We start from the raw sequence: 72,089 nt of genomic DNA, 5'->3' as shown, positions 1-72,089 counted from the left end.
AAAGTGCTGAGAATCCCAAATTTTACTGATAATGTTTGATAATTACTGATACGATGCTGTTCTTGCTGATAAATACTGATATTTACTGTTATCATTACTGTCGTTGCTGATAATTTTAGTTGTTTCTGATAAATACTGATAAATACTGTGGTCTTTACTGTGGAGTCTGATAAATACTGATAAATACTGTTTATGTGCTGTCGATGTTGAGATTTACTGATAATTACTGTGGTCATTGTTTTTAATCTGGGAAGGGACTAAAATTGCCTAAGAAATGATTATTTATTTAAAAAGAAAGTATTTTATCAACAAATTCATTACAGTATTCTAACAAAAAAAAATATTCTAGAAAAAAAAGTCACATTTTGTTTGTTTTTAAACATGTATTAATTTTATTATAATCATTTTTACATCATAATGTTAAAATTAGATCATAAATGTTTGTGTTTTCCTTTACCTTTATATTTCTCCTTTCACAAAGTTTTCAATATCTGCGGAAAATAATAATTGTGTTGTTATTGCAATGGTTTTTCTCCCCAAGTACTTTTTAAAACAAGTTTTTATTTTTAAAGGTTAAAAAAAATCCCATCTCATATTTTTTCCACGTGTATCTGTATTGTCATCATAAGCTTTTAGAGGGCATCTTTAATATAGGCAATAGTTGTTATTGTCATTTTATGTTTTCGTGTGGAGAACTGAACATGTATGAGCTCTATAAGTTGAGACTCCCCCCCCTTTATTTACATACAACTCTCATTTTAAGAAGACACTTTAGCCAGTATTAAATATATCTCACAAAAAAATCTATTCCGATTTTATGTTGTGTATGTACACTATGTCCTTATATTGAAGAATGTGACAGGTTTAAATAATAAAAATAAAACATCTTTAATTTGCAGAATAATCTCTTTCATTTATATACATATAGCCAGTGCGCTCTAGTTCTCTGATTATGTCCTCGATGCGAATTTGATATCATTGTGTGGTATCGACGCTTTCAATCTTTCGTGTTTTTTTTAATTTTAATTGTTAAGCCATCAGTACACTATAAATCTTATGCAGTGTGATTTTCAATCAATGAAATACACGTCTTTCTTTAATTCCTTGTTAATAGTACATAAATCTGCGTTAGGTCTATGGACATACGCCAGTATCAGGGAGATCAATAAATAACTGCTTATACATGTTATACGCGTTCAGTCAGTTAAACAAAACAAAACAAAATAAAAGAAAACAAAACTTGAAGTTACTTTCGTCCATTAATGCCGTCTAGCTAAATTGCTGTTCTGGAACACACATGTCAACCACGTGTAAAAGTTCTACTTTCGTTTTGAGAATCGGGTCAATTATTAGTACATTCTGTGTATCGTGCGACATGAATTTTGTAAAATTAGAAATAGTTTGTACAGAGATTATAATGTTTTTTAATTCCATTTTCTCCTTGTCGGAGACATTTGTATAAACGAACAGTACAGGCTGGGCGCTTACCGACTTGATTATGCTTTATTGTAGCACAAAAAAGGGGCTGGGTGAAATACTGTTAATTTAAAACTGATACGCGCAAGGTTGATTCTTTAGTTTTATGTTTAATAAGTCATACATGTTATAATTACTTATTACATGTTTTTTTTTTATATACATGAATAAAATTATTTTAGAATATGAACGATACCAAATTCAGAACTATAACATTTATTCATGAGTGCGATAAACAATGTCATGTTACTGTCATTCAAAATTAATAAAAGATTTTTTTTTCACGGATTCTGAGCGATGTGGAGTTTAATTCCCTGTTTCTGAATTGTGAACAGTTAATGCTAATATAATTTCAATAATTGCTTTCACTAAACCATCTATTTTTTTTTTTTTAATTTATATGTACATTTTGCATAATGTTTTAATTATAAGATGAAGTCAAATGTTCCGTATCAATTTCTCGTCTCCGTTTCACGGGCCCCAAACCATCGTTAACCGAGATTCAGAATTGAAAATACATGTAGCCCCCTCCCCGGGATTTTCTTTTAAATTTATCTCAAGCATGTCAAGGAATGTGCATAAAACTAACAAATAAAATTAAATACTGAGCAAAGATAGATTGATGTGAATTAAAATAATTATTGAATATTAAGACTGTACAATGTATATGTATATAACTTCATTTCTTTTTTTTTTCTTAGTACTGCAATGTCCTACTTTGCTAAATAGTTTTTTTTTTTTCTCAATTTTCAATTTTATTCGTCAACAAATTGAATATTACAGGATAATTTTTTTTCCGTGCGCGACCGTAAAGATTTTCCTGCTCAAAGAAGAAAGAACATGTACAGTGTAGGTAGTTTGTTTATTATGTACACCGGTGGCCGCAGACGAGGAACAATAGGTAATTAGTGCCCATTGTTACGCTGACCACTACAAATTACATGGAATATACATGATGTACCCCGTTCTACCCAGGGGCGAAAGACTTGTACACAATACAGCCAAATCAGAGACTGATCTTCGATTTTTGATCAATGAAGATCAATTTATTCCATGCAATTTTTGACCACACAAGATTAAAATCGATCAATTTGATCATATACATGTACTTTACTAAGTAAACATAATTATTAAATGTTAGGTCTCATTTCTTATTTCACATTCAATAAAATTAAATTAATAAGATTTTAAAACTTATTGAATAAAAATGTTTCGTGTCATGAATCTTTAAGAGACCAACATCAAACATAACATAAACACATGTGTACCTTCGCTCTGACACTGGGGATTCTGACCATGTACTAATTTTTAATCAGCCCCCAATCTGCCGGTTGCACATGTATGTATCGTGTACATATAGATTTAGAAGAGATATTCTGGAAGAATCTAAAATGCCTATATTACGTTCAAATAAATGAATTAATGAGTAAATAAATAAATAAATAATCTGTGCCTCCAGATTGAACATATTCACCTCTGTTTTCATCTCTTTATTAAATTTAAAAATGCATAAAATTTTTAATTTTCGAGCAAATTTTCAAATATCTTGACAGAGACCAGAAAACTAAACATTTAAAAATGATTAAAAAAAAAAAATGAATTTGAGAAAGAAAAAAACAAAAATAGCTATATGAAAGGTCATCTTTAAAAAGAAAATGTCATCTCTTGACCAGTTGACGGAGTGAAACCGTGTGAATCAAACTTTTCTAACTTGCAGGAAATATTTTTTATCCCGAATTTTTTTCCACCCATTAAGAACTATTTCTTATTATTGAAAAAAAAAAAAAAAAACATCACCGACCTCCCTACCCAAATATCTTGGAGTCGGGAGAGGGCGGCGATGAATCTTTTTGAAAGATAGTCTTATTTTCTTTTTATATATTTACAGTACATTAATAAAATTCCATTTATCTTGCTTACAGATAAATTATACTATTTTCATAGATCGGTAGAATACATTTGCTACTATTTTCATAGATCGGTAGAATACATTTGCTAAATATACGCGGAAGGTATCATTTATTTATTGTCAACATTTTCACAACCGTATTGTAGTATATGAGATCAGCGTAATTTTTGTCACGAGCAGAACATTAAAAGAAATATGAAAATGTAATGATAATTTATAATTAAAAGAAAGAAAGAATTGAAGGTTTTTACAGCCCTCACTTCTTCTTTAGCCCTTCCCAGCTTAAGAACAAAGACCACAGTAATTATCAGTAAATCTCAGCATCGACAGCACATCAACAGTATTTATCAGTATTTATCAGACTCCACAGTAAAGACCACAGTAATTATCAGTATTTATCAGAAACAACTAAAATTATCAGCAACGACAGTAATAATAACAGTAAATATCAGTATTTATCAGCAAGAACAGCACCGTATCAGTAATTATCAAACATTATCAGTAAAATTTGGGATTCTCAGCACATTTTTCGTCCAGTAGTGAAATAAATTGAAAAAGATGTGATGTTTAAACTGGAAATTTTTTTTCTAACGCCTACCAGTAGAACAGTTAGGCGATCTCATTTTCCCTTGTGAGCAAACGCAGGTTCCCTCAACGATATTACATATACCAATACATTTTGATGAACATCTTTTTGTGCAGTTTTTACCAAAATAACCGGCATCGCACGCTGTTGAGGAAAAACAAGAACATTTAATTACATCTTTAAAAAGCACAAACAAGCCACTTACTTCTTAATACATGTAATCCAACATGATGTGCAGATAAAAAAAAATTGATCCCCATTGTTAAATTATATGTCAATTGCTTTATGAGTATACTTTACGTTCGACGCAGAGTGGCCCAAAATACCCAGAAGTACATCCTTCAATGCAAGTACCATCAATGTGATTACAATAATTATTTCCGGCACAGTATTTACTGCAACGATTAACACATCCAGCCCCAAACCATCCTGGGAGGCATTCTGATTGAAAAAAATAATCGCTAAAAAAGGCAAGAAAATTAAACATGCGTTCTTCTTCGATGGTAATCATATCTGTATTGTTACCTTCATTACACATTATGCCTGTGTATCCAGAGTTACAGCCCATTTGGCAGTGTCCATTTTCAGAGTTACAAGAATCGTTCAGACATTGGGCACTGTAGTTATATGCACAGTAAGGGCCATATGTCTGGTTACTGCAGCCTCAAATCGAAACAAAGTTTATTCTAACTTCCATTCTTTAAATTTGTTATCTTATAAATAAAAGAATCACAGAAAAATTTACCTCGTTGCTGATGACAAAGAACGATATGGCTTGAAAACGTTTCACAAATATTGCAACCATGCCGATTTAAATTACATATATAATGAAACATTAATCCCGAATCATTATAAATACATAGTATAATTTCATTAATTCCTATCTTTTAAATCTGAAAAAAAAATGTTTCTACCAAGAAATGTAATAGTTCCTACCATTATCACACAATTTTCCGTAATATCCGCTTGAACAACCACCATGACAAGTACCATCTACATGACTACAGCTTTCATTCTGAAAACAGTGTCCACTACAACGCTCACTGCAAAGCGCTCCAAATTTTCCTGGATTACATTCTATGGTGAATAGAACATAAAAACGTATCAGAATACAAAGTACCTGCAGAACTTTAGCTCTCTGCTTGAGAATATTCGCACAGACACGCTCTGGTTTGCATGTATCTGTCCGAATTTTCTCAACCAAAGAGCAACAGTTCTGCAGCTAAAACATAGCATCTGGCTTTCACATGTTTCACGTATTTTTTTTAATTTGCCCAAAAAGTATTACGTCATACCTTTGCCGCATGAATCTCCGGTGTACCCAGGATTGCATCCTGCTACACAACGACCGAATACAAAGTCACAAAAAGTGTCATTATAACAGTGTTTGCTACAGCTTTGGTTACAATTAGGACCAAAGGTCCTGTTGGAACAAGCTGAAATATTTGTATAGAAACTTCCAATAGTTTTAAGAAAGGATTGTTGTTCATATTTGCATGTAAGTTAAAAAGAACATATCTGCATGTAGGTTAAAAAGAAATATAAACTAAATATAGAGCTTTGGTTTCATTCATTTTCATGGTACGAAAGTGCTTCGCTAATTTTGATTTGATTCTCTGACACACACTCTTTTTAAAACAGTATTTAAGCAAAATAAGTTTTATTTCATTTTATTAGCCATAATAGCACTTTTTTTTAGAATTTGAATATAAATATATACATCTATCATACTGAAGCCCCGTCCATCCAGCAGCACACCCTCTGTCACAAGTTCCTGTCTCGTGATTACAGGCATCTTTACCATTGCAATGTTGCGTACACAGAAACCTACACTCTAGGCCGAATTTGCCACTGGAGCATGCTATAGTATAGGATTGACTTTATAAACTATTTCGTTCATCGCGAAATGAATCTAAAAAAACGAATCCTACTCTTTATGAAAGCCGAAGTCTTTCATAAAAAAAGTGTGCGATTCGTTTTAAGCTCACCTGAGCTGAAAGCTCAAGTGAGCTTTTCTGATCACATTTCGTCTGTAGTCCGTCTGTCTGTAAACTTTTCACATTTTCGACTTCTTCTCCAGAACCACTGGGCCAATTTCAACCAAACTTGCCACAAAGCATCCTTAGGTGAAGGGGATTCAGGTTTGTTCAAATGAAGGGCCACGCCCTCTTTCAAGGGGGAGATAATTAAGAATTAGTGAAATATGAATAGCATCTTTAAAAAATCTTCTTCTCAAGAACCACAGGGCCAGGAAAGATGAAACTCATATGGAAGCATCCCCAGGTAGTGTAGATTCAAGTTTGTTCAAATGATGACCCCCGGGGGTAGGGCGGGGCCACAATGGAGGATCAAAGTTTTACATATAAATATATAGGAAAAATCTTTAAAAATCTTCTTCTCAAGAACAGTAAAGCCATGAAGAGTCATATTTATATGGAAGCATCCTCAGGTAGTGTAGATTCAAGTTTGTTCAAATGATGACCCCCAGGGGTAGGGCGGGGTTACAATGGAGGATCAAAGTTTTACATAGAAATATATAGGAAAAATCTTTAAAAATCTTCTTCTCAAGAACAGTAAAGCCATGAAGAGTCATATTTATATGGAAGCATCCTCAGGAAGTGTAGATTGAATTTTGTTCAAATGATGACCCCCAGGGGTAGGGCGGGGTTACAATGGAGGATCAAAGTTTTACATAGAAATATATAGGAAAAATCTTTAAAAATCTTCTTCTCAAGAACAGTAAAGCCATGAATAGTCATATTTATATGGAAGCATCCTCAGGAAGTGTAGATTCAATTTTGTTCAAATGATGACCCCCGGGGGTAGGGCGGGGCCACAATGGAGGATCAAAGTTTTACATGGAAATATATAGGAAAAATCTTTAAAAATCTTCTTCTCAAGAACAGTAAAGCCATGAAGAGTCATATTTATATGGAAGCATCCTCAGGTAGTGTAGATTCAAGTTTGTTCAAATGATGACCCCCAGGGGTAGGGCGGGGTCACAATGGAGGATCAAAGTTTTATATAGAAATATATAGGAAAAATCTTTAAAAATCTTCTTTTCAAGAACAGTAAAGCCATGAAGAGTCATATTTATATGGAAGCATCCTCAGGAAGTGTAGATTCAAGTTTGTTCAAATGATGACCCCCAGGGGTAGGGCGGGACCACAATGGAGGATCAAAATTTTTCATAGAAATATATGGGAAAAATCTTTAAAAATCTTCTTCTCAAGAACAGTAAAGCCATGAAGAGTCATATTTATATGGAGCATCCTCAGGAAGTGTAGATTCAGTTTTGTTCAAATGATGACCCCCGGGGGTAGGGCGGGGCCACAATGGAGGATCAAGGTTTTATATAGAAATATATAGGAAAAATCTTCTTCTCAAGAACAGTAAAGCCATGATGAGTCAAATTTATATTTAAGCATCCACAGGTAGTGTAGATTCAATTTTATTCAAATGATGACCCCCGGGGGTAGTGTGGGGCCCAATGGGGGATCAAAAGTTTTACATAAGAACATATAGATAAAAAATTTCTTCTCAAGAACAGAAAAGCTATGTTAGTCTTATTGATATGGAAGCATCCTCAGGTAATGTAGTTTCAAGTTTGTTCAAATGATGACCCCTGAGATAGGGAGGAGCTACAATGGGGGATCAAATTTTTACAAAGAAATAAATGGGAAAATTCTTTTAAAAATTTCTTAAGTACAACAAATTCATTTGTTATATTGACATGGAAGCATCATCAGGTAGTTTAAAATTCAACCCCCTCCCCCCTCCCGTTAATTACTGAACTGATTTGTGCCTTAGTCTAGCCAATGTGCTCAGGTGAGCGATGTGGCCCATGGGCCTCTAGTTTAGATTCATTTCTCGGTGAACAAAATAATTTACATAGTCAATCTTTATAATTCAATTTCAGTGAAAAACATGTTACTTTTCATGTACATATTCATTATTAAGCTAACTCAAAAAATTGTGCACGAAATTTACATGTCGTCAGAAGCGTAGAAATATATCTATTGGAAAATTACACGATTCTCGGGAGCGGATTTAAAAGCCTGTAGTATACAATGCGGATTTATTTTTCTTTAAAAGTTAGAAATAAATAATTCCCCGTTATGTTATATTGTCTTTACAATAATTTACGAAGTTATCGATGACGTAAGTTATGAAAATCTGCACGTGCAATTTTAAAACGATTACAACATAAAGCAGGCAGAAATTTGCTTTGTTGTCAGTAAGCAAATGGTCAACGGAAACACGTCGAGAGGAGTGCAATGGAATATTAAAAAGAGATATCTTCAGGTTTAAAAAAATCTAGAAATAAACTTGCTTACCGATACACCTTTATAGAGATTGTTCTTTCTGACGTATCCGTATACGTATCCGTATACGTATCGAGGTATGAGAGGCATCTCGATCCCGATGATTTAACCGTTGGGTAACATTTCCATCGTTTCTTGTTTGATTTCTTGTTTGATTTTAACCTCATTCATTTCAAAATAAGATATATAGAAATATTTCTTATAAAACGTATCAAGTTGCTGTTCACACCTATCATTTCATGGAAGGATTAAAAAAAAAAATAAAATTAGTAAAAAAAAAAAAAGTATGTATATTTTTATTAATCTTTTTAAAAATTAAAAAAAAAGTTAAAAGGGACCCCCCCCTTCTCTCTCTCTCACACACACACAATATCAGGATATATTATTGTTTCATTCTCGAAGTAACCTTTACCAACACAAGACATATTCCCCATAATGCATAAAGTCAGTGCTCGTTATCTCAGACTTGATTGGACCAATTAAAACTTCGATATATTCAAGAATTTGAGTTAACAAAATTTAACTGTACGAGGTGTCAGAGATCAATTATTCTAGATGAGTATAAGTTTGTGTACATCAAGCAAACACTTAAAATTGATTAACGAAGTGGAGAAGGGGGAAGCTTGGCCGAGGCAGGGAGAAACCAAAAAATGACAAGTCACCTTAGCAAAACTTTGACAATAAAAAGGTGTAGAAATTAATCAAAATCTTAAAAAAAAAAATATTACGGGGTATGTGTGTGTGTGTGGGGGGGGGGGGGGGGATGGATATTAAGTTTTGAGTTCCTCTTTTCCACAAAAATAATTACGGATACATTAACTGTGAAAGATTAATTTGACCATACTGCATACTGTGTGTGTGTGTGTGTGTGTGAGGGTGTGTGTGTGTGTGTGTGTGTGTGTGTGTGTGTGTGTGTTGGGGGGGGGTCACTGAAAATTTCCATCCTCATTTTCTTTTTTATCATTGTCAACATTCTGTATATCATTTGATTATATTTGATGGACATAGTTCTCCAGAAAAGCTTTGGAAAGCTGGCAATTCTGGGGTGGTTTGAAGACTCTTAACTCTCTAAATTGTTAGGTGATAGCCGTATCCGAAATTCTAGAGAGCTTGAGAAAGGACTACCATTTCCAAAAGTGATACAATTACACGCAGTTTTTGTCGGGGATGAATAACAATAGTCGACAAAAGGAGATAAACGGAGAACAATGTTTATGTCTTATACATTACTTTATATACATGTTGACTAAAGTTTACTTAATGATTTATTTATTGAAATTAAGATGACTGTAATTCTTTGTGTGCAAGCGGGATCAAAACTCTGAAAAAAAATGCTGATATTTTATCAATTAAATGTTTTGTATAAATTTTATCCTTTATTCTGTTTTTTATTTCTCTGCTACGTTGAAGCAGCCTCTTCTCTTCAGTTCCATAAACTGCGTGTTGAATTGACTCACACTTGTCCCGATCTGGGCCAAAATGCATAACTAAATGAATAAAAATAAAATAAATAAATAAAAATCAGCTGGATGGACAAGGTAGCATAGAAGAAATAGATGTCTATTGTTTTGGCATTTTTTAGCCTAATGTTCTTTTCTTTCTTATAAAAAGATAATGAATACCCTATTCTGAAACAGTTCTATATCAAACCATGAATTATAATACACATGTACGACGACAAGAGAACTAAAAAGAAAAATCAAATTTAACAATAGCATTTTCATTTCATTACCTATTTTTTGTCGCCACGAAGTCTTTAAGTTAATGCTGCTGAAAGGACAAAATATAAAGCAAAATCAAGCTGTATGAGAATAGGCCCGAAAGTAGCAATTTCAACTGGGGAGGGGATTGGGAGACGACATACAGGTATTTGTCAAATAGTTCATTGAAAAAAAAAAGAACGAAGAAAGTCAACAGACGCTATGAAAGTTTGTGTGTGTTCCCGGGCGGGGGGGGGGGGGGGGGGGGCTTGGCATTTTTTTTTTAGCATATACTGGTAAGGGTCTAGAAGCGGCTTCACGGTTTTATTGATTGTGTGGATATCAACGTCTTTTGCATTTTAGTGTGTGTGTGTGTGAGTGGAGGGGGGGGGGGTAACTTTTATGTCATCTAATGTAAATTACAGAATCAATCAATAAAATATCCTGATGTTAGGATGGAGAGAGGGGGATCCCGATAAATGTTTTTAAACAAAGTTGCAATTAACAATATAATGAAAACAAATACAAATTTATTTAATTTCATTATCTATTTTTTAAAAATTTTCCAGTGATAGGCGTTTACAGCAGCTTAATACATTTATATTAGAAAAAATACCATATGCTATTCTTAAATGAATGGGGCTGCTTTAAATCCAAACAAATAACGATGGAAATTATAGTAAAAAGTTTAGACATCGGGATCGAGATGCCTCTTTCACCTCGATACGTATACGGATACGGATACTTACACGGATACGTCAGAAAGAACATTCTCTAATACACGTACAACTTAATTGACAGTTTACATAGTTTATTACCTGTATAACGTTGATGTGCAGACGAAATACTTGAGAATGTGAGAATAACACTCACATCAGGAAAACTTAGGTCCCTCTTATTATTTAATTTTTATAACCTACATAATATTTTTTTCTAGTTTGGTTTTCAATTTCTACTAAATTCAATGTAAATTGCTAAATGCTACAAATAAAAACGCAAATCACGTGCTTCTTTACATAATTATATCCTTGCCATCTCCAGCATTACCCACTGAAAACAATAAACTCGATTGATAATTGATTTGAACATTTTTCTTTTCTAGACGCAAAAAGGATTTTTATTGCTTTATTTAAAAGATAGAAACACAAGATTAAACTATTTCTTTTAAAGTACACGGAGAGAAACAAAAAAATTACAGAAGCTGAATTCCAATCATGAAAAGAAAATCATTCATTTGAGAGAGTATTAGTTTATAATACAATCATCTTGTTATAGTTATTGGAAAAAAAACTAAACACTGACAATCGTCATATCAAAACGTACAGTGGGAAATAATTCGGTTACTGAGGTTGACATTATATTCATTAGAAAATGAACAGAAAAAAATCTCCGTAGAAATGCATTAGTTCAAAGTGATGATAGTAAAGAAAATTGAATTATATGATGAATGAATAAATCTTGTTGTCAAAGTCTTGTTTATTTTAATTCTGGTTTTATTCTGACTATTATCATGAAAAAAAATAAAGAGTTCATTTATCTGAAATACGTTTTTGACAGAACTCCCCAGTCCATCCTGGCGTACATCCTAAACACGTCCCTCTGATGATGTCACTGTCATCTGATGATGAAAACCCCTGCTTTACTGCACCCTGATGAAATGTTAAAGTTCAATAAATAGTTCTATTTTTATCGTATACATATATAAATTATATTTTTGAGTATACCTGTATCAATACTTATTCATCATTAAAATTAAATTATTTTTAAACACAAAGTGTCCTGTGGTTTGTAAAAAGACTTGATTGAGGGAGTGGGTGATTTTTGATACAATGCAATTTCGTTTAAATTAATTTCTGGAACTGTAAATATCGGAGCATAATAAACATCCCAATCGACTCGCGCAATTTGCTTGGGGATGGAGTGGGGAGACAAAATGCATTTTAAAAATTAGTCGTTAAGCACAAATATACAGTTTGTTTAGATGAATTATGAGGATAACGAAAATGATAATCACGCTCACAAGTCCATTGAAATATTACAGATCAGGAGGAAAGCAAACACGGACATCTAAAAACACAAGAGGTGAGATCAGTGGACCTTTCCACAAAAAAACTTACATTTTTTTTTATCTTAAGTGAAAACATGATAAAAATCGTTTTCACAAAAATTCTTAAGAAAGTAGTAAGTGCAAAATCTTTAACGTTATATTTTGGTTTTTGCGGCTATATTTTTACAATAAAATCGGTTTTAAAATACTTAAGAGAGGGTTGGGGCTCTCGTAAAGTTAAGACAAGTTTTGCACTTACGACCTCTCTTAAGAATTTTTGTGAAAACGATTTTTACCATAAGTTTTCACTTAAGATAAAAACATGTCGTAAGATTTTTTGTGAAAAGATCCAAAGGTCATTATATCGACCATACCCTTTGGGAAATGTTGACTTTAAAAGAACCTGTTGATAACCATATTGTATCAAATTATTTGTCAGTAACTTGTATCGTTTCAGAAATAGTTCATACGTAAAGCATACACTTGCGTATCGAATCAGTAATAGGACATAAAACTCCATATGCAGTTGATAAAGGTATATATAGGATCTCCCATGATTTGTAGTTGGATATGATTTTTATCCAACGAGTTGTGTGTTTTTTTATCCCCGAGCCTTGGCGAGGGGATAAAAACACACAACGAGTTGGATAAAAGTCATATCCAACTACAAATCATGGGAGATTCTTTTTATCCCATGTTTAATACTTCACAACCAATGTTTTACACTGTTTTATTTAGGACTCCACTTTATTTTACTTCATCGCGCTAACGCAAAAACCATTGTGACGTCACAACTGTGGATTATGAAAAATTTATCCAATGAGTCATATCCACGGGATAAAGGGGTAAACAGGGATAAATTATAGTTACATAAATAAGGAAAGTTGACGATGGAAAAGGCATCTAGTTTATCATAAAGTTTTGCTGTTAAGCTAGCAGGTAGTGCAGTCATTTATCATAAAACATCAAACTTATTGTATTTTGTTGTCATAAATAAACTCTAGAATGCACAAAAGGAAATAAAAACATCTAACAAAACTGGATGAGGCGTAATATTTTTTTGGGGTTCATAGATTTTCTATGAAAATTACTATATGAAAGGGGCATAACTCTGTTAAATTTAGTAAATTTTGAATAAAATTTTGGTGCATTTTTAAATCTTGAAGAAAGAAGAGGCAAACTAAACTGTGACATCTATAGATGCCGTAAAACCTTTTATACCTGAAGAAAAAAAACAGATGTTTAAACTCACTTTAGAGTGACGTTGCATTTTCTTGCTTCATAATAATAAAAATTTAGGGTAGAGGTTATCAAACCTAGGTCAAATTTAGTCTCTAAATCTTTATGGATATGTTTTTTTTTTAATTATATTTAGTATTTATGTACTAGATGAAATGATCCATGCATACTAAATCTTAATCTAAGGGACATTTATTTATTTTTATTCTTTTTTAAGCAATGCGTTCACTATCGATTAAAGAATGTTAATATTTCAAAATTAACAAAAAGTATGAAATTAAATTCAAAATATTCATTTCAAATTTACATTATCTCTATGAAATATTGATCTATTAAACTGTATTACGGTTTCATGAAAAACAGGAATTTTTTTGCAAAACAGGGGATAGATTAACAGATTTATGCCCCATTTCTGTAGTAATTCCCGTAGCTAATTACATCATACCAAACTTATGCTTTCTGCTCGTTAGATTTTGTTAGATGTTTTACTGCAAACATTTCGTACATGTTAGATTTCACTCAAGTCAATATATTTTGTTTTGCAATCAGTTTGACGTTGGGTCCATATTTTCACTAAATTGACTGGACTATTAACGTCTTTTCTTAGCAAAATATCCAAATATGCAAGATACGTGTCAGACTTTGTGGCGTCTTTTATCTTAAGTTAAAATGTACATATCAAATCAAAGTAGGAATGAAAATAAATATGGATGTTAATGAATAGTCCGAACACTTCATAGATATAGTCTTGACATGATTGCATAGGTCATACATGTACCTGGTATTGTTTGAATATTTTATGTATGATTTTGTTTTGTTTATTTTAAGTCCTTTAAGGAAATATTTCACACCTACTGAGTTGCCACCGCTTGCTTGTAAAGGGTTGCAAATTTAGACCTATACTCGGCACATATATAGGGTCATTGAGCAGTGGGGGATCTTTTTGTGCCAACATCTACTATGACACGGAACCTTGGTTTATGCGGTCTCACTCCAAAGACCGGTCTCCACGTTACGCAGTGGGATTTAAACCCGCGAAGTAAGGATCAACTCCTTATTCTGCGCCTCTAGAAAAACCGCTCTAAGCACAGCCCCAGGCGGGCGACTTCCAGGATGGTAAAAGACTGGATTCAAAATGGAGTCATTGGGGAAAAAGAAAACCCATATTTTACCTACATTATTGCCTATACATACCTTTAACAATAACTTCACATAATTCAGTTAAAACTGATTGTCCATATCCATTCGGATAGCGAACCCCATTCAATCTTTCATTATAAAATATTACATGAGAGGCATGTCCAGTACAGTTTGTAATGAAGTCTAGGGAAGGTAACTCTAGTCCGTCTTTGTAACACAGATGACCGTCTTCTTTGTTCGTGGTGTTTGAAAGATAAAGAGAAAACCCGGCAAGGCGGCCTCTTTGTCTATTTTCTGAAGGAAAAATGAATGCTTTACAAACAGGCATTTTGTTATTAAGTTTTAAATTGAGTTTTTTCCTTAACATTTTTTGTGTGTGTTGTATTCATGAAAAAAAGGAATATACAATCTGTGTAGCAGTATTTCAGAAAATATGTAAAGTCTTTAAACAACTACGAGGGTTGTCCCAGAAAAACGCGAACTTTTAAAATATTTGATAAACTACAGGACCAAAATTATTCACTTTTAACATAATGTTGGGAAATGATATTTTTGTCATTTTGGCTAAATAATTTAAGGTTTCGATGCCATTAAGGTTTCGATGCCAATTTCCAGACTTTCAGAAATAGCTTTCTTTTCTTTATTACCAAGCTATACGGAAATATAATGTGACAAAAATGATATCTCTAGAAACGTTATGATCTAGAGTAATGGTGTGTACAAAAATCAATACTCTGACATCTTAGATATAAAAAATATGACGCTATATGCACAAACGCTATTAATTAGATAAAAACGGCGACGTCGAGCGATAATGCGGCGCACCAAATTTTCACTCAGTGTTGTGTGGTGCGGGGTTTGACTCCTGTTCATAAGGAAAAAGAGCTGGGAACAACACAGTACATATATCGATCACAGGTTAATACAAATTTAAAGAGGTTCAAAGATGAATGTACTGGTTACCCGATGGAAGAAGCATTTAGTAGACCAACAAAAATGATGACAAACTGAAAAGACTAGAGCTGGACGTCATACGTGGACGTGGAGACCATCCTTTAGTATTCGAGCAGTTAGGTTTATGATCGGGGTTGGGAAATTGTCTATTAAAAGAATTTATTCCTTGATTTATTTTTAACTGTAGTACGTGTGAAATGGATAACTGTAACTAAAAGAAAGTAAAATGCAGTATCGAATTTATGCTTCGAACGAATTTTTAAAGACGCACGATTCCTGAACAAATTCAAAAATTCCACGGGGTACGTTTAGACGTTACGCCGGCAGCTATTTTGAATGATTCGTTTACCAAAGAGAAAAATGTTATTTGCAGAGATATTTTGCTGAAATTTCTGTTTATTATTTCAAAAATGTTGATTGTAATACATGCCAATCTTTAACTTTATAATATTAGTGAAACAAAAAATATTGAAGATGTTCGCGTTTTTTCTGGGACAACCCTCGTACATGAAAGTGTACGGCTCTGGGATTTAAAATAATTGCTTTTGGCATTTACATTAAGTAAGCTCAAATCTATTTTTATTTTTATTTTTTTGTTGTTGTTGAAAATTTCAAATTTTTTTTAAAGAAGTCTGTGGAATGTAATCTTCAAAATATATTTCACGGATATCAAATAAAATCAAAATTAAAGGATCATATACGATGGTCGTTGAATAAATATAAAGACAAGTTTCACTATTTTACCATTTCAAAATTCAGATATTTATGTTTTAGTGACAATGCATTTTGTAAGATAAAATGCACAAAATATGCAAAAGTCAAAGAAATACATCAACAAAAATAGAAACACAAAACAAGTTTATGAACATAGCATCAGTACGAGGCGCAGTTAAATCACTTTCAACAAGCATTCTGAGAGTTTTGCATTAGCAATACTAGTCCCCTACCGGTATGTGTAATCTGGTTCCCGTTAAAATTGAAAATTCCATAATACCGTCAAAAATCATTGAAGCGGAAAGAAATGCAAACCTAATCCATAACTAATGAAGGTAAAATTACATACTAAAAATCAGCTCAATATCAGCAAGCGTTTAGAAAAAAAAATTGCGGAAAACCCTTAGAAACTTAAGAAGTCGTACAGTGCAGGGAACTAATTTTGTTACATAAACCAGTATCCGCATAAGCATTAGTAGCATCAGGATCGAGCTAGCATCAGCATCAGCATTTAAAAAACAGCATTACCAGGGTCAGCATCAGCAAGCAAAGGATAAAACCAGCATTGACCTACATAAAATCAGCATTATCCTACTAGCATCAGAAAATCAATGAGTTTTAGTTCAGTAAAAAATTAAAAAAGAAAGAAAGAATATTGGTTAAAGTATTCACATTATTTATACATAGTGAGATATTATGATCAAATAATTGTAAAAGGCACTTTTATTGCTTTAAACGGAAATGCTGAAATTCATTATCTACTTCCGGTAGCATGATGCTACTTCCGGTAGCATTGACCTAATTATAAAACAGCATCAGGATAAGGATTACTAGCATTAAATCAGTAAGCAAAGGAAGCATTCAAATCAGCAAGCAAAGGAAGCATTCAAATCAGCATCGATGCTGTAACAGAATTAGTTTCCTGCACTGTAATTCCCTCAAAAATCATTGATGCGGAACGAAATGCAAATTTGATCTGTAACTCATCAAGATACACTCACGTACCAAAATCAGCTCAATATCTTTAAGCATTTAGGAGAAAAGTGACGAAAACAAAATGGAACAAACTGACAGACAGACAGAGGGACACACAGACAGACAGACGGACAGACAGCCAGACGGACGGACGGACGGACTCAGAGGAAACCTATAGTACCCTCCGGTTTCACCGGTAGGGGACAAATAACGTGAAAATTGACGTCACATATTTTTCACTCTTAAAGTACTTGTAATAATCGATTAAACAAAATCAAAGATTCGAAATTTTCACTACAGTAAATCAAATTGTAATTTTTTCAATATAGAAAATCAAACTTTCGGGGGTTTCAAAAGAAATAGTTGGTCTTATGTAGGTTTTATCAAATTTATTAAAAAAAAAAATCATGGTTGCCATGGTAATCTACAGCATAGCCTCAGACAGTGTTTGGCTAACATTTGATTAATACTTCTAGTTCATGGAAATCATGGAGTTACAAAGCTGCCATGATGTATTTTTCCTCACGACCTTAGAAAATAGAGAGCATAAAGGAATTTGGAAGTTATTGTTATATGATCATGGCTACTTTTATTTGATTCTCTTTTCAAGTTATGAAAGCTTTTATTTTGGTTCAATCTTTTTTTAATCTAAATAAATGATTAGAATTAATGTTTATTCAAAACTTATTACCATCACAACATATTCAAATATTTGTAAAATATCATTTTTGAACATGTAAAATAGTACTAAAATTTAAACTATGAATAAATACAGACATGGACTATTTTCAATGCTTAATCATATTTGTAGGATAAAGATAATTGAGAAGACAGTATTTACATAGAAATCAATTTTCGACTTATATTAGTTATCAGTATCTAATACTTTTCTCATTTAAAATGTGAAGAAAACCTTTGACCACGCCTACGATGACTCCTGAATTAGAGTAAAGGTAATTACAGAAAATGGCACTTTTACTAGTACATGTACATTTCTCTTGTGTAAATTCTTTCCAAATATAATCAACATTGAATAAAATCAATTTTGTTATCGATTATTTACTATGTATCCAGAACAATTATAGATCTTTATGAGTCTACCAAGTAAAGAAAAAAGTACATGTAATATAAGAGAGAAAAAGATCGACTATGGACCTTTGATATAAAACAACGTATACATTTGCTTCATTTTGATTGCCTGTTCTTAGAGTTTGATTTTAGAATTGTTCTTAGGTACACTTTTGAAAGTTCATGTTGTAATTTTTTTTATTTACCGGGTGGCAGTTAATACAAAATTTACAACATGACAAAATTCTACAATTAGCAAGCTTAAATAGGTAAAACATATGTACCGTATTCCCTGCCATATGACTTAAACAAAATCCTGATGCTATACACACTGTAAACGTCTCCAAGATCCACATACCACCATGTTATTTTTTTCTGTTGATGAAGGACCGATTATGTCAGTCTTCGTACACGTAGTGTTGTCCCTGTCTACTGCATTTGTAGCTGCACATTTCGAGTCAGGAAAACATTTTACTAAAGGACTTTGTTTCGATCCCATACCATACGACAGGTCGTCTTCAATATATTTATAATTTTGAAATACACAGCTTATAGTTGTGTCAATTTCTTTGAATCGTTATATATTACCTATTACATAACCACCCCCCCCCCAGATTTTGTTACAATAGGTATTTATCCATTCCTTTCTTTTTATCATATTAATCGGGGGGGGGGGGTATTTTTACACAAAATTGAAAAACACTACTCGAAATATTAAAGACAAAACAAAAGAAACAACTCGATTTTTTCATGGTGTTTTATGCTAGTGCGTGGGCTATGCAGAGCCAAATCTTCTACCTCTTGGAATAAAAAAAGTATTTGAATATTTTTTTTTTTGTACGGCGCACAATTACCGTTATAATAGTTTATCTGTAAACTGGCAATAGGCAATATTCCATTTGTGTATGAGTTGCGTGACATTGTATAGTTTTGAGCACTTCATGTGTATTAAATTCTTGTCTAAGACGTGTTCATTATGCATAAACTGGATATTGAGTGCATTGTGTATGTGAGTGTTAAGCTAAGTTCTGGCATAAACGTGAGTCCACCAACTGCTTTCAGTTTGCCGTCCAGATTTGTAGAAAGGTCACCAAGTGCTCAGGATGCAGAGGTGACCGAAACGTTAAGAAAACGACAACGGATATTCATGTTTATATTTGATCATGTCAATATCAATAAATATAAAATTATATGGACAAAGAATTTGAATTATAATAATTCCAGTAGAGAAGTAAGTCTATCGACTATCTGTGACAAATATCTTGAATTTAAAAAAAAAAAAAAAACTTCTTAAGATCAGAGGGGCTAAGGTTACGCAACTGAGCGTTATGACAGATTGGCTTATTTTTGTAATAAGCTTAATAAATATAAGAATATCAGTTTTTTCTTTTAGTTTATGACTTCATTTTTTTTTTTTTTGCTTTTCTAAAAACATTTTTTTCATTTCCTTTTTGAGTATTTTTATTTCACTTGGGTTTTCGTGTTTGTTTTGTTTGCTAGGTTATATTTTTTGAAAAGTGATAATATCACTAGAAGTCAATGTAACTTGCTCATTAAAATGAAATACATGAACTTGGTCTGTAAATTATATACAATATACATGGAAGTGTAGAACATACAAAAAACGTCCCTGAAAATGAAGTTTTTTTTCAAACATTTTACATTGTAACTCTACTCCTTTAATAATGTCTTTATAATGATTGAAAATGAAATATCCAACATAAAAATGAATAAAAGAGTAAAAAAGAACAGTTACTTTACATACCATATCCAAACAATTGGACAAAATATTCTGTAAAAATAAATATCAGCACAGGATTAATAAAAACGCCACAACAGTCCATGTTCTACTCGACACGTAAGAGGAAGTATATATATGGTTAAACAATCGGAATAAGGCTTATTTGGTCTGTTTCAAAGTTTATATAGGTCTATATAGATTTCATAACTGTAAATTTGTGTTAATCTTATAAAATGTATATGTACTGACAAAATTAAAAGCAATATCTAGTAATAATTAAAAATAATCATAAGCTACAAAATTGTAAAAGGATATAAAGGAAAAAAAAAAACAAACCAAAAAAAAAAAAATAATAATAAATGGAATGATTTCTTTTTCTGCTTGTGCTTGTGGAAAAGATTTTCAAATGATTCATTTTCAACGCTCAAAATATTACTTAACAAATCCGTTTTCTTATCTTCAAAGAATTAGCATATCATTTTTTAAATTTAACTTATATTATCGAGGTCGACGAATGTAAAAGTCAAAACGAAACTATTTATATCTCTCTATTGCACAAAATGTTATACATGACTGATTAAAAAAAAATTAAAGGAGAACCGGAAGATAACTTAATTAAACTATAGTCTGATTTTATGACAAGGTTTTTTTTCCTTCTTTTTTAAATCAACACTAAGTACACCTTTTAATAAACAAGTTGTTTTTTTTAAATATTCTTTCAAAATATTTCCTCTTGTAAATTTACCTCTTCTACTCGTCTGTACAAGCACTTTTTACAATAACTTCCTTGTCATTTTTAATTTTTTCCCTTATTTTGCTTGAATGTTTTGTGAAATGTCACATAGCACCAGGAAGCCTCCAACTATTACCTAAAGTAACAAAAATACTTTGCATAGCTAAGCTTTTATTCCTATTCTAAGTTTTAATGATAATTTACCTTTCCCACATTACATTTAAGTGTCCTCCAAACACCCACAGCTTAGTATCTCATCAAATTACTGAGCATTATTTTTAACAACCTTTAAAAACTGGCCAGGGTTTTAAATATAATTTACACGAATATATTTTTTTAATTTAATTTTAGTATATTGTCCTCATCGAACTTTGATAAGAAGCATAATGGGGAGGGGGGGGGGGGGCATATATAATATAGCTCTCAAAACAACTACAAAAACTTAATTTTTTGTCAACATATTTTTTCAAGAAATTAATAAGAGTAATCAAAAATATAATTCATTTTTTTCTAAAATACAAGGATAAAATTTTTTAAATAGATAGAAGAAACATTATGGAATTAAATTACAACAAGAAATTGAATTCAAATTAAACATATTGATGTAGAAAAAATGTTTTCAAAATCCTTGGTATATGTATCAATTTTCTTATGGGGTTATCTTTCCTGTTATCCAGGACTCTAAAACTTTGGCAAGTCTCCACATACGTCATCACACTCAGTTGCTCATTATTTGCAACTGAACTGGACAGACATAACTGAGCAAAATAGAAGTGCACACTATTTGTCAGTATTCGTAAAACAGAGTGAGGTACATGTATGTATTATTGAAAAGCACATATCATTGTTCAAATCAGCAAGTTTCATAATAGTCTTTAGTTGTTGACGATATTTAAATAGATTAGCCTGAACGTATAGATAAACTCAAACGTTTTATCATAGATATACCTGTTATTTACGAATTATTATTCTGCACAAACTCAATGATCTGCTGTTCTTTAATTTAAAAAAAAAACAAAACAAATTACACATTTTTCGATCTGTCACACCAGAATCAAGGTCATGCCATGTGTTCATTGTTTATAATTCGGATCTCTTGGTTTACTGCAAACTTTTCCCTTGAAAAAAAAAAAAATCCATCTCTAAAGTATTTGTAAAACTCACTTAAAGGCGGTACCAGGCAAATTGTTAGCGAACAAACTATACAAAACATAAAGTAAAAGTATTTTTTCTCGATAAACGTAACAAGTCACGGGGTGTGGATAATTTCTAAAAAAAAATGGAAAAAATATTTTCATTCATTCCTTATGTAAGCTTATTAGTAACATCTAGTTAAGGCATACAAAAGGTCAAACTTTTACAACTTTTAGGACTAACACGCCAACTAAGAAGCACCCCTTACTCAACAGAAAATAAATCATTTTACGTGTACAAGGCATTTTACACTTTTTTTCCTGATCTAAAACGTATCTCATATTACTAGTCTCAACTTAGCTAGGAATCTGGAAAATTTGTAGATTAAGATAAGTTACATTTTGAAAAACAAAGGATACAAGTGCATATATGTCCTCATTTTCATTGGATACCTTTTTTCCGTGTTATTTCGCTCGAAACCTCATTTTGCTATTTATTTTAAAAAATCATTCAAAAAATTTTTGTTTTGATGTCCTTTCGGACGCTTTGTTGGTTTATACTACTGTATTTAACTCTATACTGTTAAGTTAACTAATTCATTTTAACAACTTAAATTCAAATCTGTTTTAATAAAAATAAACAACGTTATTAAGCGAACATGGCGTTTCTAATATTTATTTCTCTTAATGCATATTCCAGGATTCAGGCAAGCTATTTATAATTTCCATGCTGAGTAAATAAAATTATTTTTCACTTATATTTGTATTCCGTGATGTCAAGAATGACAGAGTAAAGCTTAACCGGGCATTTTGCACGGCTTCTCGTCTTTATCGAAAGAAAAAAAAATGAAGGAAGATATCAACAGAATAAAATTCAATTCTAAATATAAAATTTTACATTCACAATAATTCCAAATATTTCCAATTTTTGTAAATTTTACACGATAAGCTGTCTATTTTACACATTAATCTGTAAAATTAGAGGCAAACATTTTTTTACACAGGCCTACCCATATCGACCGAATGCACCCTTCGTGTGCTCTTTGTCATGATCGGGCAAACGGAAATATACTAAGACAATTCAATGTAAGCAATGTCCTAATCATGGTATTCTCCAGAGAATTTGCGAAATGTTGCCTTCAAACAACCTCTTGAAAAACTTGTTTCATCAGTTTCTTTGTCAATAGCTTGCTTAGTTTAAGAATTGTTCGCACGTAGAACATGCTATTTTGTATAAAATCAACTGGGAGACATAAACTACTTACTTATGCAGGTATTTAGGGTACATGTATATTGTTACATTAAAAAGGGAAGTTGACACTAGAAGAATTGAATTTACAATGTTTGTGATCAAGTTTTGTTGTTTCGCTACCATTGACATCTTCCTCTAGGAAAATATTGTGTTCGAAAATGAAACTGATGTGCCAGCCTCTGTGATAACTTTTATTTCGAGTTCAATGGGATATATCGAATCAACGTAGAAATGAAAATAAATATTGAATTTTTTTTAAATCGTCGATGTACATGTAACTTATTGTTTTACCTTTAAAAATGTGTTCCTATATAATTCAATACTAAAAAAGTCTAACACTTCCAATGTCTTACTGAGCAGGCATAAAAAAAAATCGATGTTTGTCCGCGGAGTGAGATATTTGACCTGCCGATGAGATGTTGGACCGCTTACGTCACACAATGGGCGGGGTCAGCTAAATCTCATTTGTATTCGTTGGTGTTCGACATACACGTGTGTCAAAAAAAAATAAATAAAAGGTATAACAAAACATTTATTGACTGTGTTCTCGGGCAAAATGCGTTTTGTCGACCCTTCGAACCAAACTGTTTGCCTTCGGCCTAACAGCCTCAGGCAAACATTTTTTTCTTGGGACCTTTGGATCGCTTAAATCTGACTTCGAGAAATTTCGGGAACTCCTTACATAGGGTACCCAATTTTGCGATTAAAGTACTTTCAAATCAAAGTATCTATTTTTTTTTTCCTTTCTATTCATATCTATTCATATATAAACACTCTACGTTACTACCAAAGTTCATTTCGAAATTCCGTATACTTCACGAGATATACTGAAATCAATTCCAAAATTGACCTATATTTTTTTTACTCGACATTAGCTTGGGTCTCTGGTCATTCATATGTATACAGACGATGTTTGAACTGCACCGAACAACTGCATAATATTTGCAAAATCTTTGAACATTTTAAAGTTGATTTTTACTCCAGACCGTAGGGTTATATCCGTAATAATTTCTTTCGCAATTAAATAATTATAAAACGTCTGCTTCAACAACATGGAGGGTAATCATGTTAAAAATCCAGACTTGTAAGTTTGTAAATCCAAACTTGCAATCGTATCAGTCTCATAGGTTACATATGTAGGTAGGTAATATTCCAAAACCCAAGCAATTAGTTTTAAAAATACAACTATGTTGACTTTAATTTCATACTATGATGTGTGTAGTTTTGATGTTGTAAACTTTGTTATCTGGAATCTGTATTTCCGCACTCAGAATGAAACACAAAGACAATTCACTAGTCTACAAATGTAAGGTTTGCACGTTTGTCGACATTTGATATGAGAAACTATGGAGGGGTATCATTGCCACAATTCTTTTTAAATGTTATTATTTTCTATTTTTATTCTATATAACTTCTTTTTCCAAACGAAATAAATTATTTAGTTTTTTATTTCTTGTTTTTTATTCTTACTTCCAATTTTATATTAATATTTTTATTTAATTTTTTTAATTTTAATTCGAACTTCTTGTATATGTTTTCAAATTTCATTTTATTTTCTTAATTTTATTTGATTTGAAGATGTGATATGAATCACTATCCGGTTGTATACACGGCTTGCGCTGATCTAGAGGGGCTTCGGTTTTTAAGGTCTCCTTACGCAGCTGTTTCGTTTGGCACGGCACTAGAACTTCGGACAATCAAACTTCGACCTCCCCATGGCTTACGAAGCTAGTACCCATCCACTAGGCTACTGTGATCATAAACTGCCTTAGTTTATTAAGAACTAATGTAATTGCAATAATATCATATTGAAAAAAAAAAACCAATCAGTAGATTCAAGGAGAAGGGGGGGGGGGTCCAAAAAAATTTTGACGAGCAAAAAATAAACTGCAAAAACTCCTCCTTCTTCGAAGGAGGGTGAAACGATGGTTATAATTAGGATCTTTCGTGAACTTTTCAGTAGTTTTTATTGTTCAACACAAGAATTTGCCAGTTTGATGATACTACAAAATGTCCTACTTTGAAAAAAATAATTTGATGACAATATCAGTTTAAAGATACCTGATATTTGTGTACCATAAGGGGGTAATAAAAAATGGCGGTCATATTTATTATATTTTAAACATCAGGCTCCGGAGCCATAAAACTTAGATTTTCGAGCTTACTTTTGATCTCAGTCTCACTTTCACCAACAGAATTAATAGTAGAAAAGATGACCCTGAAAACAAAAGTTAGCTACCGGTCTCCGGGGTCATAAAACTTAGACGAGCTCACTTTTGATCTCAGTCTCACTTTAACCAAAAGAATTAATAGTGGAAAAGATGAAACTGAAATCAAAAAGTGAGCTCCTCTAAGTTTCATGGCCTCGGAGCCAGGTCCGTAGGCAGCGAGTAGGGTGAGGGTGCCAGTATATATTATACAGTAGAAAATAAGCCGTTTCCGATTGTGTCCCCTCAATAATTTTGCCGGTAAATACATGAGAAAAGAAATCAAGGCTAATTTATCGTTGTGCCCTCTCAACAGTAATGTCCGACTTTTTTTTTGGGGGGGGGGGGCATGTCAAGAAATTTTTGTTTGGTGCCTCCAAATGAAATTGATTTCTATGGACCTGAAAACGAGAGAAAACACGTAAGAATGATATCATATGGTTTTTAAAATAATATATATATTTTTTTCATGCTCCAGGGAAATATTTCTATGTTTCGTAGACTGTTCGCGCAAGATCTCTATGTACATACATACATACAGGCAGTAGTGACCCTTTTCATTTTATTTTCATTCGGATTCCTTGATTCAACTCTCTTAAGTTTTTTTAAGCATAGTGCAACATACACGTAATTTAAAATTTAACATAGAATCAAAATACGAAATAAAGCAAAATTGCCAAAATAAAAGAAAATATATAAAATAAAATAAAGTTCGAAAGTATAAATAAGAAGTTAAAATTAAAATAAAAAATAAAGAATTTATTTAATTTGGAAAACAACAAGAAGTTAGAACAAAAAAAAAAAAAAAAAAAAAAGAAAAAAGAAAAAAGAAAAAAGGAACTTTAAAAAAGAATTGTGGCAATGATGCCCCTCCATAGTTTCTCATATCAAAATTCGACAAACTCGCAAACTTTACATTTGTAGACTTGTGAATTGTCTTTGTGTTTCATTCAGAGTGCGGAAATACAGATTCCGGAACACAAAGTTTACAACATCAAAAATACACACATTCATAGCATAAACTCAAAGTCAATACAGTTGTATTTTAAAACTACATGCTTGGGTGTCGGAATATTTACCTACTTACACATGTAACCTATGAAACTGATACGATTGCAAGTTTTGATTTACAAACTTACAAGTCTGGATTTTTGAACACGATTACCCTCCATACAACAACTGCACAGCCATTTCTTTTATAAATGTGAAAAGACTTATGATTGAACGGAATTTTCCCGGAATGCATTATCTACATTTTGATTTTCTAAAAGTTAAGCCGCTAAAATGTTGTTGGAAACTTAGTAAGACCTTTTGATCAAATAATATAGAATTTTGTAGATATTGAGTGCTAAAAAGCAAAGTTGCAGTGAGCAGGGTTCTCCACAAGGGGTTTTACCATGACGGCCCACCATGGTTAAATTTATGTGCGCCATGGTTAAACGAGCTGCGCCATGGTTAAAATCGGAAGCCGCCATGATTAAATTTTTTTGCATTTCAGTACTGTTACTTAATTTTTAATGACCTGACTGAGAAGTTATAATTGTGTTTATACTACGGCTGGCATACACCTTGAGAGAAAGCGGGCTATATGTGCTAAACGAACACGGTCGTTGATCAACGAATACCGTGAAGCATGACAATTGAGAGTCAATCAGTTGATGATCAATATCTTGAGAGTTAATTTTTCTGTACACATGTAATTTCAGGGAACTACAACGTGTTTACTATATACATGTAATAACAAATTTACAAACGATAACACAGCACGCAGTAACGTAACGATGTCTAATAATAACAAGCGTTCGAATCAAGTTTCTGTGTCCAAAAAGAATTTTCCTGTCCCTTGTATTTAATTAATTCCTCTTGCTATGTTTTTAAATATTAATTTTATTATTTTTTCTGATAAAATGGACAGGAACACCAATCACCACGTCCAAGTTTTAGAGTTATCTCCCGTTTTTATGAAACGTCGCGTGCCGCTATTTTTAGCAGTGGGGCACATGGAGAAGTATTGATTGATTGTTTAAGGAATCACTGTCTAGTTAGTAGAGTATGCCAGGGCATCAACGATAGGTGGAAACGTGGGATTAATAAATTATCCCACGTTTCCAACTATCGTTGATGATGTCCCTGGCATACTCTACTAACTAGACAGTGATTCCTTATATTCCATTTCATTGTGAAATAAAATTGTAAATTTAGATTATAAAAATGTAGACTAATAGATTTAAATTACACGAAGCCTCACATGTCAATTTCAATAGTCCCCGCCCAGTGACGTCAAACACAAAGACAGCCGCACGAGAATTACATGCATATTAGGCCTCCTTAGAGTCAGACACAAAGACAGCCGCACGAGAATTACATGCATATTAGGCCTTCTTAGCTCCTGACCTTTCGCTTGGCGAAATTTTCATTCCGTTAGAATGATCAAGAAATCAACTCTCCTATCTTTCAAATAGTTATCACAGAGAAAACAAATAGAAATGGAAATATATGTTGTTTAACGTCCCTCTCGAGAATTTTTCACTCACATGGAGACGCAACCACTTGCCGGTGGAAAGCTGCAAATTTTGTCCTATACTCGGCACTTATGGCCATTGAGCAGTGAGGGATCTTTTTCGTGCCGGCTCCAACTGCGACACGGGACCTTGGTTTATACGGTCTCATCCAAAGGACCGTTCTCCAGGTCCCATAGTGGATTCTAACCCGCGACGTAAGGATCAACTCCTTACTTCGCGACGCTAGAGCAGACGCTCTAACCACTGCGCCACGCAGGCGACCACATGGAGAAGTAAAAAGTGGAAGAAGAATCGGGGATAAATGCAATGTTGGAAAACTTTTAGAAAGAACAGAACAGAGAAAGCAATGTTACAGTTATTTCAAATTTATGCCCCTGGTTATATTCAGTTTTGATACTTGTACCATCAGTAAGTTTTCAAAGACCATGCAGTAAAAAGCTCAGGCAATGTTTAGATGTCGGTGTTCGTTCGTGTGTTCGTGTGTGTATCTGTATTTTTTTTTTTAATTCAAAATACTACTCCTCCATCAGTTTTGGTCCTATTTAAACAAAACTTTTCATGAGACAGTCAAGATCAAATCTGTATATTAGTTTTTGAATGAAATTCGACGAACATTGTTGCAGTGTTTACTAATATATACATAGTTATGTCGATACGATATATCCTGGTGAACTTGAGATAAAAGATACCATAGAGTCTGACACATCTGTTTCATATTTGGATATTTTACTTGAAAAAGACGTTAATGGTAATCTAACAACCAAGCTTTATGATAAACGTGATGACTTTAACTTTTCAATCGTCAACTTCCCTTACTTATGCAACAATATACCTCCATCACCTGCATACGGGGTATATATCTCTCAGTTGATTCGATACGCAAGAGCATGCTCTACGTATATACAATTTCTAAAACGAGATAAATTATTGACAAATAAGTTGATGAAACAAGAATATAAGCTGTCATCATTTCGTAAGTTCTTTGGTAGATACAATGACCTTGTCAGCAAACACAATTTATCATTGAGTCAAATGTTGACTGATGTTTTTCATACTAATTATTAGGCCATTCTTTACACACTGAATTTTGGACGGTTTTTTTCCCGATCATGACAAAGAGCACACGGCGGGTGAGCAGGGGATGCTCACTCCTCCATGGCACCTGATCCCACCTCTGATGTTTGGAGGTCCGTGTTTCCTCTGCTCTATTTTGTATTGTTTGATGGACTTTTGAGCTTGAATACTGTTCGTTATCTCCATATATTTCATGTATTAAAATAAAAAATATATATGAAATTCTTGTAAAATGATCCTACAGTTTTGGTCCAATTTTGGTACTTTTGTAAATTAAGATACATAATCCTTTTTATTGTTTTATTTTTATTTCTTTTCTTTTCTTTTCAATTTCTTTAGGGGGGATGGTTGGGTGGGATATTTCATCTTCTTGTTTTGCAGTGGTTAAGTTTGTGAAACCAATCATTGATTATAAAGCTTAGAGAGTCTAACACGCTTTCGTCCTTTCGATCACATTTCCCTTTCGCGCAGCTTCCTCAGTGGTTAAATTTTCAAGAATTGAGAACCCTGAGTTAGTATATAATAAATTCCGGGAAAAATTCGTCCCTTCATTCCATTTTACAATTATTGTAAATATTCAGAGGCCCAAGCTTATGTTGAGTAAAAAAAAAAAAAAAGGTCAATTTTAGAATTAATTTCAGCATATCTCCGAAAGTATACGGAATTTCGGAATGAACTTTAGTAGTAATGTAGGTTGTTTATATGTGAATAGATACGAATAGAAAGTAAAATTTTAAATCATTTGATTTAAAAGAATTTTATTGGCGAAAGTGGGTACCCTATGAAATGAGTTCCATACCTTTATTTTTTTTTTTTACACTACAAATTTTTAAAAGCGATCTAAGGGCCTGTGGTCCGACAAAACGCATGTTGCCCTCGAATCCAGTCAATAAATGTATAATACATTCAACTTCATATGTAGCGACGGAAAAGCAACAGGCGATAACTCTAAAACTTGCTAAATTTATGGTGTCAAAAAATGGCGTGAAAAATAAACGATCGGTCGGTCGTGTGTTACGGACTGATACAGTAAGACGACGACATGTACAGTCGCACAAGTTTTTCGGAAACCTTCTTGAAGTATTACTGCAAGTGTATATGGATGAAAATAAATAATTTGCATCATTTCAGCGGGAAAAAATAATAATGAAATATTCGTTTCAAGAGAAAAAATTGAATTTCAGAATATACACCAAGAAAACCTGATTTTTATAAAACAGAAAAGTACTTTCTATCAGAATTTAATCTAAAAATAATTTTAAATCCTTGTATTCAACACCAAATCACGTTTGATCACATGGACTTTTTTTTGCCTGACAGGGTAATTTGCCCTTTGCTGTCATTAAGGAAAACGAAAGCGTGAGGGGTTTGTAGGATTTTAGTAAATTGCGAAGTGCCAAATGGTCATAACATCATGTGAATACCTTGCTTTCAACAATGTAGTTTATTTTGGCTTTGTAAGGTGACGTACGACGATGAGGGTCATATTCAGCATGTTCAGCATAACATTTCACTGTCTGCTTTTCATAAGCTAAAATAATTGTATTAAATATTGGAGATCGAAAGTTTTCTAAATACACAAGTACACTCACAGAAATTAGGCCTATAACTTACGTGGTAATTCTATTTATCATTAACCCCCCTCCCCCTTCAAGCCAAGCCAACTCAACAATCCTTAAGTTATTCATCTGTAACTAGATCAATTTGTTTTACTTCATAAAAATAATTCATCAATACTTCAAATAAAATTTAGAGAAATGACATTACAATCAAGCAGAAATTTGTACATCACATCTTGTACGTGTATAAGTACGTTAAGAGAGAAATTATTGGATTGAGGTCATTTAACTTCTTTAACATAAATATTCCAATACATAAATTTATGGATGACGATATTAAAACATATCTTCATTTTGTGCCTCATGCAATACTCTTTTGAATAATTATAATGTATAGCCAGTTTAGCTTTTCTTGTTACTTTCTAATACTAAAATAAAATATGTGCGAGTTTGATGTGTATGTAAAAAATTGGGGATTTATCAACTGTTATTTTACTTGCTGAGGCTGTAATTATGATGCAATTACAGAATTTCTGATCATGATATTAAGTTTCATAACTTTAAATCTATCCTTTCTCTTTATCAAAGTAATCATTATTTGTGAAAAACATCTTGTTTCCTTAGTAAGAATTCTATTCAAAAAACATCTTGTTCCCCTAGTAAGAATTCTATTCCTAATTTTTTCTGTGTATATACCCCCTCCCTTTTTAGGGGGAGGGGTTATTTAAAAAAAAAAATTGGCAATTCTGATGCTGAATTTACAAAGAAGTATAGCTGGAGAAATATTAAGTTTTTGATATTGATATTTCTCATACTAGCAAAGAATGAAAAAGATTAATAGAATCATTCATTACTACGAGTGTGGGATAGTGAAATTCCACCAAGGGGACAAGATTCACGGTCTAGGACGAGGCTTTGCCGAGTCCTAGACCGTGAATCTTGGCCCCGAGGTGGAATTTCACTATTCCCACACGAGTATGTAATGAACGATTATTTTTCTCGCATTATTTTATCCAAAATAACGGCCTGTCAATGACGTCGCCATGATAGGGCTAAAAATATATTCTTTTAATTTTCCATCTAATTAAAAATCTAAATACACCATCGGAGAGAGCGAACATGAAAATGGTTTACACATAGTGTAAACTGATAAAATGAATTTCAGTCCATGTAAATTAATTAGATAGATAAAAACTGGGAATAAAAGAACTTATCTATCCAATAGCGTACACATTCATTCAAGAAGAATCCTTCCGCGATCTAAAAATAGTGCCATTTAAAAAGTGAAAATACGACAATATTTTGAATGAAAATAAGTTTATCTTAATAAGTTAAATGACAACATTTTAAGTATATGTAATATTTTTTAACATTGTTACAATTTCTTTATATAAAGACGGAATGTTTACATTATCGTTCGCGGCGTAGTAATACACAGTGTAAGACAGAAAAATCTCACACTGCTGTCTCACATCGGACAAGTCAATCTTACACTGGTGATTATGCGAGAAAAAGTGTTACCACATTTCGAATTCTGGCAACCATATAATATTTCTTTTTCATGTGATTATGTACACTGGAAAACAATTTAAATACATATTTTTTGTTTATATAATTGTCTTAAAGCACTTTGCATTAAATAAAGAATTGCAGCTAAGTAGGTTTTGGCTCTTTGATTTTTTTTAAAAAATGGCAACACTTTTTGTTTCAAGATGTGAAAAAATGAAAACAAAAAATAATCATAACTTTTTTATATTTCAACAAATTTCAAAAAATGAAACTGTTTTGGATATGGTTTTGAAGGCTGTTCAATATAAAGTGTTGCTTTTTAAATTAAGAAGTGCTTTTAAAAATCATGTTCCATAGCTATCATATGAATAAAAATAGGTTTACTTATAATGGGGCGCAATTAGTACCGACATCAATTTCGACAGATTGTTGAAAGATCTGATCAATCAGAAATGTAGCATCTTTTTAAAATAAAATTCGGACTACTTATGTGTACAATCAAAATATTTAAAACAAAAGAATTTGGCTAAAGTCTAATAACAAAGTAAGTAAATTTATGAGTTCCATTTTTACTAAAAAAGCAGTTGATGTCAAAAGGCCTGGATCCGGTTGTATCAATATTTAATGAGTGATTAAAGCTTCATTAAACTGATCATTTTTAATGTGTCATTAAATTCTGTTGTATCAATGTTTTAATGAAAGAATCGATGCATTAAAGCTTCATTAACTTGCACGATAATAACGAAAGGGTGGATACAACCTTTGTTTTTTCGGCACTTACATTGTGCAGTCTTTTCTTGCTTTAGAGTGCAGTTTAGTAATTACTTGTCATATCTTCGTTTTACTCATAATTTTCATTAATCTTTCGCTTTATGATACAGATATCTTAATTGAAACACATGATTTTGACTCATTATGTAACTTTAACAATTGAACACACCCGGTGAATCGTAAACATTAACAATAACAGAGCTCGTGCCCTGTTTACAAAAACAGTTTACGTTTCACATGTGTGTTCAATTTGTTAAACTCTATACACAGCACAGAGCATGGAGTGACAATACTGTTGAGTTGGTTTTGCTTTCCAACATTTCTACTCTGAATTTTCTGGATTATGGATGTAATATTTTTCATTAATACATAACAATATCGCTTCTTTTCTTAAATATTAAGGACAAAGTTAAAATTTGTATAAGTGCAAAGATGTGTTAATCAAACGCGTCCCGGAATTCGTAGTTCCAATAATTTCCAGATAAAATAAGTTTTTAATTATATTCTCGTGTCAAATGCTATTGCAATATATACATCTTGATATTATACAGAAAATTTGAGAAAATATTAAGCTCAAATCTGTGTCTAAGCACCTTTAAGACGTATTGCAAATTAACAATAATTGAAATCCAATACATTTTTTAATCGACATGCCTGCTTTAACTTAAACTTACCAAGTGATTGTGTCTCAAAACCAGACAATCCATTGAATATCGGCGAATCTTTATATAAGTCGACAATCTTCTCACTAAAAGTAGATAGAGGCTTAGCGCAGAAACCTCCTCCTGTCTTTCTTTGGGATATTTTGTTGAGGCTGAACTCTTTCTTCGCCGTTTGGTGCATGTTTGTCCATTTAGTTTTTATTTCTTTGTGGAACGGCTTGCGATCCCCAAAGAGTTTATATGCGTCGTGATGTTTCCCAGATTTTCTTCTTTTTTTCGTTTGTTATACTGTTGGTCAATTTACTGTGGAGGATATTAATATTTTTCTCCACTAATTCCGTCAATAACTGAATCTCTGTTGTGTCAAAATTCTTGCCACGGTTTCTAATCGACTTAGATTGCTGTTCTTCTGTCATCGTTAGATTTATGTTATTTCCTTCATGACGCTCGCAGAATTGATAAAATGACGTAATTTTTTTTGGCGTCATAATTGAAAACAGCGACCATTTTGGCGGATTTTTAATTGGACTCTTTTATTAAATAATATTGGTATATGTATATGTTAAACAAAGGAAACGCCCACGGAAACGCCCCCGGAAGTGGTAACGCATTGCATTGTGGCATATTTCTCTATTGTTTATAGATCTTTAATGAATTCTTAAATATTTAATGAATCATCAATTAATAAGTCTCTAATAAAGGTTTTGTACAATACGTTTTAATGCCTTCATTAACTAATGCATCATTAGGAATTTAATGATTCATTAGGCTTAATAACTCATTAAATTTAATAAATCGTTGATACAACCGAATCCTGGACTTTAATTTAAAATTTTACTTTAATAGATATTATCAAAACGTAAAACTGTTCAACTTTTTATACAAACACTACCCACGATTAAATTTTAAGAATTCAAATATCCTTTAAGTTTTGTGAAGTTTTTAAGAATTTACATCACTTTGAAATATATTGCTTTACAGTACTTCTGAGGTTTCTCCTTCACTGTTGTAAAATGTTCAGTGAAGAGTAAAAAAAGAGTCTGGGTAGAACATTTACTGGAGTGCGCTAAGTATCTTTGTAAGGATTTTTCTTTAGTTTAGGGTTCAGTATACATTTGGTACTTTAAAATGATTGTTGGGAAATAAGTAATATCTTAAACTAATATATGAATTAAAGAATGTTCTCCTTTAATCATTTATGCCATTTATTTACAGATCCCAATGATATTGCAAGTGTCAAGGTCTACAATCATGATGTAAAATACGATAGTTAAAACTAGTGGGTATTTTATTTTCACAAAAAAAAAAAAAACCCAAACCCCCCCCCCCCAAAAAAAAAAAAAAAAAAAACAAAACATATGTCTCCCCTTCTTTACCAGCTTTAACGAGTGCAATGATGCGATCAGGATAAAAAAATAATTATGCAGTGCATATCAGCTCAAATTCCTCGATCTGTGTACTTAATTTCAAGTTTTCATGTCAAAAGGATCTTAAGTTATGGTCTGGTCGTGTGTTTCTTAATTTGACCTTGAATGAAGAAAGTGGGCAAGTTCAAATATTTTGATGCTAGTGCATTTAGGTTTAATGTTTTCTTTCCTTGTTCCACGTTTGAAATCCTAATGTCAAAAAGTTCTCAAGTGTTACGACCTGGACTATATTTTCATTTAAAAATTTGACCTTGAATTTATTATTAGGTCAGGGTGAAAAAATGTTGGCATTCAACCTTCCTTTATACCACCTCTTAATGGTCAAAAGTTTGAAGTCTTAATATCAAAGGGTTCTCAAGTTATGGTTTGGTCGTGTTTTCTCAATTTGATCTTGATGAAGAAAAGGTCAAGGACAAAATTTTGGTGCAATGCATCTTGTATTAATATTTGATATTTTCTTACTATATTCCAAGTTTGAAATCCTAATATTAAAGGGTTCTCAGATTATGGCTTGGACTCTTTTTGATGTAAAAGGTTGACCTTGAACTTATAAGATTTAATTGGATCAAGGTGAAAAATTTTGGTGGCGTTCATACCGCCTCTGCTTGTTTCAATTAACAAAAGGACTCTTAAGTTATGGTCTGATCAATTTTCTTCTCTATTTGACCTTGAAGGATTGATTGATTGATTGATTGATTGTATGTTGTTTGACGTCCCTCTAGAGAATTTTTCACTCATATGGAGACGCCATTACTTGCCGGTGGAGAGCTGCAAATTTTGTCCTATACTCGGCACTTACGGCCATTGAGCAGTGAGGGGTCTTTTTCGTGCCAGCACCTACTGCGACACGGGGCCTCTGTTTGTACGGTCTCATCCGAAGGATCGGTCTCCACGTCCCACACTGGGATTCGAACCCGCGACGTAAGGATCAACTCCTTACTTCGCGCCTCTAGAGCAGACGCTCTAACCACTGCAACACGCGGGCGACAACCTTGAAGGAAGAAAGGGGTTTTTGATATAAAAGATTAACCTTGACCTTATATAATTGGATCAAGGTCAAAAATTTTGATGACATGCGTCTCTCCTGAATGCCACCTCTGCATGTCTCAAGTTTGAAGTCTTAATATCAAAGCGTTCTAAAGTTATGGTCAAATCGTGATTTTTCTCTATTTCACCTTGAAAGTGGAAAGGATCCATGTCAACTTTTTGAAACAGTGCATCTTGTAGCAATGTCTTCTTTCTATGTTACAAGTTTGAAGTCCAAATATCAAAGGGATCTCAAGTTATGACCTGTACTGAATAAGAACTAGATGAGATCTCGTTGCGAGCAACGAGCAAGTCTTCCACCTGATGTTACGATAAGATGAGATGTGATTTTGACTAAAACATTCGTTAAAAGATAATAAAATGAAGACTTCCCTCATTAGATTTCATACCTTTGATTCATATAACATTTCCAAAGAAATATAGATGAAAGACTTTTGGCCCCTGTGAGCCCCTAATTTGAGGGGTCAGCCTCTGTTTCTTGATGCCAAATTAAAGGTCTTGTTATTTTGTGGATTTTTTGTTCAACAAGCATTCAGAAGTTTCTTTAAGTTTTGGAGATATGTGGAATAGAAATATTTAGGGGCCAACCCTTCAAGTCCTTGATGGCACCGTTATGCAAGAATTGGAAGGGTGCATATTTTTAAAACATTAATGTGAACATCTTTTGCTCAGTATTGCTTTTCAAAATGTTTTCTCTTTCAAGACATAAAGCATCAAAGATTAATGATCTGATCCGTAATGGGCCCGTGTTACATAATATATGATTAAAATTTTATAATACATAGTTGTAACTTGTTTAGATAAACATATTTGCTTCAGTAATAAATGACAAAATATTCATCGTTAAAGAGTTATACATTAAAATCTTCTGGCCCCTTTGAGCCCCTATATAATTTGAGGGGTCAGCCCCTTTTTCTGAAGTTTCTTTTCATTTTCGGGATACATAGAATAGAAATATTGAGGGACTAGCCCTTCAAGACCCTATTGAGACCGTTTTGCAACAATTGGAATATTGCATATAATTAAGAACATCTTTTGTTCAGTATTGATTATCAAAATATTTCTCTTCTTCAAGAAATTTAGCATCAAAGATTTAGTATTCTGGTCCCTTGTGGCCCGTTATTTCGTAATATATGATCAAAATTTTATAGTATATAGTTGTAACTTGTTTAAATGAACATATTTGCTTCAGTTATTAATTACATATTATTGTTCGTTATAGATTTATAGACGAAAGACTTTTGGCCTCTTTGAGTCCCTAATTTGAGATATCAATCCCTTTTTCTTGACATCAAATAAAAGGTGGTGTGATTTTGAAGGGTTTTTTTGTTGAACAAGTATTCAGTAGTTTCTTTTTGTTTCTGAGATAGGTAGAATAGAAATATTTAGGGGCCAACCCTTCAAGTCCTTAATGTGACCTTTTTGCAAAAATTGGAAGAGTTCATATTATTAAGAACATTATTATGAACATATTTTGTTCAATATTGCTTATCAAAATATTTCCCCTTTTCAAGATATAAGGAGTCAAATGGCTTATGGCCCCTTATTACATAACGTAATAAGATATAGCTGTAAATCTTAAAGATAATCATATTTGCTTCAGTAATTTATAACAAAAGTTTGATTGTTGAAGAGTTAAAGATAAAAGAATTTGGCCCCTCTGAGTCCCTAATGTGAGGGGTTAGCCCTTTTTTCTTAACATCAAATGAAAGCTCATGACATTTTACACAATTTTGTGCGATATTTATGAGTCATTTTTTTTCGAGCCCTACCGAACTTCGGCTAGAAAGATTTGGAAACTCATTTCCAAATCTACAAACCCCCCTCTACCCTCACTGAAAATCTTCACTCAGTATCTCAAGTCATTTAGGAGGAGTTTGCAGGAGAAGCTGACCCTCTGAAAAAATTCCAATGAGGTTCAGATAAGGTTCAGATCAATACCTATCAGATCTGAAAGATTCCAGAAAATTGACCAAGTCGTTTCCGAGAACTCGCGCGCACAAAATCGGTAAGAATAATAATAAGGAAAAAGAAACAGAACGAAAACAATACGGTCTTCCGCTGGAGACTGAAGAACTTAATAATAACTAGACAAGATTTTCGCAAAGCAACAAATAAGTCTTCCTTTTAATTCTCAAAAAGATGAGATCGAGATCGAGAGACATTTACCATCATATGTGCAAAAATGTGTCATTTACGACTAATTCCGGTGTGACCGCAAGTGACGTCATTTTGACGACTTTAAATGATCTCCCTAGCTGCTATCTCTTATTCTGAAAAACTTTACTTCTTTTATGCTTTACAAATTGTCAATACTTTTTGAAATATCAGGAAAATTTGTTTGGCCCCTCCAGCTCGATAATTTAAGGGACAAACCTCTTTTTGTTGATATCCTTGAAAGAACGTGACATTCTGCACAACTTTTGTTCTATATATATTTTAAAAATATTTACAGGTAAAGAGATATTGTATAAAAAGTGTTAGAAATTCTCAAATTCTCTATATTTCTATTTTCGGAAAATAACCGCATCGACGTTTCGTATTTCCAGTGGAATGAAACACAAACTTCACTTCTGCGTATGTAGCTCTATCCTCGCTGAAAATTTCATGTTTCTACGCTAACTGGTTATTGAGAAAACGGTCGGACAAATTAAAATGACCCTCAAAAAATAACAAAATTGCTGAAATTTCCGAACCGAAAGTGGCGTCATCAAAATTAAAAAAAAAAACATTTCTCCAGATTTTAAGATGTTCTATCAGACTGAAAGTTTTATGAAAATCGATCGGGACGTTTCTAAAAACTCGCGTGCACAAAATCGGTAAGAAAAAAAAATAATGAGAAACCTAAGAATAACAAGAAGGTCTTCCGCTGAAGACAAAAGACTTAATAAGAAAATCGACAAAAACAATATGTCAAAATATGTATAAAAGTCATTTAAAAATGTAACGTCTAAGAAAAATCATGGATTCAACGGAAATTCATTGCAATGAAGCTTCTAAACGAATATACTTTAGTCATTAGTATGAAGTGAGTATTTAGAAATATCATTAGTCGAATATTGAGTGTAATATTTCAATCAATACTTTCAATAGTTGAGTCTCTACATCAAATGAATATGCCTATTAATGAAACATGTGTATCAAAGTTTAAATCAACAAGTACATTGGTAAATATTATGTGCATTTTAAAAATATATATTGCTCTCTTTAATGAAAATTAATAAATAATAATTAATAAATAATTTATAATTAAATATTTTATTTTATTACATTTTCAACAGTGAAATACTGTGATTTATTCATTGAATAAAAGTGATATTCTCTCACAGTGTAAAAGGATATCAAAGTAAGTAAAAAATAATTTCTGGCCTGTCATAAGATATAGTAACTAAGCATCTTGATAGAGCTAAACCTGCAAATGTCTTCCCAAATATGTTGCTAAAATCCATGCTATGTAATGTTTTCAATCACACAACTGCTAAGCTATGACTTCTCAACCGCTCATCTATGGCGTCAAGCCTATGACACTGTTAAGAAAAGACAGAGGCAAAGGGAAAATCAAAGAAAATGTAATTAACAGAAAATTTAATGTTTTGTAGATGAATATGGAATTTATTTCACGAGTGGGACAGGATTTTTTTTTTATATTTTCACGAGTGCGAAGTAGAATTTTTAGCGAGGATTCAATTTTGGCATTATAAGTGAGGGTTCTGAGATAGCTATAATTAAATATTGCTAACAATTTATTCCATTGTTATAGCTATCTCTCTTGACATTATAAAATTGCTAAAATTACTTCTCGATAAAACTATATTCCAATTTTTGGAATAGGTCGCAAAATCTGCATCTCGCTAAAAATTTCTATTTATACGGTATTTTACTGTGAAGGTTTTTCAGATTAAAGTGTGTAAAATGAAAAATAATAAAATAAAAAAAAGTTTCGAAGTGGCACTTATACGCTTTTGCTTTACGGAAGTTAATGCATAGAACAACATGTTCCTTATTAAACATATACAAAATAACACGATCGGGAGGACTGACAAAAAACATCGGACATTTTATACTTTTGGAATGCTGATTTATTGTTGAAGAATTTATATCAAAATATGTATACATATAAAACAAAGATGTAAGTTTGTTCTGGTAGCAAGATTCAGTTTATATGTAAAATAATGTTATTTTTACACCATTTTAAGCACAGAGTACTTTTTAATGACATTCTGGAAATGATGTCCTTCCATCAGCTTCCCTTCCCTAACTTGCACTTTAAAATTGTTAATAACATTTTTACACATTTCTTCACTGATCTTAACTTCCCGTTTGATGTTTGACAAAAGGATATTTGTGTCCATCGGTTTTGCTCTGTAAACAGAAGACTTGAGGTACCCCCAGAGAAAGTAATTGCACGGGTTCAAATCAGGACTGTGCGCAGGCCAAGATTCTCCACAATCCTGCACTTCAGGGTATCATCAGGAAATCACCTTGTCACCAAAGATTTCATTGAGATAATCTAATACAATATAAGATTGTATGTGCTATTGCACCACCTTGCATGAACCAGACATTTGGCATATTTGCTGTTTGCTTTCAAAGTGCAGGAACAAATTTGTTTTTCAAAAGTGACAGGTATCGTGGTGAATTAACAGTATCTGTAAACACATATGGGCCAGTCACTTCAAGTGATGATAATAGCCCATCAGATAGTTAATTGATTTTTCACTGTGCAGTGGCCTCTCCGTGTAACAATGAGGCTGTTCATTTCCCAAGAATCTCATGTTTTGTTTACATGTATGGCCAGACAGGAGGAAATGTGTTTCGTCTAAAAACATTTTGAAATGCATCTGCGTAATTGTCGGCAACGTCAGCTGCCTAACGACAAAAATCAAATTTTTGAACCTGATCCGAGACACTCAAACTCTGCATTATCTCAATTTTGTATGGAAAAAGTTTGAGATCCTTCCTAAATATGTCAGAAACACAAGTTTCAGGGATTCCAGTCTCTGAGGAGGAACGTCTAACTTATTTCTTTGAACTGTTAGACAGCATTTCTCGAAGCGTACTCACATTTTCATAGCTCCGCCTTGACCTCGGCCGACCTACTTTTGGAGCATCTGCTACTGATCCTTGTCGCTCGAATTTAGATATAATCTTGTAGATTTGTTTCCTGCTTACATTAAAATTCTTAAAATAGGATCTAAACTTTTGCTTAACGTCTGTTTCACATTTCGTTTCATAAAATGACGATAAAAATACGCTGTTCTGACGTAAGTCGGAACATCATAAGTTTTGGCGCATTATTTTTTCAACTAGTAAAAACTTTCGTTTGAGGCCTTTCAAATATGATATCAGTTTGATAGAAATTCCACGGGATTTAGCGAAGTTATCAAAATGTTAAAGTGTCACCTTTCTTTTCGGACACCCTGTCGTATAATTTTTTAGCCCAATAGGAGTAATATGGGTTGCATCCAAAAAGTAATTTAGAAGTTGTATGAGAAGTGCATGACAAGAATTATCTTTGCAATTTTCAAACAGAAAAAAAAAATGAGGGAATGGGGGCTGTCTAGTTCTAAGTACCAACTTTAATTCGACATAGAATTTTAAAATAATTTGATCATATGTCAACAACACGCTGTCACGCTGTATCTGGTCGCAGCTAATTCATATTCACATTAACATATGATCAAAACTTATATATTCATATGTCTTTAAGTACGTTAACTAATGATACCGATAATGAGCTAATGACATGAGATTTTGCGATAAAGAACTGGGTAAGTTAAGGCAAGTTATCGACCATGTTTCTAAATTTGATCAACATTTTTTACAGACATGCCTTCAATGTGCCCTTTCTAAATCATTTTCTTTCTGAAATTATCAGGAACTGTTTCGAAGGTTCGTTTAGGAAACACTCAGATATTCTTACTTGACTAAATCAGTGATACAATATGACGTCATAGTAGGCGAGATGACCTCAATTTTAGAACACACGTTTTCTTAATATTGGTATTTAACTACTGAAAATGAATAGAAACTTGAAAATATTAACAAAAATAAATTGTTTTTATTTTGTTATGCTGTATCTGTCACTTGGATTAAAATCCCCGACTGCTGACGTCATACCTGTTTAACACGTTCTTTGAAAATTGATCATATTGTGTAACAAGCATTTGGCAAAGGAGGGCATGCAATAGATATTATTGGGCCCATGAGGGTGCTTATGGCAATTTTTACACATTTTGAGTTTTTTGTGGATCTTGATAGAGCAAGGTTATGGGTTGTCAAATCTGAATTTTTATGGTTTTTATGGTTGTATTCCAGTTCTAAGAATGTTTTTTTCCCCATTTATATCAATGTTACTTCATCGATTAAATCATGACGTCATGTTCCTATTGCTCCGACCTTTTCGGAGTGAGCGTGAGTATATTTTTTTTATTGTAACTTTACTAGTATAGGTATGTATAGCATCAGTTTTCTTTCATTGTCTTTAAAATTGTTGTCATAAGTAGTATCCATTAACGGTATGGCAATTATGAGTGTTTGTCGATTGTTTTATATTTGGCTTATGTTGTTACTACTGGAAATTTAGACCTAAGAAGCGTGCGATTTCCGGAACTACTAGACGAAAGAAGTACTGAGAATCCCACATTTTACTGATAATGTTTGATAAGTACTGTTACTGTGTTGTTCTTGTTGATAAAAACTGATATTTACTTTTATTATAACTGTTGTTGCTGATAATTTTAGTTGTTTCTGATAATACTGATAATTACTGTCGTCTTTACTGTTGAGGCTGATAAAAACTGTTGCTATGTTGCCGATGCTGAGATTTACTGATAATTACTGTGGTCCTTGTTTTTGAGCTGAAAAGGTGCTAAAAAGTCTGAGTAATGATAAATTGTTTTAAAGAAAGTCTCTCTCTCCCTCTAACTTGAATTTGGTTAAGATTTGAATAATCAAAAGAAAATAGAAACATTTTATTTTTTTGTTATAACCTTCTATATTGCAATGCATTTGCTGATGTGTTCTAGAAAAAAAAAATGGATGATTCATGTGTTGCTAGTAAAAGCATCAAGGCTGACTAAATTACACAACAGCAAATCAGTATCCATTTCAATCAATTCATAACAAGAACTTTACATCAGTATTTCCATGAGGTTTATTCAATGTACCCAAAGGTCGCTGTATGACCTGACGTTTTAGGCTTGGTGGTAAGTCCAGGTTGCATTAAAATTCTTCTATGTTTTTATTTTTCTATGTGACAAATGTTTTTTTCCTCTATACTCCCGTACAATGTAAGCTTAGATTTTTTTACAGGCACAATAAACATTGTTAACTTGTCTTCACTTTTTAATTGTTTCAAGTTCCATGTTAACATAATTTTCCATATCCTTGGAGATATGTAATTCTTGGTACGTATGTGCTTCATCTTTTGGTGAATCAAAAGTAACGTAGTTTCCATTGTTTTTATCGACATCTAGAACTTGGTAGACATGTGAGTCACGTTTCTGTGCTGTAGAAGCCTCAATGCTGATGACATATATTTGTGAGTGTCTTCTTTCTATTCGGGTTCGTGAAATCCCTTTCCTAAAAGCATTAATATTAGACAAAAAATGCAGTTATTGTACCTAAACTCATATTAAGTTGTTGCTGCGATGAAAAAAAAAAAACATCGATCCAAATTTAAAACCACAGGAACTGTTCTCTTTTGAAATCGAGAAAACCATCGACATTTCAAAAGTATTAAAGAACACCAATGAAAATTTTAGTACATGTACCGTGTAAATAAGACAGCTAATACAATAGGAAATGTAATGAATGCACATGCACCAAAAACCAAGCCGATGATAAGTGGCTTCGCAGACATACTTTCAGATTGAAGATTAGAGGTACCATCTCCTTAAAAAAATTAATATCTCAAAATAGATGATAAATGAAAACTGCCTCAATAATTTTATAATTTATAAATCTTCAGGTATTGAAGTTAAAAAAAGAATTTCTTTACTTGAAAGCATAATTTTTCTTACAAAAGATATGTATTTTTACTTACTTTGATTACACATTTCCCCCGTATATTGTTTTTTGCATCCTTTCGTACAACTCCCATTGAATCTATCACAAGTATCATTAGCACATGTTGTACTGCAGAAATATATACAATCGGCACCGTACCTTTCCTGGGAACACCCTGAAAAAGTAACGTTATTTATCTCAAATCAAAGGGAATATTCTGCAATGAAGAAGACAATGCTCACATACCTGTTTCTGCTCATTTAATATCTCAGGTTTTGTGAAAAGTTAAAATGAAAGGATCTTTGTGATGTTTCAATATTTCAATATTAACATTGACATACACAAAGCTCCCTATTTTCTCGAATGTTATAACTTTGCTAATAATTTAAATATAATGATACATTCAAGCGTATAGCTGAAAATAAACTTCATTTAGAATGCCAGGAAAATTTTAAAAGGTTTCTTTTTTTCACCTGTACTGCACATGGGAGAACCCATCCAACCAGCTTTGCACAAACAGGAACCGTCCGTATTTTGGCATATTTCATTGCAGTTTTGAGAGCAAATGTTAGAGCAATTTTTACCAAAGTAACCAGGTGTACAAGCTACAAATCAAAATATCATTTATCAACAATAATGCTCTTGATGTATAGCAATTTAAGGGGAACAATGATGAAACTGATGACATAAAACATAACTGCGATTAAAAAAAAAAAAACAAAAAAAAAACAACTATGCATTACATTTGTTGCAGAGTTCCTCAAAGTAACCATTTTTACAACCATTAGGGCAGAACCCATCTACATGATTGCAATATTCATCATTGGTGCAGTGTCCACTACAGCGCTGTCTGCATCCTTCACCAAACCAGCCACTGGTACACACTAATCAAAAGGAAGTCAATTTACTTCCATAATTAGCCATTCCGATGATATCATTTGATAATAAAAGCATACTTTTGTTGCAAAAGTCGCCAATATATCCAGGAGTACACCCTGAGTCGCAATACCCTGTTTCCTTGTTACAAGCATTTCCATTTAAACAATGACCACTGCAGATGGAAGCACAGTTTAGGCCATAACGTCCATAACTGCAAGCTGTAAGTAGAAGTTACAAAATCATGTGTGACATACTTAATGAATATTTCTAAAAAAAAAAAAAAGTAACCTCCCTACTTTACACATAGGGTTTCAGCGAATAAGATGTTCACATTGATCAGTGTTATATAAAAATATAAGTTAGACAAGATCTCATACCAAGCAAAAGTTAAAAATGCGCACAAAGGTGCATCATTAGCACAGGTTGGACCGCCATATAGATTATACTTATTTGTGAATCCCGATTAACCTGCACTAAATAAAAAATCCTGTTCACTCTTCCAGAAAATGAAAGTAAGCATTTCTTCTAAAGGCATTATTCAAGCAAGTTTCATCAAGGTAGCGATTCCAGTAACTTGACAATGAACCTGCTTCAAAAACTATACCCTGTTCACTCATCCGGAAAATTTAGGCTAAATGCTGGATCAAAAGCTAGTCAAGCATTACACATCCCGCAACGCATGATCCATGCAAGTTTGGGCAACGTTTGGTTAATTAATGGAGAGTGAAATTTGCTTGAATAGTAAGAGAAACCTGAATACCCTCCATTAAGCGAAATATGACTAAAGATTATAGAGAGCAAATACAGGACAAACGAGAGGGTGTTGATTATACATATACAGGTACATTGATAAACTGCTAACCTTCTAGTAACTCAAGGAGATCAGGGTGTTATATTTAATAACAACAATAAAACGCATGTTTTTGAGTAACGGCAATCTGCTGTAAAAGTTTGTACCGTATAAGTAGAATTTTTAGTGATGATTTTGGCATTATTAGCGAGGGTTCTGAGATCGCTATAATCAAATATCGCTAAAAATGTATTCCACATTGTTTGCTATAGCTATCTCTTTTGACATTATAGAATTACTAAAATTACTTCTCGCTAAAACTATATACCAATTTTGGGGGATAAATCACTAAATTTGCGTCTCGCTAAAATATCTATTTATACGGTATATAGTTTACTTATAAGCTAATTCTTACCATATGTATTAACCTAGAAAAATAACTTACATTCACTACACATAGGTCGTGTCCATCCGGGAGCACAACCTTTATCACAGATTCCAGTCACAGGATTACAGGCTTGACCATCCCGACAATGACCTGAACACCGAAGTTTGCAGTCTTGACCATATGATCCAGTAGCACATGCTATTTATACATGTAAGAAAATACTTTTTAGAATTGTAGAGTAAACCGACAAAAATATAGTCAAGTACTGCAATAGTGTAAAGAGATCATACGTGTTTGACAGAACTTTCCGGTCCACCCAGACATACATGCCAGGCATACTCCATCTATGATATCACATCTTTTCTCTTGACAATGTTCAGAACAATGCTTGTTGCACAAATTACCATACACCCCCCTTGTGCAACCTGAAAGATGTTTCAATACGAAAACCCAAAACATTTTTTTTCTTAATTATAACACAAAATGCAAATGTGCTCATGATAATTATAATAAAAAGTTAAAAACTATGTGTAATACAAGCACGGATCACTAAAAAAACAATCGAGGTATAACGTGTCATGGAAGAATACCTTGGGTAACGAGAAGTCACATCTTCAGTGAGTCATTGGTTGGATTTTGACAATGTTCCCTGATAATTTTGTTGAGAATTTTCATGAGGAAGTATTTTTACAAAATATGATATTAATGTATAAAAAGACTTAAACGACCTGCTTTTATTGAAAACATCTCCCTATTCACAGATGGCAAATGGTTAACAACTCTATCAGTCCTGCATGCACGCTGCTGTATCACAGACTCTCCCAAGTACAGACGATAAACTTTCACTCTGCTTGCGCACGCACTCTACGGGTTATACATTCATTCGTACCTAAAGTCACTCGTAATAATGAAATATACAGTTTGAGTAATGAAATCGAAAAGCGATGAAACAAATGTGTCTTGCTCTATTTTACTTACATGCTATAGCGTCCTCATGAAAAGTTTATTTATATGACAGACAGATGGGCATCATAATATTCCATAAATCATTTTCCTGTTTTCAACCAGAAGAGGTCATACTAAAAAATGTTGGACGTACCTACAATGTATCAATAAACCAACCTTTAACTGCTACTTCACATAATTCCGTTGTAATTGATTGTCCGTATCCTTTGGGATATTGAACTCCGATTAATCTTTCGTTATGGAATATAACATGAGAGGCGTGTCCTATGCAGCTTGTTGTCAAGTCTAAGGGGGGTAACTCTGGCCCGTCTTTGTAACACAGATGACCATCATCTTTGTTGTTAGTGTTAGACAGATAAAGGGCAAACCCTGCAAATCGGCCTTTTTGTCTGTTTTCTACAAAGCAGAAATAAAATTGTTATTAAGCGCAGCTTAGTTCAGTTCCTGAAGCTTTGAAAGTTTGGTTTCTGTGAAACAGAGGCCACTTTATTTACAGGTGACAAACAATATGATTGACGAGTAATAAAAGGCGAGGAAAATGAATAGTACCTGTAATGGATGCATATACCAGCATCAAAGAAGGAAGCAGTAATTAATAACCTTCAAAATTTTACGATGTTGTAAAATAAAAAGGGATGTTGATATTAAAATTATCCAAACAATCTTTCCCACACTTATTTAATTTATTTAACTCATCTTAGGAAAATTTCGTTAACCCAAATATCATGAGAAATTTTTAATTCTATATAATATAAAGATTATAAGGGAAAACAATTCTTTTTGTCAAGATTCCCTAGTGCCAAAACACTCATCTTAGTCCTTTGATCTTTTTATTTATCAGATGTAAAAAATAAAATATTTAATCTTAAATACCTGGCTATACTGTAACATAACTGTAGCCTTGAGCTAGACATATAACCAAATTAAATTAAACTCATCATGGGCTGTTCTGCAGAGGAATTCAACATGTGCATGACCCTGTTATTCTTGAAAAAATACCAAAATATTCCAGCGTAAAATTTTGATATCCTGTTTTATCTAATCATATTCCTAACAAAAAATACTACAGTAAACTATAGTTTACAATAGAAAATTGTAGTTACATGTAACTATAGTATCAAAGCTCTCCCTTTGATTTACTACAGTGAAATCTTTGAAACTTTGATTTTCTATAGTAAAAACTTTGATAGTTTGATTAACTATAGTGAAAACTTAGTTACTTTGCTTTACTATAGTGAAAACTTTAATACTTTTATTCACTTAAGTAGACAATTTGAAAATTCGATCTACTATAGGTGTCATAACAGTATTTCAGTTGAGGTTCACGTCAAAACATGGTTGACGCAAAATAATTCCTGAATTTCCCCTCCCGATTCGGCATTTTGGCACGATACTGGAGCTGAATTTTTTTATGAGATGAAAAACTACATGTGAATTTCCTGTATTGCCCAGATTTATTATAATTGAAGACGTGTTGATTTTTCTATATACTGTATTTGAGTGAAGAGTGTTTAGGTCCTGAAATTGATCAAGCGCCTGCTCGACTTCGACCTAAAAAAAAACTTACGTGCCTTGCTGGATGGCTATGTATTTTTGGTACTAAAATCTTTATAAAGAATTAATTTACAAGATCTGAGAAGGAAAACTCTCAAAAATTTGTTTTAAATTAAGACCACCTACTCAAACTTGCGCATTTTAGGTAAGAATGTATAGTACAATTTAATACTGTTGTGCAACCTGCAGTGCAAACTTTGAATAGATATGGAATTACGTTCTGAATTTCCATTCTTGTGCGCTCCGTGATCGGAAGGTCGTGAGTTCGAATCTCGGCCGGAACTGACCTAAGTCGATACAAAATAGGTAGAAACTGTTCCTTCGCCAAGCACACGACACTTTGAAGTAAAGGTTGCGGGTCCTTCGGATGAGACCTTAAAAACCGAGGCCCCGTTTGACGGCAGGCGTTGGCACGATAAAGATCCCTCAGTGCCCAATGGCTCTTAGTGCAGAGTAAATGTCTAAATTTGAAGCCCTTCACTAATCTAAGGTGACATCTCTAAATGAGTGAAAAATTCTCAAATGGGACGTAAAACTACATACAATCAATTTATCCATTCTGTACATTATATAATACTTATGGTAAAAATTCGTAAAAAGTTTTACTTTTTTTTTTAAACTAACCCTTCCCTTAAAAACGTAGAAGATTAGCAAATAACTCTTAAGTATTTATATTTAATGCTAATGTAGTGCAAGTTTTATTGTTGAAGAGAAATGAAAATATACCACAAATTGAAACTGGAGTCCTTCACAACCAAATCACTTGCTCAATCACCTTCACTGAATATGTTTTTCTTAAATTAATTTATAAATGAAAATATTGCATTTTAATTAGCTAATTTATAAATATAAATTAAGAAATTCACCAAAATATTAAATGTAGATAATTCACTTTGTGTTCAGAATAGCATTAGTCTAGAATGTACAACAAAAAGAAAATCAATTTGAGAGAGTATAGATCGCGTACTATAAAATTGCGTAAAATTTTGGATTGCTGCTGTTTGTTTTTAGAATTTAATAAAGTATTGTTCCTAGTAATTCTTATATAAAGTTTGCAAATCACACGGTAAATTGAGGACTCAAATATACCATATTCTTTTCCATACGACTCAAACAATATCCTGATGCTATACACACTGTAAACGTCTCCTAGATCCACATACCACCAGGTTTTCTTCACTGGTGATGAAGGACCGATATATTCAGTCTTCGTACAAGTACTGTTGTCTCGGTCTACCGCATTTGTTGCCGCACATCTCGATTCAGGATAACACAAAGCTAAAGGACTCTGTTTCGATCCTTTACCATACGACAGGTCGTCTTCAATATAAAGTTGATCCATTATATGGAATAATTTACAAGTATCATATTTTTTTTTTCATTTTTAGGTCACCCGAATCACTCAGGTGACCTGTTGCTATCTGTTTTCGTCCGTCGTCGTTGGTCGTACGTCGGTCGTAAACTTTTAAACATTTTCAGCTTCTTCTCTGGAACCACTGAACCAATTTCAACCAGTTTTGGCATATACATGTAACACCTATATATGGGTAAAGGGAAACGAAAATTGTAACATTCATGGCCCCTGTCCCCCTGGGGCCTGAGGGGTGGAGATAAAACCTTCAAAACTAATGCAATCTTTAAAAATCTTCTTTACTCCTGGACATCAAGCAGTCAAACTCTAATGATTATATAGTGAAAATGCATTAATTCTTTGAAAATCGTCTCCTCTGCCCCTGAGTATTAAGCAAACAGACTACATGCAATTACATAAATGTAAATTTTTAAATATAAATATAAGTAAATGTGTCTTTTCTCTACATCTGTGTATGTAGGAGTCAAACAGAGTGCCAAATTGTAATAAGTGAAGCAAATAAGAGTTACTCCCCTTTGCTTAATTGTGTTAAATCAACAAATCCTCGTAATTAATTTAATTAGCAGGTTATTTGATTGAATAAAAATACAAAAAAGAATGTTATGTTTCTATAGAAACCAAATTTAAATTAAAGTATGTTTTAAACAAGCAAAGCGAGCTTAAAGTTGGATTTTTGCTTGGAAAGCAGTATAAAAGATTGATATAAAGTTTATTTATGTAGCAAAGGGCCAGTTGTATTTACTATGTTTATACTGTTGTCTCCTGTGTGACTTATGATGAGTTATCGTCAGATTAATTCATGGAGATCAGAGTTTAGTTGACAAGAGTCTGCATAAAGTTGTATTAAGTACTTTATCGAAGTGAATAGGTAATCAGAGAGATAGGGTGACTAGGAAAAATGTTGTAGTTAGTGAATACTGGCAAATAGCCACGTTGTATAGCCAAGTCTCTCTTTGTGTACTTAATTGTAGCATTAGGCAAGTGACAAACACATATCTGTATATATTGAATATCTTACTGGGTTACACACTAGGAAAGTGTCCATTGCCATTGTATTTGTATATTTTGCATTTTTTATCATTCCTGTAAGACTTGGGAAAACCAAGTACGATCCCAAGAAGATCAAGGTATTTTTACCAGATTTTTGAAAGTCTTGGGCAAAATAGTTTCATCTGACAGTGTTTTAATTTTATTTGTTTGGATTCTGTAGTGTTGTATTATACTCGGGTGACCGCTAAGGCTCTTGGGCCTCTTGTTACAGATAATGTTTATTTGTAAAATTTAAATTTTACAGTTCATGATCTATGTGAACTTCTTCTGTATACTACACCTACTTGACAACAAATTTAGATTTGCTCACACTTTTATTTATGGCTCATTCTTTTGCTTTTTTCTTTCTTTCATTTTTTTTTTGGGGGGGGGGGGGTGTTTTAGAAATTGAGCTGAGTAAAATTAATTTATCTCAAGTTGTTACATCATTACTTTAATCTTTTGATAAAAAAATTGCAGGTATTAACCATAGCCTTGTTATAAGCCGAGTATTTTAAAATCATGTGTGTTATCAAGACTACCAAAAGACGAAAGAATACGTTTTAAATCTTAAAATCGATTCAAATTAGAATGTAAGAAAACAGGAAATTGAAAAAAAAAATACTTTATTGAGTGTGTTTTGGCAGAGTGGTATTTTATATGTAGTTAAATCTTTTCAAACATTTGGAATAAGGCTAGTAAAAAAAATTTGAGACTTACATCCTTCGTTTATCACAAAATTGCAAAATTAGGATTCGTTCATTAAAAATAAATATTCTTTTCAACACCCACTACACCAGAAACAATTAACTAATGTGCAATCCTCCTGATTATAAATTGTTTAAGTCATTGCCCTTGGAGTGACAATGGGGGATAATTGTTTCATTAGATGGGAATACAAAGGAATAAAAAAAATTAAGAATCATTGTGCTATGGTTATTTAATATTTATATGCAAGCATTCACAGATAGTGCAGATTGTTTGAGTCCATGCCAAAAGACCTTGGATGGAACCTTGATGGGGATTATTATTTTAAAGGGAGATATATAGAAAAAATTATTCTCAAAAACTATGTAGGAATAATAAGATGTATAATTTGTAAGAATTCCGAAGCTGTATGAATTCAGTTTATTCTCAATTTTGAAAAAAAGAAATACTGGTTGCATCTGTCAGTGAGTCTATCGTTCGAAAAAGTGGTGAAATCCATATCCTGAAAACCCTATTGTGTATTTCTGAAACAAGAAATCTGTCAATGTTGGTTTTGTTCATTAGACTATTTATATAAACAAGAGTATTAAAATAGTACCAGGTATGGCGTTTGAGAAGAAAAACGCATTGTTCTTCATGTCGGCTTGACAACGAATCTTTCTTGACTAACTGACATCAAATTTCCTTTCAGAATAAATAACCCATAATTGACTTTCGAGACACAATGGCAACATTGTCCACTCAATATATTTTTAACCACATGCATTTCCTTGATTGACATCAACCTATTTCCCCCTAACAGAAGATGACCCCTTTTGACATTGAAGTCACAGGGTAAATGCGTGTTGGAAAAACTGTACGTATATAGATATAGGATTAATATTATTCAATATCTTCAGAACCCTTTAATTGACAGTAATAAATTTAAAATACTGGTTTCAAAAGTTGATTGCTTTTGAGGTCACAAGGTGAAACTGGACATAGGAAAACATTGCCTGTTCAATATTTTGAAAACCTATTGCTTAACATTCATCAATCTTCATTTTTCCTTAAGGAAAGAAGGACCTTAATTGATTTTAAGGTAACAGCGTCAAAGGTCAGAAATCATTCTTCTCAGATTAAGTTAAATAATGCCAGCTCAATATCTTGTGAACCCTTAGGTTGACAGACATCAAACTTGAAGCAGTTTTCATTCGAAAGTAAATGGACTGTACTGATTTTCAGGTCGTAAGGTTAAAGTTCAAGTGTCAAACTAGATATAGGAAGATACTGAACACGCTCAATATCTTGAGAACCCTTTGCTTAACAGACTGTGAGACATCAATTTAGTCCTTTGGTTCTCCCTAAAGTAAATGTTCCCAATACAGGTGAGCAATATGTCCCTTGGGCTTCTTTTTATGCCCACGTAATCGAAGATTCGGGGGTTTATAGTTTTTGCCCTGTCAATCCGTCTGTCTGTTTTTCCGCAAAAACTTTAAACTCGCACATATTTTTTTTTTTTGGTAGGAGCATACTTTACATGCGCATTCCTTGTGACAAGACCTTCCTTTTGGTACCAACATATAACCTTGGCCATAACTTTTGAACAGTTATAACTAGGGCTTTCAAATTTCACAGGTACATTCCTTGTTACAATGTCTTCCTTTGTATACCACAATTTTGACCTTGACGTTAGAGATTGACCTATTTTGAAAAACATTAACCTTGGCCAAAACTTTTGAACAGTTTGTGCTAGGGCTTTTATATTTAGCATGTGTATGACAAGGTCTTCCCCTGCCTATAATGAATTTTGACCTTGAAGTTTGACCCACTTTTTGAAAACATTGATCTTGACCATAACTTTTTGAATGGGTGCTGTTTGGGCTTTCATATTTACCAGATATATCCATTGACACAAGACTTGCATTTGAGAAACTTTCAGCTTTGCCATAAGCTGTCATACGGCGGCATCAGTGTTTCTCAAGCACATCTTGTTTTTCTTAGCGGCTTACATATAAGATACTTTGCTGTTTATTTATAACATCAATTTTCGTTTTTGTGTTCTTATTTTTCCTTTTTAATTTGCATTTAGGGTCCTTTTATTTTCCTTTGGATTGTTTCATGTTTTACATTGTTTTTGGTTTGTTTGTTAACTTTTTTTATTTTATTTATTTATTAAAAATGATGAAATTAAAATGCCTTCCTGATAAATAAAAAAAGGTAGTGAACCTCTTTAAAAGCATAAAAATAATTTTGGACTGTAAATCATAAACAATATATTTGTGAAACACACGAAAATTGTCCCTCAAAATGAAATATTTTCCCGACATTTTGCAATGTATACAACGTTTGAAAAATGAATATACATAAAAATGAATGTAAAGACAAACTAGAATTGTACATACCATATCCAAGCAACTTGACTAAATATTCAGTAAAAACAATTATTAGCAAAGGATTCATAGTGGCACTTCAATCCATGTTCTACACGACATGTAGGAGGAAGTTTAAACTAGTTAAAAACCTGAATAATTAATCTCTCAATGCTTCTTTCGTCGAAAGAAATATAGTCGGCATAGATTAAATCATTATTATAGTGGTGTGCTTTAACCTTACAAAATGAGTATATATCGATGGTATGAAAACTAATATTTATTACTCCAAATTAAGTTACAAAATTCTTAAAAGAAATTAAAAAAAAAAGAACAAACAAAAAATCATTTTTTTTCGGTTCTGTGGGACTTATAGATTAGAAAATTATTTCAATATGTTCTTAATGTTCAAAATATTATTTCTTTACAAATCAGCTTTCTGATCTTAAATTAATTAGCCATCTTTTAAATTCGACTTGTATTATCGAGGTCGACCGATGCAAAAATCAATGAGAAGCTTTCGCTTTTCTATTACAAAAACGATATATATATATGAGATACTTTACAAGGAAATAAACAGAAAAAAAACTTGGTTCAACTATGGTCTGATTATAAAGCTAACATGAAAAAGTTTTCAAAAAATCAATATTAAGTACACTTTTTAATACATTTAAATTTTCCTTTTCTTATAAAACAATTTCCTGTTGTCAATTTATATTTTTTAAACGCGGTCTTTTACATTTATTTCCTTATTATCCCCTCGCAACGGAGTTGGAGGGGATATAGTAAGTAAACGTAATTTTCTGTGTTTGTGGGTGTGTTAGTTAGTCATGTGCGAAACGGAAATGACGTAAATTGCACCGGGATCGAATGTTGCCATGATATATGTATATTTTTTTTAATCTATGCATCTTTTGTCTAATCATCTCATATTCCAATCACATAAATAAAACTGAACTAGAGTATAATAAAATTTAACATACAGTATTTGCTTTTCCAAGTGTAAATTATAATTGAGTTCTGTGCAATCGGGTTCGAAAGGATGATTCTCTATATAAGGTCATTTTCCGGCCTATGATGAAATCATTTAAAAATGTGATTTTACGTAATTTTAATCTCTCTATTTTATGATTTTGGTGTTTATTTTTCAACATCGCTCACATTTAGTCATGTGATATAGAGATAAAATATGGCGGTCAAATAAAGAAAAAGTGAGGGTAGGTCTAATTAAATCATGTTTAAAGGCGTGTTACTTCATTTTATTGGTCAAAAATTGTTTATTTATATAGAAAGCATATCATACTAAAATAATATGTATATAAAATGTTTAAATGAAGGAGTAAATTAACTTTTCTGGACATAAATAATGTAGCAGTCATATTGTGTAAAAATTGAATGTAAATCTTTACAAAATGCACACCACTTGACGCAAATAACTGTTAAAATATCATTTATTTTGGTCAGCTATTTTATTTAAGTGTATATTGTTATTTCCTACTGTTTTTATTGATGTGTCACTAATTCTTAGCATAATTAGCCCATATAAGAGATGAGGTATCGAAGAGTCTTTCACGATTGAATTGTCAAGGATATGAATTAAATACTGAATACATTTTAAGAGATCTTTTTGTGATTGAATAAACACTCAGTTGATAATTAAAACAACTAATTCTAAATTAACAATCAAAAAAATGAATAAAAGAATCCATTTACGTGCAGGGTAAAAATATACATGTAAATACAAGTCGTTTTTTTATATATCATATGACCAGTCATTTTATAAAACCTAGAATAGTTATAATATTGAAAATAATAATATAGAAAGTGAAAGAACATCCTAAAATTGCTTTACTTTTATCTAATAACTCGCGTAAATTATCAATGAATTTAATTGAAAGAAAACGTTATTCAAGCAATAATTTACAAATGGCATATACTTCAAAGCCTAGGTCTCTACCCCTCCCTCCTGCATCGACACTTAAGAAAAAACGCAAACTTTTCAGCAGCTCCTTAGATTACTCAAAGATTTTAGAATATGGTCAGACAAATTTCTGTAACATTAAGGGTACACGTGGGTCCTATCGGTCGTGGAAGCCAAGTGGTTGGCTCTGGAGGCCAAAGGGTTTCTAAATTTCTCCTTCGCGGTCCACCAAAACTAATGCGTTTAACATGCATACCAACCCTCCCTTTGCAAAACAAGCGTAAAAGTCGTTGATTTGTTTTATATATATTGTTGAAAACGGAGGTTCTGTGTCACGATAGATATTGGCCATAGAGAAGCAACATGCATAAGTCATTTTTTACTCCTCACAAAAGGGGGCAACCATGCAGTTTACATGGATGAAAAATAAAATGTCTTGTATGGCGTAAAAAAACATACAATCAATCACATGCGTTCTTTAGTTCCCCGTCCCACTTTGGTATTTGGGTTTCTGAGACGAAACCTCTATTCCCTAAGCTAGTATTGCTACAAAATATGTATTACATCCTTAAAACCCAATACTAGATTGGATCACTTCAAATAGCAAAATAGTTCGGTCTTGTGTCACTCATCAGGGGAAAATAGGAGTGTCCCTCTGAAAAAAGGATGCAAAAATCCTATTCTTTAATATTTATTTCATGTTTGTAATTCTTTATCTATCACAATTACCTACTATAATCAATTAATATACCACAATAAAACAAACGTGTATCTTCCACTACAGCATCGATGGTTTTTATAATTTCAAGTAAATTTGTACTAACAGATATACTCAAAGAAGAATTAAATCTACAATCAAGAATAAAGATTCTTACTATATACCTTATAAAAAGTATTGTTTCTGTATTTTTAGCAATCATTTCAATAGATTTGTAATCATATGTACTAACTAGATTTCAGAACAGTATTTTCATGACATCCAGTCTTTTCAGTCCTTTGATTCTTGATTTTTCAGTTGAAAAACAATACTTTCGACTGAAAATAGCATGGCTTATATTCATTCTCTTTTACCAACTACAAATTGTACTCTAACTGAAATTTTAGAACATGAAATAATCTAAACAAGGTGATATCTTTATTACGAGTAAGTAAGCTTTCCCTAAAAGTATCGTTAAAATGAAGCGAAAAGTTCTTATTTAGATGTCATAACCACCTTAAACCAAGCTGATACGCTAGTAGTCACTTTTTATATTAACAAGAAGTTTGCATGCAAGTTTTAGTGTTGGTTTGAGGTGGTTATGACATGTGTAGGAGTTGCCAAACGCACCCACCGTCTCCATTTTCCCACTGCCCTAATGCTAATGCGGGTCGATAGTGCATCATTTTGTGACCCTATATCATAACAGATACTACAGAACCACTAACCAAACAACATTTACGAATAAATTGGATTGTTTGTCTGATGATTGAAAAAGTTTTTAAGGGAAAAAATATTACTTGAAATTTTGAAGTCGTCGTAGGCCGGAAAACGGCCTTATAGAGAATGAACCTTTTTTTACCATGATATTTAGCTACGTAGCTTGAATTACGTTTACCTACGTATACGTACAGTGAAGTCGAATTTGTCAATTACAGGTATACGTATCCAAGATTATTGTCGGTATTTTTAAAGCATGTAAACATTTACTTCTTAACAGCGCTTATCCAATCACTATATACAGTTAAACCTGTATTAAGAGACCGTCCGACGGAGAAAGAAAAATTAGGTCACAAATGACAGGTTGTCTCTTTATACAATGCTGAAAATATTATGCATGTAAGTGGAATGTATTTAATATCATATACTGTATATTTCAGCTTTTCAATTAGTATACTGTTCAACTGTAAATGCTTTTACATTATGGGTACAATCGTCATGTTCGTTAATAAAATTTGCGCTTGATCCAGACGTGAGCCATTTTGATTATCGGGAAATATTGAACATTTGAAAATATTAAGGTTTTTATACGGTATAAAAAAGCTATAAAGATTTTTTTTATAATAGATTTTTTTTATATGATAGCCTATATATAACTTCGTATGTTCTGCACGTTACTTAGAATTTTAAAATGTATCATGATTTTTGTTAGGCACTGGATAACAAATAAAATTATATTAATTACTAAAAATTTATTTTATGAAATTCTATAATCACAATATTCAAAAATTTCTCAAAATTATACATGTATATGTTACAGTGTAATCTGTCTATACCTGTACATATTTGTACAATTTTAACTGAAATCTGTAGAATAGGTCATATCATGGTGTTCTGCCATATATATACATGTATATACGAGGGTTGTAACTGAAAAAAGCGAACTCTCTTGGACCATCTTGCTCAAATGTAAAAAGGAAAAGTCCTTTTCCTTAATTTAACATTACCAGACTTTGTTTTCATATGGTCCCTAAGGCAGGAACAGAACAAAAGTTTTTTTTCTTCAGTCTCTAGTTATTGTTCTCATTCAGCGTCATTTATCTTTAGTTCAAGTGAAGTTCATAGCAAAAAGTTTCTTTTTTAGTATAGTTAGTAAGAGTCTTATAGGAATATACACATTTTTTACCGCTTAATTAAACATCAAGAATTTGCTGTTATTCATGACCAGTAAAAGTAGTTTAATTCCATTGTATATAATGCACTGTAATGTATGTAATGCACTATTGTGTGGCAATAGTATGGATTGTAACGGAGATAGGTTCAAAAAAATATTCTGTATTATTTATCCTTTATTCAGTAGCGAAATGCTTTGGATACGGTGAGTAATAAAATATTTAATAAATTACGGAGTGATACTGAAGTGGGAACAAATTGTTATCAAATGTGTCAAAGTCAGTCATCATTATCGAACTCATTAAAAATAAAGTCATTCTTTATATTTATTTTTAATTTCAAAAGTTACCATCACAATATTAAAAAAAATAACATATTTTTGAGGGGCGAATTTTTAGGTTTTAGAGGAAGAATGGTTCAATAGGTTTTGATTCCGTGGTTTGATTTGATGTTCGGAGTTGTTATACATTTCAAAATTTAACACTTTTTAGAGGACATGAAAATGTGGGTCTCTTCATACCACAATATAAAAAGAAAAAAAACCTAACAAAAATAAGTGGTTTTACAATATGTCTTAATAGAGGGATGAAACGGTGTGTTCCCATTTCGCCTTAGCTGTGAAATACAGGTAAGAAGAAGTAAAAAAGTACTAAGGCGAAATGGGAATTTCTTAATAAAACTATTGTAAAAATTAAACTTGAAAATTGATAAGGTGTTTTTATAATGATTAGTTAATTACACAGTATTTGTGATTCTTCGATCATTGTACATTTCAAAATAAAAAAAAAAAGGAGATTCAACTTTAAATGGGAACTAATTTATGAATATTGTGAATGAAATAATATTTTTTATACACATTCTATAAAAATAATGATTTCTATTAATGTTCTCTTCAGCAATGTGCTCCTTGCCTTTTATTGTAAAATGTTTAAATCATTGTTTATCACTGTTAGCATATTATGTAAAAATAGATAAAAATAAAAGATAATAAATAATATTAAAAAAAAATTATAATCTTTTTGTTAACTCTACTTCCATAAGAGTTTCACAAAATTACCAATACCTTAATTTAAGATTCATAATAATACTGCTTCACAAACAATATTTAGACTTACCTAGATGTTTATACAAGTTCCCATTCGCCTTAATTCACCTCAGAGCTTACTAAGGCGAAATGGGAATACCAAATTTTACAGTTTATGTGAAATTGGAACAAACTGATGAAACAACCAATTATATAGTCAAAACAAAATAAAATCTAAGTCTCTGAGCGCATTATCGTGTTTTGATAAGCTAAACTTGAGACAGAGACACCAGATTCGCCCAAAATGCGTTTTAACATGAGAAGCACCTCTCCTGGTCTATGCGCTACACCCCTAATTTAGACCACATCTATATGTTGTTCGAGCATTAAAATTATCCAATCCAATCTTCATAATGAAATATGGCGATAACGAACAGTGTTCAATCTAAAAATAGGAAATGGTTCCCTTTATTTTCTTAATCAGCCTTAATTTTAAATGGGCTTGAGAGAACAACCGTACCCCCCAAAAATTAGGTTTCAACTTAGTAACACAACTCTCAGGATGGACGCACTTAGTGCCTCTTTCACATCCCATATATAACAAAATTCTTTGGTACGTTAGACTTGGTGCCAAGCAAACGGTGTAGATCATATCTAGTTCGGGTAGAAGACCTGCAGATCCATATTCCGTCTCACTTGAGTTTATGTCAGCTCCCTGTTTAGGCACATCTTAGAGCGCATTGGGGTTTTTTGATGAGCAAAAACTTTTGCGGAGACACCAGATTTCTCCAGAAAGCGTTCTAACATGAGAATTATTTCTCCTGGTCTATGCGCTAGGCCCCTTGTTTAGACCCCATCTGTATGTTGTTCAAGCATTGAAATGATCCAATTTTGGAATATTTTTCACCTTTACAATTTAAAATTATAGAAAATAGTTCTCTTTATTTTCTGACGGTGTTAATCAGCCCTTGTTAAGGGCGGGGCTATTGAGAAAACAATCGAAGTCCAGGTTTCAACTTAGTGACACACATTCCAGGATGGACGCATTTAGCGCTTCTTTCACATGCCATATATATCAAAATGCTTTGGTAAGTTAGAGATTTGGCGTTTTTAAAATTGAAAAAATAAAAAATGGTTCGCTTTATTTTAGTGTTGTCAAATCGGACGATTTTTAGTAACCCGTTACTCGCTTACTTTTCCGATCGAGTACCTGGTTACTGGGATGGTTTTTGTTTAGACCTCAAAACATCCTTTTTCGCGGTATATGTACTCAGTGATGGTAACTGAAATACATTTTGTATATGTAACGTCATTACCATTTCTACATGTATATACAGTATAACTCCCGTTATAACGAAGTCCTGGGGGCCTGTGAATTGAATTTGCTATATCCGTAACTCGTTATATCTGTATAACGAATTCTTGTAACTATATAGCGAATTCGCAATATACAGGTTTTCTTCAAGTATTACTCCCGAATATGTAAGCGGAGCAATTATTAAAAAAAAAAACATTAACTGGATAACTAAGGTTTTACTGTGAATTGAATTTTATATACAAATACTTATATAATTACCGAAAATAAAGTCAGTTCGATATAATCAAATTTTGAGATCCTTGAAATTTCGATATAAAAGATGTAAATTTCATTATTTTTAACCTCTACGGGACTCAAAATATGTTCGCTATATCCGTTAAATCGTTATATGAGCGTTCCTCATAACCGTAAAATTTTACAGAGAATTGTTAAGAATTTTGCTCATCCGTGAATTCGCTATAGCCGTGTTCGTACTAAACGAGTTTTACTGTAAATCTTCATTTGTATACCTGTGTATATAACACAAAAATACACTGCTTATAATTAAGAACTTTATTCTTAATTACAAACTCAAAGTATCAAATATCTTCTAAATAAATAAGCCCCCACCCCCATGTGTACCTGGTTCAATCCCAGTATACATGATCTATTGATTAGTGGCATCTGAGTCATATATACGCATATGGCCATTGCAGCATGCATAACTTTTGTTCTTTTTTGTATTATACATAATGAAATGAGCACGCACCTTACGCAAAAAAAAAAAAAAAAATACAAACAAGTATTTTCTATTATTTTTGTGAGATTACGTCACTAAATGTTTCAATAGAAAATTGTCTTTAGACAGACAATTATAGTGGTACATATATGCACTATTTATAAATCTAAGCAAAACCGTTATTTTTTGCTAAACAAACCGTTCCATAATTCTGAGTTGACGGCCAACTACCTGTATATATCACTTGACTTGATGGACCACTAAGAAATGAAATTTGCATTTCCAGCTAAAAGAAATGATGCACAGAATATAACTGTTTACAATCAAACTAACCTATTCAGAAAATGTTTACACAATGTATATCTTATATTTTTTCAGCAAGTACAAATCATCATGTTTTATCACTATATCACAGAACATCTGTCACAATAATGCAAAACAGTGATGTGGGAGAGGTTAGTGGATGTTTTAAATGTACATTATGAACATCTAGTACAATACTTTATATTATCAACTCTAATCTTCAAATGGTATCTCAAAGAATATTTTTTTTATAACACATTAAAATTGAGAATGACATTTTCCAACAATTTCAAGCATACATTATAATAATAGGAATTTTTATAACTCGACAGTTTCAGTGTCATTTATAAAACAAAACACCCATCCAATCAAAAGCCTAACTGATGAGTATGTGTAGTTGGCTTTTCTATGCTGCACAACAATAAAGTAAAGCTAGATATTGATGATGGTGAACATCTAAAAGGATCCCACTTAAGTGATGGACATTTTAAATGACTTCAAGATCATTGCACATCCTTTGCCTACAAGCACACAACAGATAAACTGATGCAATTTGAACTAACAGAAGAGAAAAATGCTCTTCACAAGAAAGTTAGAGATTTACTTTGACCTTTGACTAAGAAATTTGGTTCAAGTTAGGTCACTGCACATCATCTACAATTTCACTTCATGGCCAATAAAGACTAGTCATATAAGATACCAACAAAGAAAAGACCTTACAAATCTTGTAATCATAGTTCATGGTTCACTCGTTAATTGTTTAAATGCTTGTTTGTTCAACTTCAGGGAGAAAAATGGATATCAAAAAGGATACCGGTATCAAAATATCAATCAAGATAAAAAGATGATTTCTTTAATTCATTATCTTATTATTTCTCATTATATATGGTAACCAAAAAAGTTTGTCAAATATCTCTTTCTTTTTCCTGTTACTTCTCCTCACCTTCTCAACACTCATCCAAATCAATACTCAATTGCTTGATAAGTTTTCCGCATTTGCATGGAGATTTGAAAGTTGATTTATGAGAAATATTTTTTGTTTTCTCAAAAAGATGCATATTTTGTAATATGTTGTGAAAATTACAGCTTCCCTCTAAAACATGTTCTTCTTTTGGGCTAAGAGCAGGAACGAAGTCCAAATGATTAAGTACCATCCACATTTGAAGGACTGCAGACAAATTTAACTTCATATAACTCTCATCCCACAATGAACACCTTTGAAGACTACTACTCAGTAAAATGTCATTAACATAATCATACATAACTATGTAATAATGAGCAGGGGTCAGTACTAGAGATGGAATTAAAGCCGAAACTGGTGAAATACCATTACTGTTCACAACGTTTCCTTGATAAAAAGCAAAGGTGATTGCTTGGCTAAGAATTTGTTCTGCCCATTTGTCAAAATGTGTGTTTTTTGATTTAATTTCACATTTTTCTGTTGATTTTTCATTTCTCTGCAAACCGTCTCTTTCTTGGCCTGTGTTTTCATCATCAAGCTCATCATTTGGGAATTCTTCAAAAAATGAGATGGGTATATAATCTGGCAGCTCATCAGGCATTAAAACTATATCTGGGTGTCCGTACCAAAGCTCTTCATAACCTAAAATTAAAAACAAAAATTCCTGATTGTAATGTGACCATAATTATGTTTCTTTTGAAAGACCTTTAACTTTGTAGACTTATCACACCAAAAAACTTCATTTTTTTTTTGTTTTGTTTTGTTTTTTTTTTGTTTTTTTTTTTTTTGTTTTTGATTTTATATATTTTGAAATAGCCAATCAAATACTGTTGAATTTCATAGTGTGAACTAATTTATGATAATATGGTCCTTAAATACAAGAATCATTGAGTGATGGAATAGCTACATGTAAATTGTTACAGCTGGCAATCTGAAAAGGTTTGAAAATAGTACACCATACCATTCAATTGAGTTCAATGTATCTAGAATAATATTTTTATAAATTTCAAGACATTTTTGAGAATTGAACACTGTTCAATTCTCAAAAATGTCTTGAAATTTATAAAAATATTACAGTAAATGTTCAATCCACCTAGACCGTAACCCAAACACAGCACAATGATTATTTGTTTCGCACAATTAACTCAACATTCCTAAATCTGCTATCAAATATTCTGTAAAATTCATGTTAACAAGAATTCTTATAGTATTGCATTAGCAATATTAGCCCCCTACCAGCAAGTGTAGTCTGGTTCCCGTTAAAAATTGAAAATGCCACAATTCTGTTAAAAATCAATGAAGTGGAAGGAAATGCGAACTTGATCTAATTGAACTCATCAAGGTAAAGTCGCATGCCAAAAATCAGCTCAATATCTGCAAGCGTTAAGAAAAAAATTGCCGAAAACCCCTGAAAAATTGAAAAGGTCGTAATTCTGTCAAAAATCATTGAAGCGGAACAAAATGCAAATTTGATCTGTAACTCATCAAGATACACTTACTTACCAAAAGTCAGCTCAATATCTTGAAGCATTTAGAAAACCAAGTGGGACAGACTGACAGACAGACAGAGGGACAGCTAGACGGACAGACAGACTCAGAGGAAACCTAAAGTCCCCTCCGGCTTTACCGGTAGAGACTAATAAATCGCATAATTTGATGAACAAGAGGCCCAGGGGCCACATCACTCACCTGAGCAACAATGGCTTACTACTCAGATGAAAACAGTTTTTTAAAACAATATGAACTGCATTTTTGAGAATATTATTTTGCTGTTAAAATGTGTTAAGATGATAAATTTGTATGTTATTTAAACCTTTTTGATCAATATCTGCAAGCAATAAGAAAAAATTGCCGAAAACCCCTGAAATATTGAAAAGGTTGTAATTCCATCAAAAATCATTGAAGCGGAAAGAAATGCAAATTTGATCTGTAACTCATCAAGATACACTCACTTACCAAAAGTCAGCTCAATATCTTCAGGTGTTTAGAAAAAAAATGCTGAAAACCAAGTGGGACAGACTGACAGACAGCTAGACGGACAGACAGACAGACTCAGAGGAAACCTAAAGTCCCCTCCGGCTTTACTGGTAGGGGACTCATAAATCGCATAATTTGATGAACAAGAGGCCCAGGGGCCACATCACTCACCTGAGCAACAATGGCTTACAACTCAGATGAAAACAGTTTTTTAAAACAATATGAACTGCATTTTTGAGAATATTATTTTGCTGTTAAAATGTGTTAAGATGATAAATTTGTATGTTATTTAAACCTTTTTGATCAATTCAAAAATCTGAACCCCCCTCCCATCGTGGCCCCACCCTACCCCATGTATCATGATTTGAAGGAATTTGAATGTACACTGTACACTATCTTAGGATATTTCTACATAAAATGTAAGTTTTCTGACCAAATGGTTTTAATTAGATAATCTTGGATAAAACTTTGACACCCCCCCCCCCAAACTGCAGCCCCACCCTTAACCCGAAGGATCATGATTTCTACACTGCATGAGGATGTTTGCATATCAGTTTAAACTTTTCTGGCCGAATGTTTTATGAGAAGATTTTGAAAAAAAATCCCTGAACAGTCTTGAAGAAAAATTTGACCCCTCATTGTGGCCCCATCCTACCCCCAAAGGATCATGATTTGAACAAACTTGAATTTACACTACCTCAAAATGCTTCCACATAAGTTTAAACTTTACTGGCCAAATGCTTTTTTGAGAAGATTTTTTAAAAAATTCCCTATATATTTTCATGCAAAAATTTGACCCCCCCCCCCCAATTGTGGTCCCATCCTACCCCTAGGAATCATGACTGAACATGACTGGATTTAAACTACACTGCATGAGGATGTTTCCACATAAGTTTCAACTCTTCTTGACAAATGGTTTTTGAAACGATGACTTTTGAATTTTTTCATACATATTCCTATGTAAAAATTTGACCCCCTCATTGTGGCCCCTCCCTACCTTCATGGATCATATTTTGAACAAACATAAATCTACACTACTTGAGTATGCTTCCACATAAGTTTCAACTCTTCTGCCCAAATGGTTCATGAGAATAAGATTGTTAATAATTTCCCTATAATGTAAAAATGAGACTCTCTCATTATGGCCCCACCCAACCCCTAGGAATCCTGATTCGAACAAATTTGAATCTACACTACCTTTGGGTGCTTCCACATAAATTTCAGCTTTCCTGGCTTTATGGTTTTTGAGAAGATTTTTAGATAATGTAGAAACAATAGGCCCATGGGTCACATTTTGCTCACCTGAGTAACCTTGTTGCTGTTCTTCACCAGATTCCCCCCTTGTAAAACCTATTGTGGACCCATCCTTCCCCTGGGGGTCATGATTTGAAAAATTTTGAATCTACACTATCTCAAAAAGCTTCCACAGAAGTTTTAGCTTTTCTGGTCCAGTGGTTTTGAGCAGGAGATTTTTGAAGATTTTTCCTATATATTTCAATGTAAAACTTGGATTCCCAATGTGGCCCCAACCTACCCCTGGGTGTCATGATTTGAACAATTTGGAATTTACACTATCTCAGGATGCTTCCACATAAGTTTCAGCTTTTCTGGCCCAGTGGTTCTTGATAAGAGGATTTTTAAAGATTTTTTTTTCTATACGAGGGGTGATGAATAAGTTTGCAAACTAACTGAATTACTTCCATATAACATGTATAAAAAATGAAATTAGGTATCAGTGTTCATCATTTTTTAAAGTTGTCCTCTCTGGTTTAAATGCACATCTGCCACTGTTCTGTCCATGCAAGAATCATGATACAGGTGGTCACGTGACATGCTCTGAAGCATTCCGTTCACAGAAGCTAAAAGATTTTTTCAGAGTCTTATATTTCTTACCATGCAAGTTTTTTTTTTATAACAAGAACAGTCCATTTGTCAAAAATGGCCAAATCTTGCCAATAAGATGGGTGGATAAGGATATCCGTTCCAAGAATGATCATGGTTACCATCACAACCCGAGTCCTCTGTCTTGGTAGTGTCGTTTATCCAATGTGGATAAAGTATGGGCGCCTTCTTTTTATCATATCTGATATGTTTAGAGTCTAAAGTTAAAGATATTTTAGGGATTTAATAAGTATATCATATCATATCTGATATGTTTAAAGTCTAAAGTAAAAGATATATTAGGGATTTAATAAGTATATCATTGTTAAGATATTCAACTATTTTTCTAACTGTAACTTGGCGGTCTTTCATAACAAATTTCTCAACTAAGGACACATCTCTTGCCCATCTTGCTTTCACTGGGCAACAGAACAAACATCATTTTTATCCATCTCCCTTCCTTCACTAAAACAACCAATCCAATTAATGATTGAACTCCTGGCAAGTCTTTTTTCCTTATAAACTTTGTACAAATTATTATATGCTACTGCAAAGGAATTTCCAAGATACACATTAAACTTTACAGCCGTTCGTTGCTCGAGTATGACTGAGTCAATCATTTAATGCCACAAGTACATGTAACCTACCTATTGACGTCATTTTCTAATTGGAGAAAAACATTACATAATATTTGCTATTTATAGAACACAATTCATGTATGACTATATGTGTGCCGAATTTCATTCTTATCTGAATTGTGATTTTGTAAATATAAAGATATAAAGAAACTATTTGATCAACCCTTGTATATTTGAATGTAAACTTGAATTCTCTGATCTATTGTGGCCACACCCTATGCCTGGGGGTCATGATTTGAACAATTTAGAATCCACACTACCCCAGGATGCTTCCATATAAGTTTCAGCTTTTCTGGCCCAGTGGTTCTTGAGAAATTTTTTTTACTGACCCCACCCTATTTTTGTCTTTTCTTGATTATCTCCCCTTGTAAGTGGCTAGGCCCTTCATTTTAAAAATCTTAACTCCATTCACATGTACCAAAATATGCATAGTACCAACTTTGGTTAAAATTGGCCTAGTGGTTCTTGAGAAGAATGTGAAAATGTGAAAAATTTACAGACTGACGAACGGACAGACAGACGGATGGACGACGGACAATGGTTGATCAGAAAAGCTAACTTGAGCTTTCAGCTCAGTTGAGCTAAAAATTTAATTTTCCTAATTATCTACTCTTAAAATAGGGCATGGTCCTTCATTTTAACAATCTTGAATCTCCTTTGCCTATGGAAGCTTCGTGCAAAATTTGGTTGAAATTAGCCTGGTGGTTCTGGAGAAGAAGTTGCCACTACAGAGATATGTCGGCGCACCTTGATTGACTGAGATGACAGTTGTATGCATGTGAACTTAATCTAATCAAAAATCATTTTGAGGGTTATTTTTTATATGAACCAAGTCAAAATGTCATCAAATCTAATGAAACCTGAAGGGCTTTATGAAGGATAACGATCAGGCTTTTGCGGAAGTGACCTTGTGAGATGAACAAGAAAGAAGTTTCTTGTACAAATATACAATGTTAGTGGGATTTTACAAACAAAATATATTATATATGTCTACTATACATTAAATTTAATGCCAAAAACATATTGTCAATTCCAAATGATGACAGTTCTTTGGCTCTCAGCTGCAACAGAAGACCTACTCATTGTGTTGCAAAGAGCTTTGCTCTAGTTGTGATTTCTTTTTCTTAAATCAATATCACAAAAGTGTCATTACTTACTCTAAAGACTTGTATCTTCAGGAACAGGGTTACAAGGGTAACGAGGTTTACAGACTCTTGTATTAGAAAGGTCTGTAAAGGACATGGTAATGATAAAATAGTGTTTATAAATTCAGATTTCTTTGGTATTAACAAGCTTTAACTTTGGATGTAATCAGGCCTGAAGGTTATATAACTTTCCGAGTATATACTCAGTGCTTAAACTCAAACTCCATACTCCAAACCCATACTCATGCTAAAAATTCCTCTCTAATTTGTATATAAAATTTGAGTATGGGTAAGGTTTTAGAGAACGGAGTATGAGTTTGAGCACAGAGTATGTACTCAAGAAGTTTTATAACCTCCAGGCCAGCACCGAGAGTATAGCTTAAGCTCCATTGACTTTATTATGGTGAGCTAAAAATGTGAATCTTAACCTTCAATTTAACAGCCTCTGATCCTCAGCAATGTTCCATAACTCTTGAATAGATTATCCAGAATTATTTTATTCAAATCATAAATTTGGAACTAATTTGGATTTATTGGAATTTAGTCTAATTAATCTGTAGTATTTATTCCATAATTCCAAATTCACACAGTGTTTGGCTCAGTGGTGTACCAGATACCACTGAAAAAGTCTTAAATCTTGAAATTTTTTCACAATTCCCTACTTTTCATTTATTTGTCATTATAACCCAGCTTGAAAAATTTGCCATAACTTTGTTAAAAGGCTGAATACCATGCTTAAATTTCTTTTTTAAACACAACTTACCTAAACCTGTATGGCCATATGAAATATATTCCATACATAGATTTGGATTTAAACATGGACACTGTGATGGCTGATTTTGGTAGTTGTTGCTGATAAGGTATTTATTTCCATAAACTAAGCGTGACAATAAATGGTTGTTCAACAGTGCTGCTATTTCTCCTTTCTTTTTGCCATCAAATGCATTTCTCTTTGGGTTTTTCAAACATTTCTCATGGAATTCTGTAATGCAAAAAATGTAGCATACCATTCAAATACCATATTGTACAATGCAGAAAGTATAGTTCGCAGTAAAAAATTTATGGAAGCTCTGCCTCAAAATGACCCCCAAAAATTATCACAATAAATATTACATGTACAGTATAAAACCTGTTTAATTAACAGGTATAATTGTGTAGAACAAGTTGTATTGGTTCAATTGATTTTTTGTATTGGCCTTTTCTTACAGCTTTTGTGATCTAACTGTTTCGGATATTTACTTTAGTGCTTGATTCACAGTACAGATAGAACAACTGGGTTTTGTTTTTGTTTTTAAATTGCTGAGAGCTAATCTTCTGTTGCCGACAGTTTGACTTTATTAGATATTATGTGTATACATCATGTACATAAACATCTTTCTTTGAATGAAATTGGAATTCATATGTTGAGTTTAATTGTTTCATATTATATCTCTCGCTCCTATATTTTCTAAACAATTTTTTTTTAATATATCTAACCACAAGATTCTCCATTTCATAATAAATGTATATGACAATAATGATATCCAAGAAATTTAAAATTGTAAAGCATTAAAACTTGACTTTCAATTTTTAAAACTCTGGACATGCTTAGAAGGTTTTGTCATAGTTAAGAAGCTCATATGAATTACTGTAACAGTCACTTTGTACCAAGACGCCACTTCCAACCCCGCCTGTCATAATACAAAGATGACTTAAGGGCTATTATATTGTTTCCGGTTCCAAAGAGTGGGAATGACCCCAGGGACTTGCCTCAATGTATAATTTGCATGTGGTATTCCAATGATCTTTGACCCTTTTTCAACTATAGGCCCATTTTCATTTCTAATTATTTTACCCTGTTCTATACTAAACTTTTAAAATAATATTTATTCATATAAATGTACTTACTCCCCGTTATAGGTACTGTTTACTTTATAGAATAATAAATCCAATTAAAACATACACTAATAATGATAACACAATCCAATAATGATAACGGTAAAAGTGGTGCTCATAGTGTGATGTACATGTAATTCCAACGCCATGTGCAGGTATAGAAATTTTCCAAAAAGGGTGTACATTTGTAAAATTTATATTATTATTACATGAATGTTTTATTTTTACACAAGTTTGTGTTATCTATTCCAAATATGACAGGAAAACAGGTGAATCATAAGTGGGGGTTGATTTTTGACAAGGCCATCCTTAAAAAATTGTTTGTTTGGAATTGCCGCCTGGGAGGTTTCAGATCCAGGAGGGAGGGATGGAAATTATTTTTTTTTTTTAAATTAAAGTTAAATTAAAAATTGATGATAAAAATCTCAATATGGAATGAACACATTATTTTCTCCCTTTTTGTAAGGGGTATCTCCCATCAACCAGGAACCCATTTTGCTTAGATCCTACACTTATTAAGTGATTTGGTGGCACATGTGGTACAGTGTAACAGGCAAAGAATTGATTGAATAAAAAAAAATTCTTATTTTTGGCCAATAAAATTTTTCCAGGAGGGGTCATTTCAAGGGAGACAATTCCAAACAAACAATAATTTTATTTTGGCCCAAAGTTGATCAGGTCAAGGTTTGGAAAGGGTTCCTCCGAGTCCTACCCAAATCCTGCTAAAAATTTGCACAAGTTGTAATTTTGGCATCTCATTTTTTTTTTAAAGTTCATCAAAAAAACCATGCATTAAAATAATAATATTTGTCGTTTTGACAATAAATTCAACAAGTTCCAGAATTAAAACCTTTTTTGAATTATTACACGAAGCTGTATTTCACAAAAAAATATGCGATTAGGTCATAGGGACATTAAACTAATCAGGGCATTATACAGCCACACATAACACATTTTTTTTCTCGTTAAAGACTACTGGCTATCTAAGGCCAAAACTCTAACAAACCGAAAAAAAAACTGTAAGCCTAACCAGGGACCTATATAATAGGTTTTGGCCTAACATACCACAGGCCGAACGTAAGAAAGGCCGAAACTACTTGCTACCGTCAGGCCATTGTGATTGTACATCATCATGATCATAAACAATGCAAATAATCAACATAATGTTTTCAGGATTGATAATATTTTCATACGAAAGCAAAATGTTTGGGAAGTTTGGACAACTACGGTCATAATGATACGTACACACTCACCCATTTCGTAGAGAAACATCCTCAGCGCAGCTAACGCACGAAAATGATCTCTTTCATCGTCTGGAACCCCATTTAAACGGAAAGTATCAAAGAAACCCACATTGCTCTCTGTATATTTGTTTAAACAGTCAAATCCTTTCTTAAATACACTGGAGAATTTTACATGATAAAGAGCACCGCCATCGGGGTTCGTGAATACTTCATAATCCAGAAATGTTTTGGAAAAACTGCTTCCTAACTTACAATTTGAAATTCGAAGTGGAGTCAATTTCAGTTCCGCGTAATTGCTCAAAGCTGATTTCAGTGTTTCCTTTAAGTCCACATATACGCGTCTGGATGAATTTTTTTGGTAGATTTGTACGCATTGAAATAACCTTCTTGTTACCGTGAGCATGCTTTCACAAAATTGAAAGTAGGCTTTACCGTCCGACCGGTGACGGGTGGTTTCGCGCCGAATACTTGTTCGCGCTGAGTAGTTTCGCCCCAATTATATCGCTGGCATAAAAACGGTGACCAGGTCGGATCCTGTCAAAGAACTGAGGCTCACTGAGCACCTGTCGACGGGGAATTATTAAAATGACATACAATGTAATATGAGGCCTACTTTTTTTTTTTAATTTAATAATTTCAATGCTTGAAGAAACAACATAACTGATCTGTTCACTGTT

The 72,089-nt window shown here is 32.7% G+C and overlaps 1 protein-coding gene across 1 annotated transcript; it reads right to left on the bottom strand.

Moving 5' to 3' along the window:
- Positions 1-62,610: 62,610 nt before the first annotated feature.
- LOC133180211 (uncharacterized) lies at positions 62,611-71,815 on the bottom strand. The gene is made up of 3 exons (XM_061314774.1): positions 71,422-71,815; positions 69,057-69,275; positions 62,611-63,294 (listed from the first exon to the last, which is right to left on the bottom strand). Exons 1-3 carry the CDS (start codon positions 71,813-71,815, stop codon positions 62,639-62,641), a joined length of 1,269 nt encoding a protein of 422 aa, XP_061170758.1. The 3' UTR covers positions 62,611-62,638.
- Between the last annotated feature and the right edge of the window lie 274 nt (positions 71,816-72,089).

This window comes from Saccostrea echinata, unplaced genomic scaffold (assembly GCF_033153115.1).
Source record: "Saccostrea echinata isolate AGI-Se365-2 ecotype Australia unplaced genomic scaffold, CSIRO_AGI_Sech_v1 ptg000006l, whole genome shotgun sequence".
NCBI lineage: Eukaryota > Metazoa > Mollusca > Bivalvia > Ostreida > Ostreidae > Saccostrea > Saccostrea echinata.
Note: the sequence above shows the minus strand (reverse complement) of the source record. Positions and strands in the feature narration are given on the sequence as shown.

Excerpts from the sequence above, each read along its gene's own strand:
- LOC133180211 (XM_061314774.1), bottom strand. The coding sequence starts at position 71,815 with ATGCTCACGGTAACAAGAAGGTTATTTCAATGCGTACAAATCTACCAA. Across the intron at positions 69,276-71,421 it reads GATGTTTCTCTACGAAATGG|AATTCCATGAGAAATGTTTG; the intron begins GTGAGTGTGTAC and ends TTTGCATTACAG. Across the intron at positions 63,295-69,056 it reads ATATGGCCATACAGGTTTAG|GTTATGAAGAGCTTTGGTAC; the intron begins GTAAGTTGTGTT and ends TTTTAATTTTAG.